General features: G+C 32.5%; 4 protein-coding genes and 3 long non-coding RNA genes across 7 annotated transcripts in view; 5 read left to right on the forward strand and 2 right to left on the reverse strand.

Annotated features, from left to right (window-relative positions):
• Positions 1 to 8,330: 8,330 nt before the first annotated feature.
• LOC111703341 (multiple epidermal growth factor-like domains protein 11) lies at positions 8,331 to 10,364 on the reverse strand. The gene has a single exon (XM_023475243.1). The coding sequence runs from the start codon at positions 10,362 to 10,364 to the stop codon at positions 8,331 to 8,333; it is 2,034 nt and encodes a 677-aa protein (XP_023331011.1).
• Positions 10,365 to 24,220: 13,856 nt separating this feature from the next.
• LOC111703333 (carbohydrate sulfotransferase 10) lies at positions 24,221 to 26,725 on the forward strand. The gene is made up of 5 exons (XM_023475237.1): positions 24,221 to 24,712; positions 25,115 to 25,188; positions 25,265 to 25,344; positions 25,987 to 26,033; positions 26,156 to 26,725. Exons 1-5 carry the CDS (start codon positions 24,688 to 24,690, stop codon positions 26,218 to 26,220), a joined length of 291 nt encoding a protein of 96 aa, XP_023331005.1. The 5' UTR covers positions 24,221 to 24,687; the 3' UTR covers positions 26,221 to 26,725.
• LOC111703335 (uncharacterized) lies at positions 26,533 to 28,904 on the reverse strand. Its single transcript, XR_002765596.1, has 4 exons — positions 28,790 to 28,904; positions 27,235 to 27,287; positions 26,691 to 26,739; positions 26,533 to 26,619 (listed from the first exon to the last, which is right to left on the reverse strand). It is a non-coding gene; the product is annotated as an uncharacterized LOC111703335 (long non-coding RNA).
• Positions 27,224 to 30,400, forward strand: LOC111703334 (uncharacterized). Its single transcript, XR_002765595.1, has 5 exons — positions 27,224 to 27,301; positions 27,358 to 27,440; positions 28,717 to 28,809; positions 29,590 to 29,658; positions 30,108 to 30,400. It is a non-coding gene; the product is annotated as an uncharacterized LOC111703334 (long non-coding RNA).
• Positions 30,401 to 36,171: 5,771 nt separating this feature from the next.
• LOC111703337 (long-chain-fatty-acid--CoA ligase ACSBG2) lies at positions 36,172 to 54,257 on the forward strand. Its single transcript, XM_023475240.1, has 25 exons — positions 36,172 to 36,240; positions 36,911 to 36,962; positions 37,643 to 37,729; positions 38,216 to 38,311; positions 39,134 to 39,233; positions 39,645 to 39,714; positions 40,137 to 40,227; positions 40,917 to 41,001; positions 42,042 to 42,159; positions 42,426 to 42,491; positions 43,016 to 43,100; positions 44,015 to 44,086; positions 44,151 to 44,229; positions 45,105 to 45,163; positions 45,460 to 45,530; positions 45,842 to 45,931; positions 46,603 to 46,689; positions 48,707 to 48,812; positions 50,723 to 50,809; positions 51,105 to 51,161; positions 51,526 to 51,615; positions 51,993 to 52,062; positions 52,394 to 52,475; positions 53,057 to 53,159; positions 54,028 to 54,257. Exons 1-25 carry the CDS (start codon positions 36,188 to 36,190, stop codon positions 54,088 to 54,090), a joined length of 2,019 nt encoding a protein of 672 aa, XP_023331008.1. The 5' UTR covers positions 36,172 to 36,187; the 3' UTR covers positions 54,091 to 54,257.
• Positions 54,258 to 55,293: 1,036 nt separating this feature from the next.
• On the forward strand, positions 55,294 to 55,927 carry LOC111703338 (uncharacterized). The gene is made up of 2 exons (XR_002765597.1): positions 55,294 to 55,425; positions 55,624 to 55,927. It is a non-coding gene; the product is annotated as an uncharacterized LOC111703338 (long non-coding RNA).
• Positions 55,928 to 59,583: 3,656 nt separating this feature from the next.
• Positions 59,584 to 72,089, forward strand: part of LOC111703342 (calcium-independent protein kinase C-like) — a 19,913-nt gene continuing 7,407 nt past the window's right edge. Inside the window, 17 exon segments of the mRNA XM_023475244.1 lie at positions 59,584 to 59,724; positions 60,289 to 60,338; positions 61,559 to 61,622; positions 62,458 to 62,590; positions 63,000 to 63,094; positions 63,317 to 63,391; positions 64,288 to 64,361; positions 64,619 to 64,699; positions 66,507 to 66,575; positions 66,920 to 67,011; positions 67,305 to 67,399; positions 68,129 to 68,257; positions 68,503 to 68,604; positions 69,512 to 69,595; positions 70,117 to 70,191; positions 70,819 to 70,938; positions 71,040 to 71,137. Coding sequence (XP_023331012.1) covers positions 59,704 to 59,724; positions 60,289 to 60,338; positions 61,559 to 61,622; positions 62,458 to 62,590; positions 63,000 to 63,094; positions 63,317 to 63,391; positions 64,288 to 64,361; positions 64,619 to 64,699; positions 66,507 to 66,575; positions 66,920 to 67,011; positions 67,305 to 67,399; positions 68,129 to 68,257; positions 68,503 to 68,604; positions 69,512 to 69,595; positions 70,117 to 70,191; positions 70,819 to 70,938; positions 71,040 to 71,137 — 1,457 coding nt within the window. The 5' untranslated portion in view covers positions 59,584 to 59,703.

The raw sequence follows: 72,089 nt of genomic DNA on the forward strand, positions 1-72,089 counted from the left end.
AATTCGTGACTCAGTTTGTCAAAAAATAAATAAAAATCGCTAAATAAAAATCGCTAATTAAAAATCGATTTCAAAAATCATTTTTCTGTCAACGTTTTGCATTATGTGTTCGACTTCTTAGATTTTTTACTGGGGGGCAAGTAGAAATTACACAGACAAACCCGTATTCCTATACTGCAAAATTTTTTTGGGGGACACCCTGTTCAGCTAGAATGCTTGAAGTTGGATCCAAAATATAACCACAAATTTGTTTCCTCAAGAAAATACCAGGAAAACCAGAAAACTTTGGAATAGAAATATTTGATGTACGTTGTAAAAATCAAATTGTAGCTCGAAAAAATGCTATAAAATAATCTGTGTACACTGCTCAATTGGAAGTGTTTCATGTTCATCGGACTAACTGATAATCAAAACTTGGGTATTAAAGTGGTCTTTCTATTTTCTGCTTTTCACTGTACATTATAATGCAAATATTTAGCTCTGACCAAAAATATAAAAAAACACAATCAATTTTTCCAAATGATTTTACAAATTATTTGAAAATTGCAAAGAAAATGTTGCATAGTAAAATAAAATCAAACTTTTAGAGAATGGGATTTGATAATGAAATAAAAGTCTTAAGTTTTGTGGAGCCTTTTTAAAGTCCCCGAGCGCATCCCCCTTAAATGTGGAAAAACAAAGAAAAGATTTTAATTGTAGGATCTTCAACCTGGGTTGATCATTTACTGAACCTGGCAAACGTAAAAAAAGCAGAAGAGAGATTTCATAAACAGGTTCTACCATCTACGTACATTTTAAAAGCACTTAATATTTGTTAAAGAGACTGTAAGCGTAAGATCAAGTGACTCTCAATGCAAAGATTACAATGCCTGATTTACAACGGTACCCTTGATACCTTAAGCTGATCAAAAATGTGCAAGAAAAGTATATATTTCTGCAAGTTTCTCCGTTGCTTCTTACAAACAAGAAATGCGCAAGCCATTTTCGCAGGAAAACCTCAAATGAAACAGTTGCAAGAAACAAAAACATTAATACTTTATTCTAACTTAATTAGACAAATTTTTCAAAGGTACCGGTTATTACAACCTTTGCATGTCCAGAGGATCACTTGAAAAGGTACCGGTTATTACAAATTTAAGTTTTGCATAATCAAAGTAGACTTGATTCCAAATTTTTATTTAAAAATGTATCCGTAAACTAACTGTTATAAAAATCTCTAAACAAATGTAAACGAATTTGTTGTAATCTAAACACATGTAAACTATTTTGTATGGAGATAATAAATATCTAGATTTTAAAAAAAGTTTATTATGTTCTGTATTGTGCCAACTGAACTATAAACTGTAAGGCAGCATGGTTTATTATATTCTGTATTGTGCCAACTGAACTATAAACTGTAAGGCAGCATGGTTCATTATGTTCTGTATTGTTCCAACTGAACTATAAACTGCTAGACAGCATGGTTCATGATGTTCTGTATTGTGCCAACTGAACTATAAACTTGTAAGGCAGCATGGTTCGCCAACTGAACTATAAACTGCTAGACAGCATGGTTCATGATGTTCTGTATTGTGCCAACTGAACTATAAACTTGTAAGGCAGCATGGTTCGTTATGTTCTGTATTGTGCCAACTGAACTATAAACTGTAAGGCAGCATAGTTCATGATGTTCTGTATTGTGCCAACTGAACTATAAACTGTAAGGCAGCATGGTTCATTATGTTCATCAAGTATACATATCAAATTCTTTATTGTCAGGTAGACATATCAAATTCTTTATTGTCAGGTAGACATATCAAATTCTTTATTGTCAGGTAGACATATCAAATTCTTTATTGTCAAGTATATCATATGGCAAAGATTTTCGAAATTTGCATTGTTATTGTGACCAATTAATTTAATAAAGCAATTTCCCAGTAAACATTATGTTGCATCTAAATGCGCTGTAAAATCTCTGCCAATTTTGTGACATTTAAGGCAATATCAGACTTTGCTGTTTTTAAATAAGTATTGTATTTGTTTATAAATTATTTCTAAATTTAGTTTTTAGATTGGAAAATTGCCTAAATTGTATCATTACAAGATTCACCATCTGTGGGGTTAAAACTTAAACGTCAATTTTAAAACTGGATTTGAATTTATTTGCTTTAGCTGTAAGGAAATAAATATCATGATCTTTCATGATCAATCAAAAAATTCCTTTAGTAAACATATTAATAGTCAAAAAAAGATTTTAAAGCTCTAAATAATTTTATGTAAATACTATTTTTAAATCGTCAACTATTATATTTCCCTAGAGATCCTTTTGAAAGACTGCTGTCCGCCTACAAGGATAAAATGACAGGTACCGCTATCTAATTTACTTACTTTTTCATCCACTAATTTAACATTTTTCCATTTAAAAACTGTTTTCAGGACCTGTGCGGTGTTGGAAAACTTTTGGAAAAATTCAGGGATCTGCCATTTTTGTCAAATTAGAATATTATAGAAACTTTTAAGCCTCAGAAATTTGCATTCAAGGTTTCTTTAGAGATTCATCCATATTTTTAAAGGACTTTAAAAGGGACTATAAAGGAAAAATGAAAGGGGTTATAGGCTGAAATCTAAGCATTTTAGGAATTGACAAGACCCATAAAAGTTTTATCTGATGTTTCTGTCTCGAGAAATTGAAATAAAACTGTGCCAAATTGATACGAAAATGTATTATAAAAAAATTTGTTTTAAAATCGTAGGTTTAATCAGATCATATTCAGCAAATAAGCAACCAATATTTAAATAACGATATCCCCGAGAAACCTGAAAAATTTATCATTATTTGAATTTAAATATTTTTCATTTTTAATAAATATAATTAATATTATAATAAAAACGTCTGTATCATGCCAGAACTACAACAGGGTGAATGCAGTATCATTATCATGTGTCTCTGTCTGTATCACATGACCAGTATACTGCACTACCATTGGTGGGAGTTCTGGTCAGGTTAAACTGATGTTACAAATAATATTATCAATTATATCTTTTAGAAATGAAAAATTATTAAATTCAAATAATAATAGAAGTAAACTTAAGTTTTTAAGGCTCCTCTTGGATATCGTCCTTTTCAGATTGGTTTCGTATTTACTATTTGCTGAATATGATCTGTTTAAATATACGATTTTTTACAACATTTTATATACATACATTTTATATACATACATTTTATATACATACATTTTATATACATACATTTTATATACATACATTTTCATATAAATTGGACATAGTGTAATATATAGTTTCTCGAGGCAGGACAGACAGAACTTTCATGGGTCTTGATCAAATTCTAAAATGCATAGTTTTTAGCCTATTTTTCTTTTAAAGGAGCTTTATTGTATGTTTTAAACTCTGAAAAGTCAGGATTTGAAAGATTTTGTTCCTAAAGCATAACAAAAATTGTCTAATGGCAATGTATTAAAAGCTCGAAATTATGAGAAAGCACAACAGAACAGAGAGCAAGGAACTTAGAGTTGTCAATCGTTAAAATTTTAGTTTAAAAAATGTAACAGCTTATCACATGCAAATGTAGAAAGAAAATTTCTATATTCTTGCTTTTTATGGTTTATGTGGCTAAACATTATTTAAATAGAAAGATATTCTTAATGTAAAGTACCACAACATTGTTAACATTTTTGACATTTGCTCAGTGATAATATATAATAAAAACCCTAAAATACGCAGAGCATGAACGATAATAAATAGGCAAAGAAACCTACATTATTAAAATTATTTCAATATATTTATAATTAGAACTTATAAAGTGATTGACAACTGATTTATAGATGGTAACATTCCCCGAATTTGCAGAGTATGTGGCGGAAAAATTAGAATTTCTTACAAATCCCAAACCTTTTAAGGTATGTCTGCATTGTTTAATTTATCAATAAGAAATTAAAAATTCTAAACATCAAGTATATAAAACAAAAACTATAATCATTACAAAAGTGACCCTCCATTTATATAGTGCCATTTCATATTCACAGCCGTGCCCTCGTTGCAGGTTATAGTGTAATATTGCATTTAAGAAAAAATCAATTGCAAAATTCTAACGAATTAAAAGAAAAGAAGTGAATGTATCATTGATCTCATTAGAATCATCATACTTCATATCAATATCATCATACTTCATATTAATATCATCATACGTCATATTAATATCATCATACTTCATATTAATATCATCATATACTTCATATTAATATCATCATACATCATATTAATATCATCATACATCATATTATATCATCATATACTTCTTAATGAAAATCATCATACACTGTAAATATTAAAATGTAAACAAAAATAAGAATTTTTGGAAAATGGAACCGCTACACTTTTTAAAAAAATTATCCAAAATTGTATTGCATAAATGTTATCGGCAAAAATTAATAAATAAAATAAAAACACTGTCATGATTATCATGTTCATCTTAATGCTTTTAACAGTGTTTGGTCACAACAAATTGCACACTTTTTTCTAGCATCTTCCACAACACCTGTAGCCTGTAGTGCAGTTTATTTTTTCCATTTTCAAGCTTCTCTCACAACAGCTCTTGCCTGCAGTGCAGTTTATTTTTTCCATTTTCAAGCTTCTCTCACAACAGCTCTTGCCTGCAGTGCAGTTTATTTTTTCCATTTTCAAGCTTCTTCCACAACAGCTCTTGCCTGCAGTGCAGTTTATTTTTTCCATTTTCAAGCTTCTTCCACAACAGCTGTAGCCTGCAGTGCAGTTTATTTTGTCAATTTTCAGGCTTCTTCCACAACAGCTGTTGCCTGTAGTGCAGTTTATTTTTTCCATTTTCAAGCTTCTTCCACAACAGCTGTAGCCTGTAGTGCAGTTTATTTTTTCCATTTTCTAGCATCTTCCACAACAGCTGTTGCCTGTAGTGCAGTTTATTTTGTCAATTTTCTAGCATCTTCCACAACAGCTGTTGCCTGTAGTGCAGTTTATTTTTTCCATTTTCCAGCTTCTTCCACAACAGCTGTAGCCTGTAGTGCAGTTTATTTTTTCCATTTTCAAGCTTCTTCCACAACAGCTGTTGCCTGTAGTGCAGTTTATTTTTTTCCATTTTCAAGCTTCTTCCACAACAGCTGTTGCCTGTAGTGCAGTTAATTTTTTCCATTTTTAAGCTTTTTCCACAACAGTTGTAGCCTGCAGTGCAGTTTATTTTGTCCATTTTCAAGCTTCTTCCGCAACAGCTGTTGCCTGTAGTGCAGTTTATATTGTCCATTTTCAAGCTTCTTCCACAACAGCTGTTGCCTGTAGTGCAGTTTATTTTTTCCATTTTCTAGCTTCTTTCACAATAGGTGTAGTCTGCAGCGCAGTTTATTTTTTCCATTTTCAAGCTTCTTCCACAACAGCTGTAGCCTGCAGTGGAGTTTATTTTTTCCTTTTTCTAGCTTCTTCCACAACCTGAGTCTCCCCATCTAAAAAGAAAAACAATTAAACAAAAAAGGTTTAAACAAGTTCCTAAATATGTTTTTATCTTTACAATTTTTACAGTATTTACTGTGTACATCATATTTATATCATTATATACTTCATATAAATATCATCAAACTCATTTTAATATCATCATACTTCATGTTAATATTCTTCATACCTCATATTAATATAATGATTATAGATTTTATTTCTATTTCTATTTTAGAGCTACAGATTTTCCGAAAAAATCAAACAAGTAAACTACCACTGGATTCCTGTTTATATAAATTGCAATCCATGTAAACAAGCGTAAGTAGTTTCCTATTCTGTTTATGGGGATTGTGTACCAATTTGAAAATTTTGGAAGTATGGAAAGGCAACCAAGAATCTCTTATTTAAAAGGGTTTCTTATTTATTTCCATGGATTAAAAAAATATTTTTCTTGGATTAAATCTTTCATTTGCTAACTCAAGTTAGTTATATGCTAAATTTGATTCAAATTAAACATAATTTTCCATAATAAAACTGTAAAAATATTGAGCCCAAATTTTATGAATTGGAGAGGTCGCTGAAATTTGCATACTGTCGATTCAAATCCTGAACCACAGATTCGAACCCTCATGAATCATAAATTTTGCATCAGTAATTCAAGGTTTGAACTGGTGCATGGGGCAGTGGATAGTTCTGCATCCTAGCTGAAACTCACTAAATTCAGTCCCTGGAGATTTTAATATTAATATCTAACTACTCATAGCATTGTTTACCAAATGTGATGCTCATTTATCGAAGGACGAGAATGTTTGGTAACTTAGGGTTATATAAATGATAAGATGGCAGATATGTATTCTGTGAGGTCTTAGTCTAAACCTTTGCACTCTACTGATACTAGGGCTGAGCAAGTTCTAACTTTTTTGAAAATGTTCAGTTCCGTTCTAGAACAAGGGCCTTCAGCTAGATTGTTCCATTCTTGTTCCTTTTTTTCGATCGTTCCATTCTTGTTCCATTTTGTTCCATTCTTGGTGCTCTTAGTCAAAGAACAGTTCCATCCGCATTCCGTTCCGTTTTTGATGTTCTTCGTCGAAGAACAGTTTCAACATCCATCTAGTTCTTAGTCAAGAACATTTCCATCCCCCTTACCATGAAAAGGGGGGTGTACATTTTGTAGTTAATAATAATAAAATAATTAATTTTCAAAATCAATATTTCAATAATTATCAAAAAGATATATAAATAAATTATAGAAAACAATTGCTTTCAACCAAACTCTCCCATTCCTCACGGGAAGGGGAGAGGCAGGTTTAGAGTGGGGGGGGGGGGGTTCAGGTGATCGAATTTAAATAATCTTTTAATTATTTATTGCCAAGAATCCAAGGTTTTTTTTAACAAATCTCCAGTTGTAATATTTAATGAGAACCCCCCCCCCCCTGAGTGTCCCCTCCCAGGGGGGTGTGCACCCAGGGCACCCCACGTTTGCATCCTGATTTTAATATTCTTTTCAAGCAATTTTTGTTCCGATCAGTCCTTTTACTAATTGTTCCAATATTTTTAAGAACGCGTTCTCTGTGTACATTCTTTTTTCGGAACGATGGGATCATTCTTGATAGTTCTGTTTGTTCTGGTGAAAGAATGATTGTTCCCGACGAAAAACGCCCAGCCCTAACTGAAAGTGTAATCCTTGGGTACAATAGCTTCTAAAAGTAGTTTGTCAGCATCAACTGCTAGAACTTAGTCCTCCAAGCTGTTTATTTACTAAGCTCTTCGCAAGGGTGAAGAACTATCCTAACAGGTCACTTCTTACCTTTGGGAACAGATTATAGTTGTTGAGGCCTGATCCAAACTAAAAAAATTATGTTGAATTCCTTTGAAGGCCAAATCACTCAATCCTTTTAAATGTATAATGATTTTTATAAAGGTTTCTTTAAATTAACTCCTCTCTCTTTCTCCTGGTTGCTCAGGAATAGAGACTCTGTAGCTACTAGCCAGGGCAGTGCTCTTAGAACCTTCAAAGAGTAGAGACTTCTGTCAATCCAGAGGTTCAGTGTCCTGCACTGTTATACTGCTGCCAGATAGATTATCACAAACAGAGGAGGCCTCCAGCCTCCAGCCCCATAATTTTTCACGAGTATGCAGGTTAAGAATCCTCCACTTTTACAAGTGATTTGTCTAGGTTGGTTTCTGTAGATGGTATTATCATTACCATCCCAGCCAGTCCAACCTCGATGAGACTGTATCAGTTTCTACTCTGTCCTCACTGGATAATTCCATGCAACTTGCAAGGAGTTAAATGAGCTTCAGAGCAGCCAGCAGATCCAGACCCAAAATGTTGAAAATAGAGAAAAAAAAGGAATCAATTAAAAGGCACTGCAGACATTTAGTTAAACATTTACTCAAGCCCTAACCAGCGGGAATAAATTGTTGATCTGGACTATCCCTAGGATAAAATTATTGGTCAGAGAAATTAGTCCTTACAAAACGTCAAGTAAACTAAAAAGTAATAATTTATTTATACATTTCAATATTAGACCAACAAACCTTTACCCTTTCTACCAGCTTATCTATAGATTGGAGCTCGTCCACTTTCATATCTTTCTATGCTGACAACCTCTTTTCAGACTTTAAACACCCTTTCAGTCATAAGGGGGGGGGGGGGGTCTGCATGAGGTTTATTTGAGATATATACAAGGCCTCCGTGATAAAAAAAAAACATAATGGTTAATTATTTGTAAAAGACTTTTTTGTGCTAGTCATTAAATAATCCATGCAAATTACTACATCCATACCAGTAAGCTTTCTTCCTTATTTAAATCAAAAAATATATTTCAAACTGAAACATTTCAACAGTTTAGTTATCTTACAAGGACAGACTTTTACATTACTGGACATTCCATTCCCATTGGAAAACACATGTCTGGCATCCAGCATCCATTAGAATCCATACCGCCAGGACACATCATGCTTTCAGGTCCACAGTTCATGATAGGACAGTATGCTGGGCAATCATTTCCATCAAGACCAAAGGGTCCCATCATTGGCATACACATATCAGGCATCATGCATCCATTAGAATCCATACCGCCAGGGCATATCATGCTTTCAGGTCCACAAGTGACAGGGCAAAATGATGGGCACTCATTTCCATTAAGATCAAGTGGTCCCATTGCAGGCATGAACATATCAGGAAACATACATCCATTACTGTCCAAACCTCCAGGGCATATCATGCTTTCAGGTCCACAGGTGGCAGTACAGAATGCTGGGCATTCATTTCCATCAAGACCAGGGGGTCCCATCATTGGCATACACATATCTGGCAAAATGCATCCATTAGAATCCATACTGCCAGGGCATATCATGCTTTCAGGTCCACAAGTGACAGGGCAAAATGATGGGCACTCATTTCCATTAAGATCAAGTGGTCCCATTGCAGACATGCACCTATCTGGCATCATGCATCCATTCGCATACATACCACCAGAGCATATCATGCTTTCAGGTTCACAGGTGGCAGGGCAGAATGCTGGGCACTGATTTCCATGAAGATCAAGAGGTCCTTTTGAAGGTATGCACATATCAGGCATCTTGCATCCATTCATGTCCATACCACCAGGGCATATCATGCTGTCAGGTCCACAAGTGGCAGGGCAAAGTGCTGGGCACTCATTTCCATCAAGACCAACAGGTCCCATCATTGGCATACACATATCCGGCATCATACATCCATTAGAATCCATACCGCCCGGGCATATCATGTTTTCAGGTCCACAATTGGCAGGGCAAAATGCTGGGCACTCATTTCCATCAAGACCAATGGGTCCCATCATTGGCATACACATATCCGGCATCATACATCCATTAGAATCCATACCTCCAGGGCATATCATGCTTTCAGGTCCACAAGTGGCAGGACAGAATGCTGGGCACTCATTTCCATCAAGACCAATGGGTCCCATCATTGGCATACACATATCCGGCATCATACATCCATTAGAATCCATACCTCCAGGGCATATCATGCTTTCAGGTCCACAAGTGGCAGGACAGAATGCTGGGCACTCATTTCCATCAAGACCAATGGGTCCCATCATTGGCATACACATATCCGGCATCATACATCCATTAGAATCCATACCTCCAGGGCATATCATGCTTTCAGGTCCACAAGTGGCAGGACAGAATGCTGGGCACTCATTTCCATCAAGACCAATGGGTCCCATCATTGGCATACACATATCCGGCATCATACATCCATTAGAATCCATACCTCCAGGGCATATCATGCTTTCAGGTCCACAAGTGGCAGGACAGAATGCTGGGCACTCATTTCCATCAAGACCAATGGGTCCCATCATTGGCATACACATATCCGGCATCATACATCCATTAGAATCCATACCTCCAGGGCATATCATGCTTTCAGGTCCACAAGTGGCAGGACAGAATGCTGGGCACTCATTTCCATCAAGACCAATGGGTCCCATCATTGGCATACACATATCCGGCATCATACATCCATTTGAATCCATACCGCTAGGGCATATCATGCTCTCAGGTCCACAGGTGGCAGGACAGAATGCTGGGCACTCATATCCATCAAGACCAAAGGGTACCATCATTGACATGCACCTATCTGGCATCAAGCATCCATTCCCATACATACCACCATAGCACCATAGCATATCAGGCTCACAGTTGGCAGGGCAGAGTGCTGGGCACTGATTTCCATGAAAATCAAGAGGTCCCTTTGAAGGCATGCACATATCAGGCCTCATGCATCCATTAGAATCCATACCACTAGGGCACGTCATGCTTTCAGGTCCACATTCAGATGGTGCTATTTCAGGGCATATGGGTGGTATAGCAGCTACTGTGCTGAAGATTAGAGGAATTAGATACTGAATCATCTTGATGATTGGTGTCTAAGTAAGTGATGCTAATAAACTATTTTAGCAGCTTTTATACAGGAATATCTACAAGGCAAATATCTTTAAAAAAAAATCTGATACATAACATTTGTTGTGATTCTTTCAGAGAGAAAAACAAATTCACAACAAAGAATCCCTTTGAAATACAGAATACAATACAATTCTGAGGGGAGAGGGGTGTTGTTTTATGTTTCAGGAGTTTGTCTTTACAGGAGTTTCCACTTTTAAAAGCTGTCCTTGAAGGGGTTTGAATTAATTGGATTTCAGAGCTTTGTAATTCTTAAGTTTGGAGTTTAGCATGGTTTTTGTTAAAAAACAAGTTCAGTAAGCAAATCAAAGCATTACTTTGTCATGAAGGAATAAATTGAAAGGTTGTGCATAAAATACATAACAGTGATCAGGCATCCGTTATATTCATATCACCAGGGCATTTCATGTTTTAAGATCAACAAGTGGCAAGCAGAATGTTGGGCACTTACTTCCATTTAATCATTGCGGCATGTGACACATGTCAGGCAACAAACATCCATTTTTATGTTTAGTTACAGTGAAACCCTTAACAATGAATACGTCGAAAGAATTCATCAAATGTCGTATTCTTCACTTTCTGATAATGGAATCTTGCAGATATTTAGTTTTTTAACCAAATGATTATATGGAACTCTTTAAAACTTTTCCCGCATATTCATGACTATTTATTTATTTTCGCAAATACTGAAATTTACGTAATATAGTATAAAACTCATTGAAAAATTGTCAAGACGACATTTGATAAATTCTTTCGATGTATTTGTTATTAAGGGTTTCACTGTACTTTCCCAAAGACATTTTCCCAAGGGTGACTTCCTAAGTGACAAGTTTACAAGTGCCATCTATGTGATGTACTTTCAGTTGGTTTGTTTTTTATGTCGTTTTTTAAAATTTAAAATTTGGCATAGTGTAAGAGAAGAAAATGTACTATATGAATTGAATAATACAATTTAGAAATCTTGTAGGTGATAATACGTTTTTTAGTCATCCAAAATGATTAACAACAATGTGGCAACTTCCTAAATGTACATCTTCATTGAAGACCTTAGAATTTTTCATAGGACTTTTAATCAGAGACGCAAACTTTTCATTGGAGACCCAAGATTTGCATAGGAGACCCCAAGCTTTTCATCTGAGGCCAAAGATATTTATTGAAGGCCCCAATCTTTTCATTGGAGACCCCTGAAACTTTTTGTTTTAACCCCCAATTTGCATTGGAGACCCCCAGATTTATATTTAGCCTCAAAGAGGTTTTGGTCTTATCACTTATCACATTAGCAATATATTATAGTATTATAATCAATTAAAATAAATGGTTACATATATTTTTATTGGATAGAATTGATAATGGTAACCAATTTTTGCTTATGTTGAATTCATGAAGAATCCATTGAACGAATTTTTGTTTAGATATGATGCCATCTTCAAACTGGAAACACTGAATGAAGACACTTATTATATTAAGAATAAACTTGACATAAATCTTGATGTTCATTTACAGAGGTAATCTTATCTATATTTAAATTTGGCCCGTGTGTTGATTCTGACCGTATCCAACAAATGTTAAAACGGCTGAACCCACATGGCCCCAGGAAAGGTTTCTGGATTATCAAAATTTAGAAGTAAAAATGATAAAAAATTGCTACTTTTAGAACAACAGAATTAAAAGCTAAAATTGTTAATAGGAAAAAGGCTAAGAAGCGCGTACAAGTTAAAAGTAGTGATGAACATGTTCGACTTTTTTCTATGGATTTTTGTTAATTATCTAAATTAAAGAGTTTCCAACAAATTCATTTGTTTAACATTAATCTTAATTTTCATCTACAGGGGTATTCTAGCTATATCAAAACATACTTAAATAAAAATAAAAGAGGGTATAGGCTGACATCGAATCAAATTACATGTTGATTGCTACTATAATTCTAGTTTTATCTGTTGTGTCTATATGGAGAACATGGTTAACAACGCCGTAAACTTCAGAACGTATCGTCTGTAGAAATTCACAGAGTTGCACTATTCCACCCAGATCGTAAATAATTCAATAAAATTTAAATCTAAACATTCAGATATTACAACCTAAGCGTCGAATTCAAATCGATGCGTTCATATAGTTGATATTTAATAATATTTTTTATTTGTTTGATATACTTACTTTAAACGTTGATTTTTTGGTCGCTGGGTGTCGTTAGGTGTCTCTATCCAGAGACACCTAGCAGATTGTATTGATATAATTGAAGACCACTGTATCATCACCACACTAGGTAAATGTTGAATGCAAATTTTAGATATTTGAGACCCCTGCTATATAAACAGAGCTGGCAACTTTAGAATGAGATATCCTTAATTCCAGTTACTTAATCTGAGTATCCTATGGACACACTTTTGATTTTCTTATTAAACCATTCTTTCTTGGATATAGTTTTTTTAAATTTAGAGAGTCTCTCTCGTTTCTTTACATAATCTTAAATGGCGCGCAAAATTTCAAATTTATTGGCTTCATATAAACGACTCTGATTGGTTGAATTTTATATACTCTCGATATTAAAAAAAAAGAGAGGATCAAGCATTGATCTCAATATCCACCATTCTAAAGTTTTCAGCTCAGGACAAACATCTTTTCATCTGTTTACACCAAAAATAATTTCATATTTACCAAAAAAGGTATTATATCTTTTATTTACATATGAGAATAAACATACGTATTACGTAGTCTTTTCATACGGATAATCTGTGATTTATATATAAACAAACATGCATAAATGATGATGAATATCTTTGAGTATCTTCTTTTTAAAGGGAGTGTTCGTAAAAAAAGAAATGGGGTTTAGGCTTATGGCAAAAACAATCGCTTTTGATCGCTACTAATCTTACTTCTATCTGTTTCGACTATAAGGAGAAAATTGTTAAAAACGACATATACCGAAGAACGTATAGCGTCCATAAAAATTCAGAAAGTTACAACATACAACTCTGATCGTAAAAAAATCAATTTAATTTCACAAATCATTCAAATATTACAACCCATAATCATCGATAATTTTTCGATTCATTTGTATTTTTTTTTTTTTGTTGATATTTTTTAATATTTTGTATTTGTTCTATATAAAATGCACTTAAAACGCCGATTATAGTTGGCCGCCAGGTGTCTTTGCTATCAATGTGCTGAATGATTCCACCTGGCAGAGACACCTAGCGGAAATAAAATCTGTGTTTTAGGTGCATTGTATATAAAAAAAATAAAAAATATTATGAAAAATTAACTATATACAGATGCATTCTGAATTTGTATGGACGCTTAGTTCTTTGGTATAAGACGTTTTTAACAATTTTCTCTATAGATGCAACAGATAGAAGTAAGATTAGCAGCGACCAAAAGCGATTATTTTTCGCCGTAAGCCTACACCCCCTTTCATTTTTCGCGAACACTCCCTTTAAACAATAAATTGATTATATGCATGTACATGTAATACATATATACTAGGCTTTTAGGGCATCGTTTTCCTTGTACAATATAAAACAACTAAGCTTTTATTTCAATTGTGAACACTTTCTCTTTGTAAAGTATATATTGTTAAACAAAACAAAAAAAATGTGGATTTTTAAAAAAAATCGTGGATTTTAATAATCAAATAAATTTTTTTAAGGCCAATTTTTGAAATTTTTATCATTCAGAAACCTTCTCTGGCCCTGGGTTAACGTGGTCCCACACAAAATTTGGGCACGATCGGTTCAGCCGTTTTACAAACAAACAGACAAACAAAAAGACAAGCAAAGTATATATATGACAACAACAAAAAGAACGCGGATTCAATAATATTTTTTCGCGGATTTTCAAAATTTTACATAAATCTAAAAATGTTGGAGACACGTGATTTGCCTCACAAATTTTGAGCTTGATCTGTTCAGCCGATTTTTCATTGGATAAAAACTAGGGATGTTCACGTTTACATTTTTTTTAAACGATCGTTTCGTTATGAAAACAACGACGAAAAATCGAAAACGGAACGATCATTTTTTAAAAAGCTTATTTTTTTAAACAGTCGTTTTTAAACAATCGTTTTTATAAAGCTTGTCGTTTCGTTAAAGATCGTATAGCAACGAACCTTCGTTAACGATCGTTAACGAAGAGAGGAAACCGACCTGAAGGGCATCCGTATACTTTCTATTGAGTAGTTTTTAAAGAAAATATCAAGAAGTTTTAGCTCCCACACAACTGTTTAACTTCAATAAAGTTGCATGTAATTTTTTTTCAAAAACAATCGTTTTCATAAAGTACGTCATTTCGTTAACAATTGTTAACGACGACCCTTCGTTAACGATCGTCAACATAATTGTCAATAACAAGATTTTTTCATAAACGATCGTTCTTTCAAAAGCGATCGTTTTTAAAAAAACACTTGTATAAAAAACGGTTGCTAATCGTTTTTATTTGAAAACGATCGTTATTCATTTTCTAAAAGTTCAAAACGAGTGGGTCGTTTTTAAAAACGATCGTTTTTGAAAACGATCGAAAAACGAAACAAAAAACAATCGTCTAACGATCGTTTTCAAGAACGATTAACAACCCCAGATGCAACAGACAGTATGAATTAGAAATCAATGAAAATATGTAAAACTGATTCTTTTCAATTGTTGTTTCAGGAAAACATGTCGAAATTTTTTTAAATAAACACTTTTAAACTTAGAAAAACGACAATAGCTTCAACATTATTGATCAGACAATGCATGCTTTAAATGGTAGATACTGCATCATACTGATGTGTTTCTGACCATTTTAGAAATCTTTACAAGAAGGGTCACTTAAAATTACGTTTAAATTCAAAACTTTTTATTACTATTATATTAAAGCCGAGTTGCGACTGATGGGCATACATCAACTGATCGGACAGTTAAAGCTTTCTCAGCTGTTGATAAAAGGTACTTTAAAAAATAAAAATTATACTTTTTATAAATTCTCAAATATTATTTTTACGTAAGGTCTAGAGTTTTTTTTCTTCATTTTGACAGCAATTGTTGAACTCTTTTTTTAGTCTCACTTGTTTTGTAACTATAAGGATTGAACTATTTTCCTGCGTATTCATGGCTATTTATTTATTTACCTGGGGAACTTCTGGACCGATTTGCCTCTAATTTTGATTGGAGAACTCGAGAGAACCTGCACGGGAATGTTTTTAGTATGGTTTTGAGATTCAACGTTGATTCGGTCGACTTTTATAGCGAAAATCTAATTTCTCGGTAAAATCAGTTAAGTGCGGGTAAAAGGCGTGAGTAACTTTTAGTAACCTGGGCAGCGCCAGGTTCCCAAGCTAGTAATAGTATGAAACTAATTGAAAAAATGTGAAGACGACATTTCATAAATTCTTTCGGTGAGTCTAAATCTCTGGGGTAAACTTTTCTATTACCTTAAATTGAGGGCAAAATTTGAAACTTACACTTTCTAGGAAATCTAAAATTTTCTTTAACAAAATTTGTCGGAGTACCTCTAGCCAAATTTCTTGGTCTGGATGCTAAATTTTAAATCAAATTTTTGAAAATAATGATTTTTATATTTTTAGAACTAAAGAGAAGCTTCTCCAAATATATGAACCAGACTTCAAACTATTTGGATACACCTATGAACAGTATTTTGGTTAATTGTCAAATCTAAAAAAAATAATTTTAAAAAATGTTTCTTGACATGTGTATATTGTATAATGTTTATATTATGTATACGGAAAAGCAAAGAGTACAGGAGGGGAAGAGTTAAAGTGAAAGTATAAAATGCCTTTTTTTTGACTACGAAATGTGCACCCTTCAGAAGGTGGGTGGTGAGGATAGTAAAGGTCGGAGAGTGTTATGAGTGTTATGAATGCCAGAAACAAGCGTAAAACAATTGATGTAATGAGAATCGATACCCATATTGTATATCATGCGCAAAAAATAATCACAGAGTGGGGATGGGGTCTCTTTAAAAACTGAAGGTAGTTGGGGTAGTAAGGGTAGTTTCCATTCAGATTTAGCTTCAAGGGTGGGGGTGGGGTCTCTCTAAACACAGACGGTAGTTGGGGTAGTAAGGGTAGTTTCCATTCAGATTCAGCTTCAAGGGTGGGGGTGGGGTCTGTCTAAAAACAGACGGTTATAGTAGGGGTAGTGAGGGTAGTTCCCATACAGATTTAGCTTCAAGGGTGGTGGTAGGGTCTCTCTAAAACAGACGGTAATTGGGGTAGTTAGGGTAGATGCCATTCAGATTTAGCTTCAAGGGTGGGGGTGGGGTCTACTAATCTCACCACCCACCTTCTGAAGGGTAAGATAAAGGTTTCAAGGGTACCGTTGTGAATCAGGCTTTGACATCTTAGCATGAAGAGTCAATTGAAATTACTCTTTACAGTACCTTGAAATCAGTATAAAAAGATTAATAATCACATAAAGAACTGAGGGGGAATCCGTTGGGCAGAATTGTGTGGAATTGCGCGGAATTGCACGCAATTAAACTCCACTAGCATTGGAACCTCTACTGAAAAGTGAATCAAAAATGGCGCATAGACAGCAACTGGTTTTGAATTTTGTTGGGCGATTTTTCTAATTCTACAAAGCGCAAGTAAGTTATTTATATATAAATAATAAAGATATTGTCAGTGTCAAGATGTTGTACATATTAAGATGTTGTACATATTAAGATGTTGTACATATTAAGATGTTGTACATATTAAGATGTTGTACATATTAAGATGTTGTACATATTAAGTCATTTTCAATAAGAGTTTCAAAACTCAATGTGAAATAAAAATTTCTCTAGTTGTTTAATTTCTATTTTAGTCTCCATTAATTATAATATTCTTAAAGCTTAATCGACTGAAGATTTGAAAAAATACTCAGTGTTAATGGAAGACATTAAAATGAGTTCTATCCATGACCCTAGGGAAGGTTTATGGCCCGTCAAAAAAGAACATTGGACATACAGAGACTTAATTTTTTTTTGAAAATCTATAAATAAAGATCACAAAATAATGTACAGGGTGTTCCAAAAAACATGGAAATTCAGTGACGAATTGGATATCGTCTTTGTTGAGAATTAGCAATGTAATACCTGATTTCAAAAGCCGTAATATTATTATGACTGCTAGAGTTTATTTTATGAAAAGGGTTAAAGACTGCAAAGATGTGTCTATAATGTCTCCGCAAGATGAACAGTGAAGACGGACAAGTTTACTCTGTTTGTATACTGTAATTTTCTTGGTTTACTAAGTACAACCGTTTGCAGTCAAAACATTAACAAGCAAATTGTAACATGCATAGCAGACGAAAATCTTACGGATCACAGCTTTCTCAGTAGGTATCACTATACTAAATCTAAGAATTATTTAAAAAGACGATACCGAATTCGTCACTGAATTCTCATGTTTATTGGGACATCCTGCAAAAGAAAAATTATTTCAAGAAAAGTACAAAGTTTAAAAACTAAGAATCGACCCATAAGGTCGAACTTTACCATACGTTGCATATAGTTAGGGATGTTACAGGGTGTGTCAGAAAAATGGTCACAAAAAAAAGGAAACTGGGACCATTTTCTAAGACACTCTGTAAGTTAGGCTTATGCAACACATATGGATGTGTTATATTTATATTTTTTCAGTAACACAAGGTCTAAATTATGGGTAGATTCAAGAAGTATATTTGCCAGACAGCTTGATGTATGCTTTTACACATGTAAACAAAGTTGTAAAGCAAATCTTTGGGTCAAAGGAATTGAGTCTTTGCCATAAACTTTACCTTAGATATTTCAAACTATGAAATTTGTTAGATCAAATAATGCAAGATTGAAATATCAAAGATTTGCTACATTGAATTCTAAAGATATAGAGATTATAAATTCAGAGTTTGTGGCAAAGACTCAATTCCTTTGTCCCAATGACTCTGGCATAGGACCAAAGGGATATTACATTGATTATGAATCTCAAACGTAAATCAAAACCAGAAAATCCTCAAAAGTCCTTGATACATTAAATAATAAATCTCTCATTTCTTTTGATCGCTCTTAAAGGGTCTAAAACAGACTCTGATGAATCAAGTTTGAGAATAATCTAAAAATTTTCTTGTTGTGACGAACGAAGCTGATATACTTTCGGGAGAACGCCCCTTACATCTGATATGATATGATTTACATCAACTGATCTGAAAAATAATCCGGTTGTTGACACAACTCATGGATGTCTAGATCAAGGTTGAAAGGCTCCTCTTAACCACAAACACAAGTTGCAAATATATAAAAATATTTCAAACCTACAAAATAAAGTTTTTGTAATAATAATTGATTAGTATAAAATTGTTTAATGTTATTAAAAGGATTGAGTATCACTATAGTTTCAGTACAGGCAAATATTTCCATTTACTGTTATAGCGCAGATATAAGGATTCATCTCTAATTGAATAATGAGCTAAAAAGAAAGATAGATGTACCGCCTAGCAATTATTATTGGTTCAGAATAGACAACAAACACACGACTGAACCCTGATTGGATCAGGAACTAATGGACTCGGCATGCTAGAGTGAGTAACTTACTAGTAGGGTGTGTCTGGGGTAATCAAGGAGTGATTTGAGATCAGAGGAAGGTGATTGGGTCAGTTTAAAACGTTTAGATATTACTTCTGAAAATTAAAATCCCGGTTGTTTAAGGAGAATTGCAATGGATTGCAGAATTAATCACGGATTGAATGATTCAATTATTCACTAGTTAATACGTTTTACTAGGCAACATGTTTTCTCTTTAATTCTGGGACTGACGTATGCCAGAATATATTCTCTGGTTTTAAGATCCGAAACAAAGGGGAAGGGTAGGAAGACGACATTACTCTTGGATAAAGTGAAAGGCAGATTTATGAACACAAGCATAGCTATGTATTGTGAACTTTAAAAAAAATACAGGGCTGAGACATTTAAAAATTCTTCATGTAGAAAAAATTTTAGAAAATGTTTTGGTTTCCCTCTTCAAAAGAATAATGAGAAATTGAGAAAGCTCTAAAAGGAAATAGTATCTGTTACCGGAAATGACTTGTGCTGTACACATTTTAGCGAACACAATTTTCACATCTTTGTTGTTACAATTCAGTTTTTGTTTTGATTCCTTAGGACAAGGAAGGCGATGTATACTCGAATTTTGTTCTTTTGTACACAAATTTACGATTTTGTTTTCAGATTTGGCCGCCATGCCATAGATTTGGCCCCGTGCCACAGATTTGGTAGCAGTGCCACAGAATTGGTTGCCGTACCACAGACTTGGTCGCCGTGCTACAGATTTGGCCGCCATGCCACAGATTTGGCCACCATGCCACAGATTTGGCCGCAATGCCACAAACTTGGCCGCCTTGCCACAGATTCGGCCGCCATGCCACAGAATTGGTTGGCTGCCGTGCCGCAGATTTGGCATTCGTGCCATAGATTTGGCAAAGATTTGAATGTTATTCGAAGGATCTGGCTGGTGCCTCAGATTTGGCAGGGTCACAAAAAAAATAAACAACAAAGATAAATGGAAAATATGGCTGCTTTACCAACATTGTATTTCAGTGTTGCAAGTAATCAGAATGCTTCAAGAGGGCAAGGGCATTAATCATGCATACGGGGTGCTTAGGGCAGGGAGTCAAATTCTTTTCATAGCTCATATTTTTTACAAATTCCAAACAATCAAAACAAGGTATTCGGAAATATAAGCTGGCCAGATAGTGTTATAAAAAATGTTCGAAGTGAGGGAATAAAAACAATTTGTTCCGCCCTCCAAAAACTTAAAAAGGAAAAAATTATCTAGCAGTACCTCTAAAAAAACTTATTGAACACACTTCTTATATCTATGGTTAGGAGACGACATTAGAGCGCAACGAAAGTAAGCAATCTTATTAATATTATACAACCTTGGCTCCCCTGCAATTCAAGTAATTTAAGTTGGTCAAGGCTTGTCACAAGTGTTAAACTTTTTGTAAATGTTGAGTGTTAGTTTTGAAATGCTTCAACTCTACATAACACTTTTCTAAAATCTATTTTTATTACTTTCATTATTATTTCTTATCTTATTATTGATTTATCTTTATTATTATTAATTATATTTTTTCTTTTATGGTATAAATAATATGGTGTAAATGTTATTCTGATTAGTATTATTTTTTTATTTTTATAATTATTATTATTATTATTTTTATGATTATAAATATCACAAGCTCAAAAAAAGTTATAATTAAGAATTGAAAATGTTCTATTCAATTGATTTTAGAGACTTTAAAAGATCGGTAATTTGTACAGGTAATTGTTTTATTTTCAATTTCTTGGACAATATCTGATGAAAAACTTTTTAATTTTTTAATTATTTTGTTTGTAGGATTAAAGAATATTCATAAAGGGATTAACTGATTTATTCTTGCTTGCTTTAATTCCTTTATCTTTGTAACATAATGGTGCAAAACTTATATAATCTAGCAGCTTATATTTCCTGCAGATTAAAATTTCAAGTTCAACGACACCAGGTTACAAAGATGTAGGAATAAAAAAGTTTGAGCATAAGAAGAGCAATCAGTTCCCTGAAATACATATAATTATCTATTTTTCAGTTATGTTTGTTGCTGTGTGGAGTTTATTATATATACTTTACATCGGAGGAAATGTTTTAAAAGATAAATTTATAATTTTACACTTCAGAGTAACAAAATTAGTTTTTAGTGAATATTACTATCAATATTTTGATGTATTTTCAACTAACCCTCCATATAAATATAAAAACAACTTTATCTGATTATCGACGTGGAAGAGATCCATCTTTAGTCAAATGTTTAAAAGGTACCATTGTGCACCGTACATGCAACTCTATAAATGTAATGTCACATAAAATTACGCCTGCAGTCCCTTTATTAAGCATGATTTGAAAAGCTAAACAAAGAAAAAGTTAATACAGGTTTCCATGCAATGGAAAATAAAGGTGCAAAGTTAGTCATGTTTAAGTAAATTGTGTTGATAACTTGATCTTGATGTCAAAGAAAATCTAATAAAAAGAAGAAAAAAAATGTTTACAGTTTAAAACATAGAAGAGTACAAACCCCCAATTCAAAGGAACGTGTTTTTAATTTATTTCTCTCAGTCCCACCACCTTTTTTTAGAAAGCTCACAAAATCTATGACCATTTTTTGGTACATTCTTTCAGGGGCGGATCCAGATTTTTAAAAAGGGGGGTCAAAGTCTTAATAATATTGGGTCTAGTACCGTGCTAATCGTAGTGAGCGAGGGGGGGGTGCAGGGGGGGGGTAGGCCTCCCAAAAAAATAAAAAGAAATAAGCATTAAAAGTGAGTATTTTTTAGTGCTCAAAACAGAAAACTACTATTATAGTATGTAAAAATATTTCTACCTTAAAGCTGCATTTACAATTTTTTCACTCAGACATATTACTCTATAAAAAAATATATTTCCATTTCCATTTTTACTAAATAATTTCTAATTAAATTTTTAATATTGTTTAAGATTGAGATATTAACGGCAAAAGGTTAGGGTGTTTTTTCATGTGAGTAATTACCGAAGAATGCAATTTCAAGATTGTAGAGTTTTAATCTGTTCTTAACTCTTATTTTTTGTGGTTATTCCTGTAGGTTTAAATATAGCGATGGGAAAAGGCTAGATTCGTTTTACAGAAACTTTTAATACTTTTGGACTTTTAAAAGATTTACGAGTTAAAGATTTAAAATTGTCTTCTGTAGAAGTTTACTAATATCAAACATCCTAGGTGAAAACTTAAGGCAAAAACGAACTAAAAACGATCGTTTTAAAAACCAGAAACTATCGTTTTTGCCTTATATTTTTGCATGTTTGGTAAACTTCTACAGAATAAAGTTTTAAAATATTGTTACCTTCTCGTCTGACAAAACACAAAAATCGACATTTACACATTTTAAAATTTCAAAGATACTTGTTTTCCCAAGAGACGAGGCTGATTTGATTTAAGCATTAGTTTTGTTAAAGCATATTATAGTATCTGCTGGAAAACAAGTTACAGTAAACTTTTAGGTTACTCTCCAGAATAAGGGGTGTCAAAATAAACTCCTGTCCCCCTCTTTTTTCAAAAGGGGGGGTCGTCGACCCCTTGACCCCCCCCCCTGGATCCTCGCCTGCTGATTCTTTGACTTCAATGTCGACTTTTAACTAGCATATTTATTGGTTTGAAAAACTGTCTAAATTAGATAATAATTAATTTCGATCTAAACTTCAGAGTGTTTGAATATCTAGTAAAGAAATAAAATAAATTATTTTTTTAAAAATATTGCGATTTTTCAAAGATCTCTCTTTAAAAAATAATTTTTAAAAACCATGTATTGAAGACGACCACCCCCTGTTCAAAATCAAGCTGGGATTGAGAACAAGAAGAACAAACCAAAACAAGATGATTTGAAAGGAATGAAATATAACATTTTTTTAAGAATAAAAATAGAATTAAAAGTTGGATTTTTTTTTGAAAAATTACACTATTTTTTCTCTTCTTACACATTATTCAATCAATGCTAAGAGAAACACTATAAAAAAGTCTTTTTTCACAAATAAGTCAAAACTTAAAAATCTCAATTTTAATAATCTCAATAATTTTTAACACGTCTGTATTTTAAAAGCTATAATCTTACTTTAAATTTTCTTTACTTCTTCATTGTGAAGAAGATTTATCCAATAGTATCTATTTTTTATCTGTTAAACATTTATAGCATATTCTAAACTTTTTGTTTAAGAATTTATAAAAAAAAATTGTTTTAAATCTTTAAAGTTTCATTATTTTGTAGAATTTTTAAGTTCTCGTGAGAAAGTATTTAAAGAAAGAAACCAGATCCTCAGAAGGGAATTGTTCAAATACAGAAAATAAAAAATTGATAAACTTTTTGTTATTTTTTATTATATTATTGCTGAATTGGCAGTTTTTTTTATTTAAATTGCAAAGAAACTAAGTTCTTGCCAAAAACTCTGATTTTTTAATCACTTTGTCTTTACAACTCAACTTAGATATTTCAATTCTATATATATTAGCTCAAATAATCTGAGTTGGACATTTTAAAGGTTACACCATCAGGTATAAAAGATTACGGAACTTGAAAATTTGAGTTAGTGGCAAAGACTCAATTCCTTATGACAAATTAAAACTTATTTGAATTTGAGTTTTTGCATTTTCGAGAACATTTTTACAACAAATATCGAAAAAAATGTCTGTTAGTAATTTAAGTCAATCTTAATTCATCTTTGGAAAATAGGAATTGATTTTTGCCAGAGATTCAAATATTCTAATCTCTTTATATTTTCAACCTGACATCTCAAACTTAGATTATTTAGTCTAACATAATTCATGGTTTGAAATATCAAAATCCTACGTCATTGCAATTTGCAATGATTTTGGGAAAACAACAGAGTTTGTGGGAAAACAACAGAGTTTGTGGAAAAACTCGGTTCCTTATGAGGTTGTTTTCTCGAAATGTCAAGAAAGTATATTGAAAAACCTACTTTAGAATGAATAACGGAAATTATCAAAAACTTATTTTTTATTTGATTTCTGCAGAAATTGTCCTGAATTTGAAGAACGGAGCAAAGTAGCATTCAGTCTGTACAACAACCGTATCAGGAAAACTGCTTTGTTTATATACTTTATTTTTATTACCATTTATATAAGATAAGATAAGATAAGATAAAGTTTATTGCTAAAATAAATGTATCTGTATACAGATAGAGTTTACAATTACAAATTGATGATTATATACTTTGATTGTTTGTCTGGGTTTCTGTTTGTTTGTTTGCAACAAAATCTCAAAACAGCTGAACCGATTGGGCCGAAATTTTGTTATGGGACCTCACATGACCCCAGGAAAATTTTAAGGATGATCAGAATTTTCAAAAATTTGCCTCATAAAATTCGATTCTTATTTTGTAAATCCAGGAAAAAATATTTTATAATCAGCGAACTTTTTTGATTGTTTTTCCAACATTGTTTATTAAATTGAAAATGTTCACAATTGAAAAACATAATGGGCGCGAAAATCCTAGTAATATGAAAATTTTAAAACCATAAATAAAAGCTTACTTTTACAGACCTCATTCCAAGTCCAATTAGATTAGATTACAACAAACAACGAAATGGATGATAAGGCGGGGAAGTAATTGCATGTTAACACTAAAATATTTCTACAATAGAGAATTAAAAGCAAATATTTACATTTTCAGCGCTTATTTGGAAAAACTTTTTAGTAATTTACAACAGATTTTGATTATTTAGATTTGATACTGAACATCTTTTCATGTACTGCGAGAATTATAAGATAGGTATTTCTCAATTTTCTCTTTGGAAAAATTATGTAAAATTTGTCAAAAAAAGCATTTAAACAAATATTTTTTTCCCGTGAAAATTCATGTGAAGTTATAAAATCATAAACTTTCATATTTAATACATATAGATATATTAAAACATACGAGAATCTTTACAACTGGGGCTCTTATGCCCCCCCCCCCTTCATAGGAGCCCCGGGAAAAGTTGACAAACACATGATGCATATCTTTGTATAATTGTTTAACATGTATCTGTAATTAAGAAAAAGAATAGGGGGTTGGAGCGATTTTTTATGGGTAGACCCACCATCTTGTGAAGTTACCAAACCAAATATTATTACAGGATCTACCACATGGGTCGACCATCTTGTGAAGTTACCAAACCAAATATTTTTACAGGATCTACCACGTGGGTCGACCATCTTGTGAAATTGGCAAACAAAACCAAAAATGCGGAACACAGTCATAAACAGGTACAATACTATGAGTATGTGAAAATGTATCCATTTTGTATTTTTAAGACACCGATGATAATTTGTAAAATTATAGGTTGAGATATTATATCCACAACTAAAAGGATTGATTAGAGATGAATTTGAGAAAGTCGCATTCAAGTTTTTTATTGTCAGGTAAAACAATTCAAAAAGTTTGGATAAAAAATCTAACATTTGTGTTGAGAAAAATATAATTTTTTGAATGCGCACCAGAAAAAAAGGGATTATAATTGTAATTTTTACAACTTCAATTAATGTTTAAAACTAGTTTAAAAACCCAGCTTTGCCTGAATATTAAAGCTTTCTTAGTAAAATCAAATCCACTTATATTACAATTTTTAAATCTAACTAAGAACATTCCTGTGGTTCTACCGAGTTCACCAATCAAAATTTGAGGCAAATCAGTCAAGGGGATCATGAGTTATGATTAGACTTACAAACAAAGGTTACTATTATATAAATTTACTAGCTTGGAAACCCAGCTATGCCTGGAATTTTCCCTGTAAAAGGCATCTCTTTTAACTTAGAATATTTAAACTTTGCTAAAAACATTCTTGTGGTTCTACCGAGTTCCCCAATCAAAATTTGAGGGAAATCAGACAAGGGCCATACAAACAGACAAACACAGATTAGAACCTTATAAATATAGATATATATTTGTATTGCATACATAGCACTTACAGTATGTCAATTGACACGATAATTGAACATGACTTTACTTGGCTTGACTTGACTTAAAGATCGAGTTTACTGTAAAAACTTTTTTTTTATAACTAGGGATCCTTTTGAGAGAATCTTATCTGCCTATCTGGATAAAATGACAGGAATAATATCTGTCATTTTTCTTTTGAGATTTTTTGTAATTCAGTGTTAGTGAAAAATCTATGACTCCAGCATTTCTTGAAAAAAATGCTTCAAGAAATTCTGAAGATATTTCAATGGTTAGAGATTTATCCTAGAAACAGCACACATTGGGCTACTTTTGGAAAAATTCAGGCTTGCTACTTATAAAATAAAAATCTTATTTAGAAATTGATTTTTGCCAGAAATTAACAATTTATTTTGCTATGTTTTTTATCCAGTTGAGTTTCTTAATAAATTCAGCTGGTTAAAAACAAATTAATGGATAAAAAATGCTGTCCTTGATTCTTCTCATTCGGTAAAGGGTAATAGGGATTTATAAGCCCTTGGCTAAAATCCTTTAAAAAGGAGCAAAAACGTGTTTTTCTGTTTGGTTTGAGAAGATGTTTTTGAACTCTTTGACGTGTAATGCTTTATTTTGAAACTTATGCGGGGGGCGTCGGTGATTAGGTGGTTAGTTGATTGGTTGGTTAGGTGTTTAATTAATTGATGTTGATGGCTCCTTATACTCCATAACACATAATCTCAATAAATGAATTTATTTCAAACCTATAAAAAAAAGTTTTAGTGGAAATAAATATTAATTTAACATTGTTTAATGTTTAATAAAATAAACTTACTAATTTGGTGTGTTATGGGGTAATTAAGGAGTGGATTCGGATAATGCTTCTGAAAATATAAAGCCGGTTGTTTAAGAGGAATAACTATGAATTGCAAAGTTATTTGTGGATTTGATTATTCCCTTAGTTAAAACGTTTCACTATTTAATGTTTCCCATTGTCAGAGTACAGAGAAATTGCCTGAGTATTGCTTTGGTTTGGATTTAACCAAGAGGAGGGGCTGGCAAAGACGACATTATGTGGAGAGGGGGGGGTTTAGAAGGTAGATATATGGTCAACAAATGTATAATGTTCAAAAATTGTTCTGTTAAACCATAAAAGCCAACAATTTTGGGTCACCCATTTTTCTAAATTTAAGTTTAAAAAGTGGCATATTTTACAGAATTGGATTAGAAAACGGTTCAAAAAAGATAGCGATCAGGAATTTGTTGACAATTTGACTATGCATAAATAAATGAAGAACTATATGAATTGACAATAGATTTATCAATGATCATTCATTCAAATTTTATTTTTGACAAATCCAACTTTTTAAGATACCTACGTTTGCAGAATTTGCTACGTATGTTGCTGATCATTTAGATTTTCTCCACAACTCTACAGTATATCAGGTTTTAACAAGTTGACTTTTCAAAAATATTTTACAATTGAAGTTTTTCTTTTTCAGAGTAGAAGATTTTCTGAACGGGTTAGAAAAGTGAACTTTCATTGGAGACCTGTATATCTCAACTGTAGGCCTTGTTCACAGCAGTAACTTTTAATCTTATACTTTGGGGACTTAATTTCAAGTAAACCCTCATTTATGGAGTGTCATGTTCGATTGACAAAGGTACCCTTAAAATTGGAAAAGTTTGTCAGAAACACTTTTAAACTAAAAAAAACAAGGATATTTGTTCAACATTTTTGATCAAATAAAAGTTATTGTTGTAATAAAGGTAGTGACCGGCAATGTATGGTGAATGAACTGAAAATGTATTATTGTTGAAAATTTTCGTAGGAATTATTTGAGACATATAAAACGTTTCTATGACGTATAATTACTGAGTTTGAGTTGAGCGCAAAATCGACGTTAAAAATCATCAAGTTGGGTGAGAACATTTTAAGATGAGAACCAATTTTTTTTTAAATTATTAAATAACGACGACAAAAATGTAACAAAAATTCTGCAATAAACTAAGTATATTCAATTAAAAGATTCTGTGATTTCTCATTTTTCACAATTATTTTTTGTAGATTTTCTGGAATTTTATTGAAAAGAAGACATTTAAAGAATTTGTAGAAATCTGCAAACAAATCGATTATTTTGAAGGTCGACTTTGAGCTCAAACTGAGTGATTATGCATCATGGAAACGTTTTCTGTGTCTCAAATGATTCCTAAAATAAACTTCCACAATACATTTCAGTTCAACTACCATACATTAGCGGTCACTCCCTTCAAGAAATAAGGTGTTTGGCTAAGAATTGAACACCTTTTATTTTTTTAGCAATTTAGATATTAACCCCTCTTTTTGGACAATTTAAAAAATATTGGACAATTTATAAATTAAAATACAAATTTAAATGTAAAAAACGGGGATTTTGTTGAGAACTCTTGGCATCTTGCGCATTAAGTTCATTGTTTTTGTTTCTTAAAGTAAGAAATTCGCAAAATTCTTGCAGAGAAACCACAAATGAAAATAAACAGTTTGAATAAACAAAAACAATTGGATGTAATTTAAACTTGATCAGAACATATTGCCAGCTTTACTTTGAAGGTTACTTCCACGGGCAGCCGTAGTACATTTGAATTTCCGAGCTGGGTCAACCTTTCCGTTCCCAGTTTGTACTGTACTTAGCTCTATGGACATGACTAGCCGGTGGCCGGTGCAACAAGGTTGACGCGGTCAGACTTTATGCTTCATAAAGGTTGAATTTACTTTTACTAAAGGGGCAGAGGTGAGTGCTTGAAATTACAATTACAGTCCCTTTAATACTGTTTTTATGTTTCAAACATGGATTTTTAATGATATTGTCTTTTTTTATCAGGTATGACGCAATCTTTAAACTGGAAACAATGAATGAAGACACTTTTTATTTAAAAAAGAAATGTAATATAAACCTAGATGTTCGCTTACACAGGTACACGATATAAACGCTACCAACAAATGACTTTTAGTCTTTGTTTTACATTCCAGGTTTCCTGTTGGTGTATATTAGTTTTTTAATTTAATTTTAATAAACTATAAAAAAACACTTTCCCTGCGAGGACAACAGATTTGATTTCCAATAAAAAAAGATCAAAAAAGAGTTAATTTTTCACAATGTTCTTTATTCACTCTGCGGCATAAATGCAAATTCCACTTTAACAATTGAAAAAAATTGATTTTAAGGTGGACAAATATTTTATCCTTGATAATGATCAGTTAACTTTAGAAATCCTGCTTGAAATAGGAGATGTCATTCTTAACTGGAGAATCACTTGAAACATTACCGACAGATCCTTTGTTTTTCTACTATAAAAGAGTTTCAGGTCGTCGATCAAGTCTTATGTTGTGTTTGTTAACCCTGTATACAATAAAAGGAAATAAAAAAATCTCGTAAAGAAATCTGTCAATATCCTAAAAATCTACATAACCACTAACCAGAGCTGGAAAGTTTCGTGTTGGATACTCATATTCCTGATCGCTTCATTTCGCACTATATCCATGATATCCATGAAGTAGGCATTTTTTATTTGAGGATCAATTAATCTCTTTATTTCAGTTTTTCCTCCATGCGGGATAACGATATTTAGATTTAATTAATATGCAGATTAAACAAAGATCAAGATTAAGCATTGATCAAGAGTTCCCAAAAGTTCCTGCAGCTGAAGGTTCAAGATTGTAAAGTCATCATTCTTATTTTTTAATATTTTTGCAGTAGAATGGGAACTGATGGGCGTACATCACAAAACAGTGCAATTCAAGCTTATACAACAGTAGATAAGAGGTTTTTTATTTTTCAAATCCAAAAATTTGAATTACAGTGTGTCCCATCAAACACAGCTGAGAAGAGACGATCTGTATTTGGTCTATAAAATCAATATAAAGAATTTTGTTCAGATTTTTTTCAAAATTTTTAACATTCATTTTTTATTAAATTTCTTTTAACAAAATTTAAAAAGAGCAGTGAATTTTTTCTCTGACTTTTGTATCTTCTTTTTAGTTGATTATATATCCAAATTCAATTCCTCTCTAGTAGATCAACGCAGTCTAATCTCTTTTTCAGATTTAATTTAACAAATGAAACCAAAACTTTTATTACTTGAAGAATCATATTTGTAAAATTAAGTTATGATCCTGCAAATTATTTCCAATTTCTGAGACGATTTTAAAAGTTATCTCTCAATTGTCATGTTCCGTGGGACACCCTGTAAAACTGAATAATTTCTATTTTAGGGTGAAAGAGAAACTCTACGCCATTTTTGAACCAGATTTCAAATTATTTGGATACAGTATTCAACAGTATTTTAGTTAAAAGTAGTTGCTTTTTTTAAAAGTAGTTTCTAAAAAAAAATTACAATTTATACGACCAGAATAAACATATTTTAACAGGCAAACCAATGCTTCCGGAAGTAGTAAATCCAAGCTAATGTAAAGTACAGGAAGTAGTAAATCCAAGCTAATGTAAAGTACAGGAAGTAGTAAATCCAAGCTAATGTAAAGTACAGGAAGTAGTAAATCCAAGCTAATGTAAAACATTTTTGTAAAATTAGATTGTAAAGTCGTCTGATTAATTGTAAATTAATTTCGGGTCTCTCTGATTAGGACTGTAGTTTATAATTTTAATGATAATTATCTTCCCTCCATTCTTTCCATCTTCCATACAATCTTCCTTCCCTTTATTCCATCTTCCATATAATCTTCCTTTCATTCCATATAATCTTCCTTCCCTTCATTACATCTTCCATATAATCTTCCCTTCCTTCTTTCCATCTCCCATATAATCTTCCTTCCCTTTATTCCATCTTCCATATGATCTTCCTTTCATTCTATATAATCTTCCTTCCCATCATTCCATCTTCCATATAGTCTTCCCTTCATTGCATCTTCCATATAATCGTTTTGCCCTTCATTCCATCTTCCATTTAATTTTCCTTCCCTACATTCCATCTTCTGTTATCTTCCTTCCCTTTATTCCATCTGCCATATAATCTTCCTTCCCTTCATTCCATCTTCCATATAATCTTCCTTTCCTTCATTCCCAGCATCCATTTATTCTTTTCTTGATTCATCTTCCATAGAATCTTCCTTCCCTTCATTCCATCTTCAATGAAATCTTTTCTTAATTCCATCTTCCACATATTCTTCCTTCCCTTAATTACATCTTCCATATAATCTTCCTTCCCTCCATTCAATCTGCCATATACTCTTCTCTTGATATTCCATCTTCTATAGAATCTTCCTTCCCTTCATTCCATCTTCCATATAATCCTCCCTTCATTCCATCTTCCATATAATCTACCCTTCATTCCATCTTCCAAATAAATGTTCCTTTCATTCCATCTTCAAAATAATCTTCCTTTCCTTCATTCCATCTTACGTATAATTTTCCCCGCATAACATCTTTCATGTAATCTTCCTTAAAGTTCATCTTTCCATATTTTCTTCCTTCCAAAATCGAGGTTAACAACAACAAAAAATGTAACAAAAATTCTAAAATAAACTAAAAAGAATTGTTTAGGAACAGGTTCAGAAAATAAAAATTAACTGTTATCGTCGAAAAAAAGTAATCTATTCAGTTATTAGTTTCTGTAATCTTTCATTCTTCACAAACATTTTCTGTAGATTTTCTGTAATTTTTATTGAAAAGACGACATTTGATGAATTTGTAGAAATCTGTAATCAAATTCGTAAAAGAATGAGAAATTAAATGTATGACGAAAGCAAAATAAATTTATTTACAAATTTCTTTTGAGAAGTATGTTCCTTTAAGCAACTAATTAGTTTACTGTAAATTGTTGTTACATTTTTTTTACATTGATTTTACAAAAAATGTACGCCCCCTTTAAACTATAAATGCTCTCGTACGCCCCTGTAAATTTCCACATATTACATTTTTAGTTCAACTACAGGGCGTCCCACGAAACATGACATTTAATAAATAGTTATATTTTTAGTTTAACAAATCTTTTGCTTATAATTATATATTTTACTTAATGAAATCAATTTTAATTTAAATGACTCCCATATTATATTTTTATGATCTTTGGTATCAAACAACTGAACAAATAATGGAAAAATACATTCTAAACTATTCACCAACTGTCATGTTTCGTGGGACACCCTGTACCATACATTGACGGTCACAATTATACCTTTGAAATAAGGTGTTTGCAAACACATGGCCATGGCATTCCCTCTTTTTGGACAATTTAACTTTTATGTTATGAATTTAAAATACTATTCGCAAAAATTGCCCAAAAGTTTTGTTAATGAAAACCCTTATACATTTACCTTACTCCCTAACTAAAGTGTATAATATTCGATAGTTCAAACGACGGTTGTTCAAACATCATAGCACCGCTCTGGATCAAAATCAGCTGATTTTTCTAATTCTAACCAATCAGAACCCAGTTTAGTTTTGATTTGAGAGTGGAAGTTGGAAGAAGGAGTACCGAGTACAGTACAAACAAACAAACAGCTATAAATATTGACATTTTGGTCATCCCATCTGAAAGAATATATCGTGATTTATAATTGTTGTAATTGTGTTTTGGTAATTTCCTAGATAACGATTTTTGGACCCTGTCCCCTCCCCCCCTCCTATCAATATTGTACATGGATATAATTGATCATGTGGTCGCAACGCCCGGCCCCCTAGCCTGTCCTAGCCGCAGCGCTGGGTCCAGAAATTGGCTTAACCTAACCTAAAAAGAACAATGTTTATAATTTCCAATGTTACTGAATAAGTTTTGTTTGCATACTTGTGATAAAAATCAAAACTGAAGGAGCTACGAGGTCTGAAAGTCGTATTAGTAATATCAATTAAACTTGACCTCTCCGTCTGTCAAGTTCACAGTGTAGGACGGATCCCAAGTTCCCCCTCCTATAGTAAATAATAGAAGTAGGAGGGAGGGGGTAAACTTTATATTTCTATCTCGTTCAATTTCAAGGCAAATAATCTTACGCTATCACTGAAGCGGAACGGTCACGGTTTTTGTCTTGTTTATTGCACTCATTCCTTCCTTAGTCCAGTTTACGCATTTGACTTGTAAACATTATTTTTCAAATATTTGCGTACGGTGTGAACAAAGCAAAAATTTTGTGAAAGGGGGGCCAGGGGGTTGTTTTAATCGGCAATGAGCTTAATTGTTCTACAGAGCGTCCCATATAATATTTGATTATCTCCTAGATTTAACGCTGAAATACTCACATATTACTCGAAAAACTTTGTGTTTACTGCAACTGCATGCAAATTTTTTATATTAGGCGTTTTTAAAATGTTTCATATTTTTAAATTGTCTTATTTGTCCCGAAAATTGCAATTTAGAGCCATGAACTATCTTAAATGATGTGGGACACGACACCCTTTACATGCAACGATGTCCCATTCAAAGGTAGTCATTTTTAGGAACCCTCCTTTTTATAAAAAAAAAGAAGGAGAAAGCCCGATTCACAGCGGAACCCTTCAAAATTGATAAAAAATAATCCTAAATTTTAAAACCATACATTGTTAATTTTTAAACTGTAATTGTAATTGACAGAAATCAATTGATCATATCAATTCCATATTGATGTTGCGTTGTGTAAATTTTACATAATATATCGCAACCACAACTGGTTTTATATATAGGGGGGCCAGGGGGGGTCTCATTGAATCATTTTTTAAACTTGAAGTTTAACTACAAGTTCTTACTTAGGCTATCTATCCAAGAAGTTTTATTTAATTAATCTTTTTATCGATTTTAAGGAACTGTAGGGACATGTCCTAATCACAACTCTTCTAATTGATCTTTTTATTGATTTTAAGGAACTGTAGGGACATGTCCTAATCACAACTGTTCTAATTTAACTTTTATCTGATCAATAATTTGAAAGATATCGTTGTTCTTGAAAGGGTTTTTATCCTGAAAACTTCATCAATTTCATAAAACAGATTTTTTAAAAGCTTATCAAAACGCTAGAATGAATAATTATCCATAAATATTATGAAAATTCCATTTTCCTATTTTCATGCAACACTTGTAATATTATCCTCTGCTGAGGGGAGGATTCACTTATATACTTACAGTGCTAACACGGATTCTAATTCCTATATCAAGTGACAATATTTAGTAAAACAGAGGAGAAGTTTTGAGCAGTTTGTTGTGTGAAATTGACATAAACGCACTCTTAAATTATTTTTAGAGAAAGGGGGGGGGGATGATGATTAGGTAAGATGAATGTTTACGTATTGTATACTAATTTTAACAAAATTTACATGAATTTAAAATCTAATCTGCATTTTTTTATTTAGAGCTATTTTTCATCTTTTTATTTCATTTTTTTTTTTGTAGATTCTACTGTGAAAGTGTATTTATACATGCAGGAAATTCTTTAATTGACTTAAAACTCCTAAAAATTTAATATTCTAAAGACTTAGTATTTTTGATAATCATTTAGTTTCTTTTTGAAAGTATTGCTTATGATTTGGAAAACAAAGAAACAAGCTCAACATTTTCAAGGGACCAAGAATGTAAAAAATGAAAGATTTTTTTTCGAAAAATAATTGATTTTTAGATCAAAGAGGTAAAAATCTTTCCTTGATTTGCAATGACATCCATTCTTTCTCCCGACCTTTCCCATCATCTTTTTCCGTTCTCTACATAACCTTCCATTTACCTACTTTCCCCTTCCTTACCCTCCTCTTTCTTTTCCCTAACTTCCTCTTTCTTTTCCCTACCTTCCTCTTTCTTTTCCCTACCTTCCTCTTTCTTTTCCCTACCTTCCTCTTTATTTTCCCTACCTCTTCCTCTTTCTTTTCCTTACCCTCCTCTTTCACTTCCCGATCCTCCTCTTTCACTTCCTTACCCTCCTCTTTCACTTCCCTACCCTCCTCTTTCACTTCCTTACCCTCCTCTTTCACTTCCCGATCCTCCTCTTTCACTTCCTTACCCTCCTCTTTCACTTCCCTACCCTCCTCTTTCTATTTCTTTTCCCCAACTTACTCTTCCCCGTTCCCACCTTCCTCTTCCCTACCCTATCCTCCTAACCTTCACTACCTTCCTCTTTCTCTTCCCCACCTTCCCCTCCCCCTAGCTTCCTCTTTCTCTTCCCGACCCTCTATCTATTCCTTACCTTCCTCTTTTCCTTAGCTACCTCTTCCCTTTCCCAACCTTTCCTTTTCCTTCTCTAATATTTCATCACCCTGCCCTTTCCTTCCCTAATATTTCATCACCCTACCCTTCTCCTTCCCTACCCTTCAATTCCTATTTCCGTTTTCTCCTTTTCCTTTTCTTCACCTCTTTTCCTTCGATCCCTTCCTCTTTCCCTTCCGCTTTTTTTTGTAGAGGAATGATATACTCCTGCCTTTAAGTCTCATTTGGTGTTGTTATAACATTGAATATTTAAGATATGTAAGAAGCGCGTTTTTATTTAAACAAATGTTTAAATGTTATTGAATTCTCTCTCTCTCTCATTCTCTCTCTTGGTCTCCAAAATGCAGATTTTACCAGTACTTGTCGACATCTGTTCCAGGCTACGTATAGAATTGTTGTATAATCGTATTGAGATATAAGCTCTAATACAGTTTTTTTTTATTAGCAAGACCTTTGTTCCGTGAAAAGTTTTTCTGAGGGGGGAGGGGTAAATTTTGAGAAGATTTAAATATTTATAAATATAAAATTGAAAACAATTNTATGGATATCCTGGACTTATAAAGAATATTTAGCTGAAGTCAGAACTGTTGCTAAGGAACTAAACAATATTAATGAAAATTAATGATAATAATATGAATGTCATGTTTGGTGGAAATTGGTATCTTTGTAACATACGCATACGCATGAGAAACTAAATCTAAATGTCAAGTTTATTTATTTTTAGTAAATCTGCATTATGTATACAAATTACTAAGAATACTGGTAGTGGCGTAATAACGAATATTTAATAAATAAACCCCCGAAAAAAAGATTTCTTAGCTTAATGCATTTTGCTTCAGTCATTCCTGGATACTTAAATCTGTACTTCCTGAGAGCTGGGCTTCCTAATACTTACATTTACACCCTTGCATAGGATAATACTTGTCAGTATCCTTCACACCTTAAAGAAATAAGGGCGTCAGTAGTGTATCGTTGATGTCCTGGAGCAGGGTATTCCTGTATACGTACCCTAGATATTCTTAATAGTACAGAACAATATTGGTCATTTTCTCGCTTATTTTTGCTGTATTAGAGTTTCACTAGAAATAAATAATGATTAGTGATAAAAGTTAATAATAGGTTTATCAAAATGAGTTCAAAACTCCAATTTTTTTAAATTTTTTTTATTTTTAGACAAAAATGAGTTCAAATGGAGAGGAGCCATCAGAGGAACCCAGTACTGGACCTGATAGGAACCAATTTATTCATTCATTAAATCAATCCTCCTTTTATTTATTTATTTTTCCATCCTTTCTTTCATCCTTTTCCCTTTTTAAACTATTCAATATTTCTGTCCTTTACACTAATATTAATATGTTTTCAATGATGAATAAGTTTATATTGATTATTTTTTAATTCCTTCATTTATCTTATTTCAATGCATTTTGTATTATATTTTCTTAAACGGTCAAACTTAATGTTTTATTTAAAAGAAAATGAGTTGGTTTTTTTTGGAGCGAGTTGCAAAAAGTTGCGCAATTAGTAATGAAGACAGACTTCTTGTAAAAATGTCTCATATTACCATGTCCTCTATTAAAAGTTTTTAATTACAAATTCAAAACAAATTTCAGCTTAGTTTTGTTTAATTGAAAATACAGTGCAAAATGCAAGCTAGCAATTAAGATGATTTTTTTAATATGGCGCAAGTTGCAATTCATCACTATTTCTTAAAAATATTGATTTATAAAATTTATTTTAACTGCTTGCAACTCGTGCAGTTTAAATGTACTATTTTTTTAGATATATAATTGCTATGAGTTCCAAGGACCAGGGGGCTTGTTATATTTCAGCTTTTTAAATTCTTCTTCGCACAAGTTTTAACAGAAATTCTAGAAAATTTCATGAATGAATTGGATTGGATAGAATTCTGCCAGCTACAGAATACACTAGTTCAGATCCAATGGAACCAGTTAAGGTAATTCCAGCGTTTTCTCTGTAATTTATTTTCAGCGTTTTTTAAATATAAATCCAGCGTAATATCTGTTGAAATAATTCCAGTGTTATATCTTCTAACATAAATCCAGCGTTTTATCTGTAACAATAGATCCAACGTTTTATCTGTTAAAATAAAACAAGCGTTTTATCTGTAAACGTAAATTCAGTGTTTAATCTATAAACTTAAATCCAGTGTTTTATTTGTCAACATAAATTCAGTGCTTTATCTGCAAAGATAAATCCGGCGTTTTATTTGTGTACATAAATCCAGTGTTTTTTTTGTAAACTTAAATCTAATTTTATCTGGAAAGATAAAACCAGTGTTGAAGTGCTCCATGTTGATGGCGGTCTGGAGGTTCCTTGTCGGGTTCCCATGTTAAGATCTAACCTTTTATTATTATTATTATCATACAAAATTCCGAACAGCCAATTAGAAGCCGAGAAATTTTGAAATTTTGCCCGCGAAGAAATCAATGAGCGAACTCTCATTGGTACAATCCAGCAGGGATAACCAAAAAGAAAGGATTAAGCAGAAAATCAAAAGTGTCAACAGTGGGTGGATTCATAGATTTAGTCATTGGGATTAAAGGTATTCAATTCTAAAGGTCTTAGCTCTGATCTGATATGGTCTAATCTGCAATATAAAAAACTCCATTTAAGCTGTGGATGCCTGATAAAGATTGTTGCCCTGAAGATATCAGAAAACCGGTTTCCGTTCCAACCCTGCTTACACAAACAGCATCAAAGGTAAAAAAACAAAAACCGGTTTCAGTTCCAACCCTGCTTACACAAACAGCATTAAAGGTGAACAAAACAAAAACCGGTTTAATTCCTGACCCTGCGTAGACAATCAGCATTGAAGGTAAACAGGGTATTTCATTCTCTCGAAAATTTTGAATTTTTGATTTACATGGGATTTCTTTACGTTTATTTAAGTAAATCATGAAAATTTAACTGCAAACAAAGTATACTTTTTTTCCACAACATTTTGTTGATTTGAAATCATAAAATATTTTTACGTCAAGAGTTTTCCTAAGAATTTTAATTCTAAAATATTGTTTTTCTTTATTGTTATTTTCTAAATATTATTTGAAATGTAAAGATACATTAGCCATTTTGATTAATCATATACTTTAGCAGTCCAATTAGTGGAGAAATGAAATTTTTTTTAATTATGAAAATTAAATTATTCACACTTTCCTTTTATTGTGATAGATTGATTTATTGATTAAGGCTGGAGATCAACCTGCACTATGCGTGAAGAGGGGAGGAGTATGGATATCCTGGACTTATAAAGAATATTTAGCTGAAGTCAGAACTGTTGCTAAGGAACTAAACAATATTAATGAAAATTAATGATAATAATATGATAATAATGGTAATGAAATTGATAATGATAATGATGATGATAATGATAATGATAATGATAATGATAATAGTAATGATAATAGTAATGATAATAATGATGATGATGATGATGATAATAATGATATTAAAAATGATGATAATAATGATAATAATAATGATAAAAATAATGATCATAATAATGATCATAATAATAATCATAATAATGACAATAATAAGGACAATAATGATAATAATGATAATAATGATAAGAATATTAATAAGAACAACACCACCACACAGCTAATAAACATGATTATGTTGATTGTGCAATGAGCAAAACGTTAAAAACACAATTAAAATGGCAAATTAATAACAACAAGTACAAAAATAACCAATGAAATATATAAGCAAAAATAAGTAAAATGTAATCTGTAGGTGAATGATAGTGAACGGACTAAATACGAAAATCAAATAGTTTTAAATATCCTCATTAAAGAAATAAGTCTTTTTCTAATAAGACTGTTTTTGGTATTTCCCTTAAAGTAGGGGGAATGAGATTAAGTGCCAGATTGAACTGGTAGGGGAATCAGCACCTGACTGAGACTCTTACTCGGAAGGCGGTCTGGGGATCCTACATTGGGGATCTTTCACGATCTTTTTCTTATCTAATAAATAAATTGATAATTTCAGTAATAAAAAGATAAAAATCAGTTTGTAAACAATGAACAGACTAAGGAAGTAAAGAAATTAATATGAAGATAATGAATTTATTTTTAACAATATTATTGTTGGTGGTGTATGCAGGCATTTATCAAGCTGGGCTTGACCCCCGGCCATGGGGTTGGTATCATTGGATTCAACTCTCCAGAGTGGTTTTTCTCAGATCTAGGATGTGTTTTTGCAGGTTAAGTCGGAATCATTTGTTTACTAATTCTTTTCCTGACATTTTTTTTATTTTCTTTCGTCGATATGCAACACTTATAGAACAGCTAGTTAAGTGTCTCCCCCCCCCCCTCTACATATTTGTCTCTTATACAGTAATAAACGTAACTCGTCTAAAAAACACAGCTGGCTTATACTGCAAACTTAAACAAAACTAAAACAATTAAGAAAATTTAAACTTCACATCTGGCTTTAAATTTTCTTTCTTTATTCAATGTTCAGCCAGAGGTATAAACTATGGTTTTTTGTACATACGTCATGCAATGATACTGAACATAATTTTATCTTCAAACGATCATTTTGATAAAGATAGTTAATTCAGATAGTTAATTAAGATAGTTATTTAAGATAATTGATTACTAAGTATGTTTAGGAGGGCTTGCTGCAGGGATATATCCAACTAACTCAGCAGAGGCTTGCCAGTATACATTAGCCCATTGCAGGTATAAACCTTATTTTCATGTCTTTATTTATTTGCGACTTTCGTATTATCAAACAAATATTCAATGTACCCTTTGATTCTATACCACCTTGCTTTGAACCATGTTCTATCTAAATATGATATTTTTAAAATTCAAAATTGTTTTGCAGATTAATGTAAAAAAAGGAAGTTGGTCAAATTTACATCTGTTAAAGAGAGAAAAACTTCTCATTGGTGCTCAAATAATTTTTTTTGTAATTGTTTGCCTAGGGGGGGGGGGCGGCACTTCAATCGACTCGACAGTCTATTGAAGAGGTTCCTGGTTCAAGGATAAAATTTACAAATAAAGTTCAAGTTTTAATTGATGTTTTTTCTTCTATTCTTAATATAGGATGAAAATCATAGAAAAACAAATCAATGACAATCTCACTATTTACTGTTTAGAGCCAACATTGTAATTGTTGAAGATCATACCCAACTCAGCAAAATACTGGCAATCAGAGATAAACTACCCAACCTGCTGCATATAGTGCAGGTTAATAATTAGAATAAACCCAGTTAGATAAAAAACTGTCAATATGAGATAAACTACCCTATCTACTCCATATAGTGCAGGTTTAAAATTAAAAACAATACTTTGTAAAAAGTGGAAAAATAAATTTTAAAGCCAATTGAACTGTTATTATTAAAGAACAATAATTCTTCGTTTCCCTCCCTCTAAATATATTTTTCCTCTTCAAGTTACTAAATGTTATTTTAATTTTATCTTTCCTAAAAATGATTTGTTAGGGAAAAATTATTATTTTGAGAACAAAGAGTTTTAAAAAATATTCCTTGTTCCATCTTTCCATAATTATAAAACAAACTGAATTTTTAAGATTTGGAAAAATATTGGAGATCAACCTGCACTATGCGTTAAGAGGGGAGGAGTATGGATATCCTGGACTTATAAAGANTATTGTTGTTGGACTTGATTTCACAACGGCACCCTTACACACCTTTAGCTGATAAAAAATGAAAAAGATTGTGTCGTTTTCTTTGTTACAAAGTGTTTTAATTTTTTATTTTCTTCATTGATTCTGCTGCCTCAATCTGCAATTTACTTTTATTGAGAAACATCAACCGATATCAACATTTTTTATCAGATAAAGGATTTAAAGGTACCGCTGGAAATGTAAAGAAAATAAATGATGGGATACTTGAAATGACCTCTGGCTTGTTAAGTATTCTGGTGAGCCTACGGAGGCCGGAGTCCTAAGCTGGTCTCAGCTGATGGAGGTCGGGAAGAAAGAGAAGGATACAGAACTTGGTATACAATAATAATATTATCATTGCTTAATAAATCCCTTGGGATAATTAAATAGAATAACAACCTGCTCTGCAAAGTTTAAAAAATTGAGAATTTTATTTTTAAAAGATAAAAAATGTTGTAGAACTTGTAGAACTTTTTTTAGGGAAATTAAAAATTTTACTTAACCACATGTTCCCTCGACCAATTGGTCTTGGTAACTCTTGGTAAAGCAAGATTAAGAAAAAGAAAATATCAAGCTTTGATCTCGATAACTACCATTTTAAAGTTTTCAGCTCTGATGTTTAGTGAAAAGACGACATTTGACGAATTTGAAGAAATCTGGCAACAAATTCAATAAAATGATGATAATGAAATAATTGATTCTAACATTGGTTTATTGGCAAATTTCTAATAAAAAATATGTTCCTAAACATCTAATTAGTTTACTGTAGAATTGATGTTTTATTTTCATGGTCGTCATTATAAAATAAAAAAAACCGATTTTCAAAATAATCCCTTCAATATAAACAATCTCTGAGGATTTCAAGATTGAATTTGCACATTTAATCAATCTTATCTAGAATTAGATTTCATCAATCAATCAAATCTAAGGAGCTCCCATCAATCAAGCTTATTTAATGAGTTTTTATCAATCAATCATATTTAATGAGCTTTCAGCAATCAATCATATCTAGGGAGCTCCCATCAATATATTATATCCTATGGGCTACCATCAATTAATTATATCAAATTAGCTCCCATCAATCCAATATATATAATGAGATCTTATCAATCAATCATATCTAATGAGCTCCCATCACTAAATCTTATCTAATGGGCTCCCATGAATCAATCATATTTAATGAGTTACCATCAATTAATCATATCTAATGAGTTACCATTATTAATCATATCTAATGAGCTCTTATCAATCAATCATTTCTAATGAGCTCCTATCACTCAATCATATCTAATTACTTGGGGGGAATAATATGGTTGAAATGGGGGGGATGGGTAAAAAAAATATATATATCCTTGATTATTTTGTTTTGTTGCAGAGGCTCGGTTGAAGAATCTAGCCCCAAACCTGTGCTGCCATCTAGTGTATACAAGTGGAACTACTGGCCCTCCTAAAGGAGTAATGCTTTCTCATGATAATCTTACTTTTACAGCCAGGTAACTTTCAATAGAAACCAGAATTGATAGAATAATTGTCGAATTAACTTCTTAGAGGTGTATTACTTTACAATTTAGATTTAAAAATCTGTAGAATAGTTTTACAATTAAAATACAAAAAACTAATAATGCAATCATTCCACAGTTATATAATATCAACGAAGCAATATTACTTGATTAGTATCTCAAAAACTCGAGTTATTATGGGATATTTAGATTACTACAATAAGATGTTTAGAACCTTACTTGAGCATAATTTTGTTTAGGACTCTTGTAGAACACTATGGACTTACTTGGGGTGAAGAAAGGCTGGTCAGTTATCTACCTCTCAGGTAATAGCATCAGTTTTTGATTAATTAATCAAATATTTAATCATTTAAATAATCAATCAATGAATGTTGTTTTCAGGGCGGAGGGGGGGGGGGATAGGGGCTCATTACTCGTTGGGGCCTGAACCCCAAAAAGTAAAAAATCAACTTGATTGTAACTATTAAAAATAATTAATCAATCAATCAATCATATTTTAGTCATGTTTATTATCAATCATGTTTAATCATGTTGCTATAACATAATAGACCTCTTCATGATAGTAATCAATCAATTAATCAATCATGTTTAGTGATGTTGCTGGTAATGAACCTCTTTGTGATAGTAATTATTCAATCAATCATGTTTTGTGATGTTGCTGGTAATGAACCTCTTTGTGATAGTAATTAATCAATCAATCATGTTTTGTGATGTTGCTGGTAATGAACCTCTTTGTGATAGTAATTAATCAATCAATCATGTTCTGTGATGTTGCTGGTAATTTAATGAACCTCTTTGTGATAGTAATTAATCAATCGATCATGTTTAGTCATGTTGCTGCAAATATAATGGACCTCTTTATGTTTACGTCCTGTGCTGGGACAATCTACTTTGCAAACAGGGACGCTCTCAAGGTACTTTGTTTTAAGAACATCAAGATAGAAAAAAATCTAAAACTTTAGATGCATTCAAAACTATTTTTGGCAAATCTTATTTTTTACTGCAATAGGAATTCTAATGCCATCCTACACGAGAGAGCCTCAAGCAAATCTAAACCGGCTCAGTAACATTTTGCCTAGTACAAGTTCGCCTAGTACACTTTCGCCTAGTACACTTTCGCCTAGTTCAAGTTCGTCTAGATAACATTTTGCCTAGATAACATTTTGCCTAGACAACATCTCGCCTAGATAACATTTTGCCTAGATAACATTTTTCCTAGATAACATTAGAGAGTAATTTTCGCCTAGATTAACATTCTTCAAATTAACCAGCTTTTGGAACAAAAAAATACGCAATTTTCACTATAAAAATTTCACAATTTTTTTTTGTAGTTTAAATCATTCAGTTTTCTACTGACATTGATGTCGACATGACGTCCTTAATTCAGGTAGGGAAAACCAAACGAGACAGACTAGCCATAATTGATAATCAACATTTCTCATATGTCTCCAATGGACCTGGTAGTCAGAAAGTTTATAATTGGCGCTGTTCAAACAGAAAATGTGATACCACCTTAGGAACATTATTATAATACATTTTTTCTGCTTTTAATTGAATTTCTTGAGAAAAAAGAGAAACTTTATAAATTTTAGTGAATTTATCTAGGCGAAAATTACCTATAATGTTATCTAGGCAAAATGTTATCTAGGCGAAATGTTGTCTAGGTAAACTGTGTTTAGGCAAAATTTTATCTAGGCAAAATGTTATCTAGGCAAAAAGTTAGTAGGCGAACATGTACTAGGCGAAAGTGTACTAGGCGAACTTGTACTAGGCAAAATGTTACTGAGCCTCTAAACCGTATGATTTCATTTATTTGTTGTTTTAATAGGGCACCCTTATATCTACGTTGAAAGAGGCCAAGCCGACAATTTTCTTTGGAGTGCCAAGAGTTTGGGAAAAGGTATGTTAGATTTGTGTTCAATCCCTTTTCAGGGAATCCAAGTTCTGACAAATGATTTTCCTAGGTACGTGAAAAGATGTTGCTTGTAGGCAAGGCAAATACTGGAATAAAGAAAGCAGTTGGAATATGGGCCAAGAAAACAGGTTTGCTGAAAATCTTAAAAAATGAATGTATTAGTCACTGAAGGTTGCACAACAAGACTTCTAGGGAGGGGTACAATAAATCCTGGCATGTTATGCGGCCTCTATTCTTTTTTTTATATTTTTAAAAGACCTAGTTAAGAAAAATTTAAAGTTTTTGTGTGACATCTTTTTTATTGATGGTACAAAGTCTATAAGTTATTTTTTAAATACTGAGATATTAGCCCCTTCGAGGTGTGGTGGTTTAAACTATACATTTCAGAACCCATTGTTGTACGATAGGTTTGCTTACTCACGATGCACTCCGATGTCGTCTCCTTAGCATAGATAGATAGAATCTACCTACATGACGTCACTATCGACTCTAAAAGGTGGTGTATTTTTCGACCAACACTTATCCGCCATTTTCCTCTTCTGACCTACGCCAAATCCGCTATACTACACATCCGACCTTCTATCACGTGGTATTACAGCTGCTATATGGACTTGTGGCCGCAGCGCCCGGCCCCCTAGCCTGTCCTAGCCGCGGCGCTCGGCCCCCTAGCCTCTCCTAGCCGAAGCGCTCGGCCCAGAAATTTTCTTAACCTAACCTAACCCTCAAATAATACTAAAATAAACAGCTGGCGTAGGTCCGATATTGCAGTAGGTCGGAAAGTTAGTAGGTCAGAAGTTCAGTAGGGGGGATGTTGCGTATAGATGATGTAGCATTACCCTCTAAAATCAGTATACGAAGTTTATCTATGCATAGAAGACGATATTCCCCGTACATTGGATCCATTGGAGCGCATCGAGATTAACTAACCTAATTATACAACCTAGTCACAGCCACAGGAGTTAATCAAAACGAAAGTATATTCAGAATTTAAACCTTATTTTAGGATTAGAGCATAATAAAGCAAGGTTATCTGGACGAAAATCGGCCAAACTCTCATACAAGGTTAGATCACACGATTTTTACAAAGAATAAACAAAGAAATAAATACCGTAAATTAAAAATAAATTAATTTAAAAGGAACATTCAACATTAAGTTGGTAAGAAGTAAATAATAAAATCTTCCAAAAATCGTCCAGAATTTTTGGATATCTATACTCAAAGCCTTGCCCATGTACTCCATAACCTATATAAATCATGCACTGCCGTTCTGCGTCGTTGTTCCATAGAGAGGGAGAGGGATTGGGAAGGGGGGTGGGGTAAATTGGGGGAAACTATAATTTGATAAAATGTGTATTTAGCTGGCAGACAAGATAGTATTCTCTAAGATCAAAGATGAACTTGGATTCTCCCAAACCCACAGCTTCTTCAGGTACAATTAGAATTTTAACAGGGGGAAGGGGCGGAGTTACCCTCCATAGATTTCTGAAAATCAGATTTTACTTTTTATAGCACATTAATCCCAACACAGACAAAATATTATGTTTTCCCACGTATTTTTTCCTTGGCATTTCGGAGGGATTTCACCTTAGTAAAACTTACATAAAATCATGTAAACGACCCTTTTTTGTATTTGAGAAGTTCTTTGCTTTTAGAAACCCAAGAACTAAAGATTAAGCTAAGTAAACAAAAACAATTTGTAGTCTTTATCGTAAATACCCCTAGATCTATCTTGATGTTTAGTGCGGCTGCTCCCCTGGCACAGGAAGTTATTGACTACTTCCTGTCTCTCAACATCCGGATTTGGGAAATATATGGGATGAGTGAAATCAGGTTTGTAATAAATAGCCCGCTCAAGGGTAAAATTGTGTTGAAAATTTATTGTAATATGACTATTTTGATGAAATATTAAAGATTTTTTTTTCGAACTTTTTGTGAAGGTCAAAATATATATATGTAAATATAATGTAAATAATATGTAAATATATATGTAAAATGTATATATGTAAATAAATTTGAACTACGAGGCTAAAAGGGCCCTTCATGCTCCCTTATTTATCTTTAAACGAAAAATATAATTATTTTTCAGGATCTACAATAAAACCTTCCTAAGGGTTATATAGTAATATAGTTGACACAAACAAATTGGGCCCGATCGGTTAAGCCGTTTGGACGTTTATTGGATACTAACAAACAAACAAAGTTTTTATACCGATGCCGATACGAGGCAACTTTAAAAGATGTCCACTGTCCAGAGACCGAATTTTAAGAATTTGAGCCGCGGCTTAAATTAAGCGGCGGCTTAAATATGTTTCGTTCCACTAAAAATTGTATTTAATGTTTCATGATTTAAGCAGGCGCTCAATTAAAACCGGTTTTTGGCGGATTTGTGACGCGGCTCAAATTCATTAAATTCGGACTCAAGAATATTATCGACCCTGGCCTACTTAGTTCACAGTTTAATGTAATAATAAAAAATAATAATAATAATTTGTTGTGTTTAGTGGACCACAGACTGGTAATGATAACACCAACTACCGACCTGGAACAATTGGAAAAGATTTAGCTGGATTCCACACTAAACTGGACAGGTAGATTTAGCTGGATTCCACACTAAACTGGACAGGTAGATTTAGCTGGGTTCCACACTAAACTGGACAGGTAGATTTAGCTGGATTCCACACTAAACTGGACAGGTAGATTTAGCTGGGTTCCACACTAAACTGGAAAGGTAGATTTAGCTGGATTCCACACTAAACTGGACAGGTAGATTTAGCTGGGTTCCACACTAAACTGGAAAGGTAGATTTAGCTGGATTCCACACTAAACTGGACAGGTAGATTTAGCTGGGTTCCACACTAAACTGGACAGGTACAAATTAACTGAGACAGGGCCTTACGTTAGCATTGCGTTTAGTCAAATGATCACTCACATCCACTCAGCTTAATATCCACCCGGTATACAGACAATATTTTAAAAACTTTTAGTTTAACTTCAAGGGAGGTTATGGGAAATCTACTAAGAGAAAATCAAGAAACTATTCAAAGAAAGGGGTCGCTGTGTCCCACGACTAATATTATATCGCCAGTGGATTAGAAACAACTAGCTTGGAAGTGGAATTTTATTAACACTTGAAAAAAATCTTGAATTAAAAATATTCTAATTTTATTAAACACCATGTTACCCCCTAGGGTATCCATGGGTCCCCCTTAAAAAATGTCAGCCGATTTGGACAATGTACAGAGAAATATTCATTTTGAACTGCATCATTCTATTGTTGTTAAAAGAGAATTCTTAGACTAATAGGTGGGCTGAAGATAGCAGTCAAAGGTAGAGGGGTCTGCTCCGACACTCCGACACTCCAGAATTCGTCTAAAAAGGACTGAGATGTATTGGTGGGACAACTGACAAGTATATTCCTTGTAAGCATTCGTGTTATCTGGCATTCATAATGAATAAATAAATATGAGAAAAATAGCTTTATTATAAGTTTTTTTAAATCAAACATTTTTTTCTCTGTACTGAGATGGAATTTAAAGAATTTGAGCCGCGGTTTAAATCCGCAAAAACCCGGTTTAAATTAAGCGCCGGTTTAAATCTTGAAATATTTGATACAATTTTAAGTGGAACCAACCATATTTAAGCCGCGGCTTCAATTTAAACCGCCGCTCAAATTCTTTAAATTCGGCCACTGGTTTCAAATTTCAAATATTTCGCTTCCATTTTGCAGATTTTGTGCTTGGAAAATATTGAATTTCCTAAACGTAAAAAAATGTTCTGTCCCTATATTAGGCTACAGAAAAAAATGGCGAAAAGAAAATTTTTGAAGGATAGTTTCTTCAAAATTAAATTTAACGATATTTATTTTTGGGTTAAAATGGTAAAAAATTAGTAAAAAAAGAAGTAAAAATACTCACTTTGGGAAATAATTAGGAATATTGCTGGAGTATCTGAGATATGTCCTGAATATGGGGAACTATATATATGATATATTTATATATATATCTTCTCTAGGAATAGTGCTGGAGTATCTGAGATATGTCCTGAATATGGGGAACTATATATTTGATATATTTATATATATCTCTTCTCTAGGAATAGTGCTGGAGATATGTCCTGAAGGTGGGGAACCATATATTTGATATATTTATATATATATCTTCTCTAGGAATAGTGCTGAGTATCTGAGATATGTCCTGAAGGTGGGGAACTATATATATGATATATATATCTTCTCTAGGAATAGTGCTGGAGTATCTGAGATATGTCCTGAATGTGGGGAACTATATATTTGATATATTTATATATATCTCTTCTCTAGGAATATTGCTGGAGTATCTGAGATATGTCCTGAAGGTGGGGAACTATATATATTATTGTATATGAATAAAAATCAATAAAGCAATGCACTGAGTTTCTCAAATATTCAACGAGTCGGTTTTTCTTACAATATATTTATATACAAAAGATACAAAAAATCAAANAAGGCGGGTAACTCTATATTTGATATCTTTATATATATCTCTTCTCTAGGAATAGTGCTGGAGTATTTGAGATATGTCCTTAAGGTGGGGAACTAAATATATGATATATATATCTCTTCTCTAGGAATAGTGCTGGAGTATCTGAGATATGTCCTGAAGGCGGGGAACTCTGTATGAGAGGAAGAAATGTGTTTATGGGTTATCTAGGAAACCAAGAGAAAACTTTAGAGGTAAACATTAGGATGACACAAGAAGGGGGTTAAACATTGATTTTTAAAGGAGGTCAAAGAATTCCGGTCCCTAATTCTTTAAGATCCGTGTAGAGGACCACAGTGGGAGGCTTCTTGCAAAATTTCAACCTTTTATCTCTATTTTTTAGACCCAAATGAAGCCTCTACAACCTTTGGTTTCTCAATGTGTAGAATTGTCCCCCTATCCTTAACAAAAATCCAGATTTTTTCCTGAAACGAAGTTCATCAAGTTAGTGCAAAAAATATTTTTGCATTTCAATACTTAGGGTTGACATCACCTAGAGATAATATGACTTTCACTTCTTCGCGTGACACCTCTAGTAAACATAGCGGTGAAAACTCTGTTTCTCTTCCCCCCCCCCCCTATACATTTTTTCCCCTTAGTTATTATTATTAGTAGTATTATTAACAAGCAACCTACAGACAAAGTACCATGACCTGTACAATTCGATGAATTGGGGGGGAAAAAATTAGTTTTAGGTTATGAAACATGCCGTTTAACGTCTAATTTTAATTTTCCTTGAAAACTTTTGGAACATTTTTACCCCTGAAAACATTCAAACAGAAATCAAATGTTAATTTATGTATTTTTCTTTATTGCTGTTATGATTGGTATGCTTATCAGTGATTTATGATTTATAACTGTTAAACTTGGTACTTTGAGCTGAAACAGTATAAATAAGTTTATTATTTAAAATATCAAGTTTTTTCCCCTGTTTAGTCTATTTTCTTGACAAACTAATAAGATTTATTTTTATCTTAAAGACATTTTTGGGAGGGCATTTAAAGTGAATTGCTTAAAGGGGTTATCAACGGAATTTTATGTGACGCTCCATTTATGGATTGGCATGTTCGATTCCCCACCGTACTCGTTAAAAGAATTGTCTGATCGAGAATAAATGAGATGTCCAGAGCTGAAAACTTTAGAATGGTGGATATCGAGATTAATGCTTGATCTCCTCATTTACATAATCTCCAGATTAAATAATGCTTGTTCTCCTCTTGTTTTTAATCTCCAGATTAATTAATCGATCGGGATTAAGGATATCCCATTCTAAAGTTTTCAGCTCAGGGTAGATTTAGAAAAGTGACTTTGCGGATTCACGCTACAGACGCAAAAAAGAATATTGTCAGATTAAAACAATTTTCAAGCGAGACGATATTTTGCACATTATTGATCAGATAAAGGGTTTAAGGAGGGTCATTTGAAATTACTAAGACAGTGCCCGTAAATTTTTCAACATTTTCAAATTACAAAAACATGGATATCTCATTAATTCTTGATCAGGCAAAGCTTTCAAATATTATTTCTAGGTTTTTGATGGTTACGGTTGGCATCATATTGACATTTCTTAGTGTTTCATGGTGACGGTTGGCATTATATTGTCATTTCTTAGTGTTTCATGGTTACGGTTGGCATTATATTGTCATTTCTAGGTGTTTGATGGTGACGGTTGGCATCATATTGTCATTTCTTAGTGTTTCATGGTTACGGTTGGTATCATATTGTCATTTCTTAGTGTATCATGGTTACGGTTGGTATCACATTGTCATTTCTAGGTGTTAGATGGTTACGGTTGGTATCACATTGACATTTCTTAGTGTTTCATGGTTATGGTTGGCATTATATTGTCATTTCTTGGTGTTTCATGGTTACGGTTGGTATCATATTGTCATTTCTTAGTGTATCATGGTTACGGTTGGCATTATATTGTCATTTCTTGGTGTATCATGGTTACGGTTGGTATCACATTGTCATTTCTTAGTGTGTCATGGTTACTGTTGGATTCATATTGTCATTTCTATAGTGTTTGATGGTGACGGATGGAATCATATTGTCATTTCTTGGTGTTTGATGGTTACGGTTGGCATCATATTGTCATTTCTAGGTGTTTGATGGTGACGGTTGGCATCACTCTGGTGACGTTGGAAAACAGGATCAAGATGGATTCTTTATCATTACAGGACGGATTAAGGTACAGCTACTATTCAAAGCAAAGCTGCAACTTTTGAATGTTTTGTCTATGTGAAAAACATTAAGTCGGTTCTCTTTTAATCAATAAATAAGATTGATTTTTGAAAACTTGAGAATTTTTAGTTAATCTTCTCAAATCAAAAGTTTCTGCTCTGGATATTGAGTTAAGACTTTGTAGCATAGTTCTTAAACTCCGTGTCAATAAAAATGTCATACTTTAAGACTAGCTAACAACTTCGGATAGAAATTTTTTTTTTTTTATAAAAATTGTTTTACTTAAAATATAGTTTGTTTAGGAAATCTTGATTACAGCTGGAGGAGAGAATGTTCCCCCCTTTATCATTGAAAATATGGTAATTCTTTTCTGACAAAAATGTTGCGTCTATTTGTTCCTATTTTAGTAGCTACGTACCCACAAAGGATGAGACTGTAAGACGACTTGAAACTCTGCAAATATTCCATGTATAAATGAAGTCTCTGCCTTGAGCGTTGTCTTTAAATACCATATTTAATAATTTGGCGAAGAAAAAAATAAATTGATAATGCAGGGAATCAAAAAAAAAAAAGGAAACGGATGGTTTAAATTCCTTACAGGTGTCTCTGAAGTCTAATCCATTGATGTTTTATTTTTTGTTGGCATCCCTGTGGTATTTCTTGTGAGTTTGCGCACTTTCTAGTGGCTTCCATGTTTTTTTATTCAATTTTGTTTATATTTAGGTGAAGAATGAACTACCCTGTCTATCCCACGTAATGCTGATAGGAGACAGGAAGAAGTTTTTGTCCTGTCTAGTCACCCTCAAAGTTGAAGTAAGGCCCGATTTTCAGGGGTGTATATTTTCCTGAAAATCATCCCCCCTCTTTCCTTTTAAAAATCATTTTTCACCAAAAGTATGGGGTTTTTAAGGTTTTATTTGCTGAAGTGAGGAAAATTAGTAAAAAGTATGAAAAAGGATAAAAAACTTGGATTTTTATTTCCTAGTTTTCTTTTTCCCCAAATCTTCAATAAAACATTTTTCAATATTGAAAAACGACAATATCTTTTATCAATATAAATTAAATAATGATTTTTATTGGAGACACTGCGAATCAGGCATACCACTCTATAATTGAAACTACAAAGATAGTCCCTTGAAGAAATCAATTTAAATTTCGATTAATTTTTACAAATAAAAGATTTTATTTAGGTTGATCAGGAAACCCTTGAACCAAGGAGTAAGATGACCGATGATACAATAGAATGGTGCAAGAGTGTAGGTAGGTTGAATATACAGAAGTATATACAGTCCCCAAAAAAGAATGAAAAGGGTTGTTGGAACTTTTCGTGCATTTAAAATTCTCAGGTTTATGTCCTATCATTTACCCTTTAATCATAAAGGATATCTGAAGTCTTACATTTTACATGTAAAAAAAGGCCTTATTGCTAATCACCATTAAAAACAAATCTTTTTTTAAATAGTCCGGAATTTCATGCAACATTTTAAAAATCAATCGGAAGCATATCAGGGACCAGATGCAAATTCTCTTTTTAGATCATACCTCTCGTAAAAAAAATTAGGGATAAAGATACCAATAGTATTTACCTTAGGAAGTAAAGCAGAAACAGTGGAGGACGTTCTGACCGGCCCTGATGTAGCGGTCATGGATGCTATTCAGAAAGGAATGGACAGGTAAACATGGTCAATAACCGGCCCTGATACAGCGGTCATGGATACCATTCAGAAAGTGTTAGACAGGTAAAAATGGTTAATGACCGACCAAGATAAAGTGGTCATATGCAATTCAGAAAGGTAGACATGGTCAATAAGATATAGCGGTTATAGATGTAATTCAGAAAGGAAATGACAGGTAACCCAGTAATGACCGGCTATGATGTACAGCGGTCATATGCAATTCAGAATAGAATAGATAGGTAAACCAAAAAATGACTGGCTAATGTAGCGGTCAAATATGTAATTCAGAATGGAATAGACAAGTAAACTAGTAAATGACATGCTATGATGTAGCGGTCAAATATGTAATTCAGAATGGAATAGACAGTTAAACTAGTAAATGACTGTATATGATGTAGCAGTCATATATGTAATGCAGAATGAAATAGATAGTCAACTTTGATGGGACGGTCATTGATGCTATTTAGAAAGAAATAGACAAATAGACAGTGTACGGCCATGATGTAGTGGTATTTACGCAACTGGGTTAGTTCATTATTATTTTTATCCAATTCTTTTTTCATTTGTTTTATTTCTAGGTACAATAAGAGGGCGACCTCTAATGCGCAGCGTATTCAGAAATGGATGATACTTCCTGCAGACTTCTCTATTCCTGGAGGGGAGATAGGACCCACCATGAAGGTACACATGGGATTAATCTTTTCTAAATAATGTCCGTACTTTGTACTTCTCCGGAGATATAACGGTCAAGATATTCTCCAGTTCCAAATTACGTGTACTCAAGACGTTTATACAGTGGGGGGGGGTGGGGCGGGAACGTCCCTCTGGAAAGATTAAGGGCGCAAAAAGAGAGAGCAGGTATCTTATAGCCTTTTAATTTTGATTTTCAAGAAAATATTAAAAAACTTCCCTGCGGTGCCACTAAATCAATCAAAATCAAGATATGTATAAAATATTATATAAATCCAAAATTTGGCTTATCATGGTTTTGAAATAAAAATGAACAAATTCCTTCTTTAAAATTCCAGGGTGGGAGCCATTTCTTACGAGAGAGGGGGGTTAACAATTTTTTTAATTGCCGGAAAGAAGTCAGCCACCCTTGCGTTCTTGAAAAAAGTTCTCATGACACTACGTCAAACTGAAACAAACTGAACGGAAGATTAATATTTTATAAATTGTAATCATACCTCCTTTATTTGAATAGCTATTGTTAAGAAATATAATGTTTTGAATTTCATATATTTAACTTGATACATTTTCTTTTGCATAAAATCTTAGCTAGAGGAGCTAAGATTTCCACAAAGTCGTACTAGAAATCTTAGCTAGAGGAGCTAAGATTTCCACAAAGTCGTACTAGAAATGTCGCATAAATTTGGTCCCTGCTTTCTAGTTCACAGGAAAGAAGTCGAAATTTCCAAGATTATAGATAACATTAAAAACATGGGAAATGCTTATTTTATTTGCATGAAATTTAACCTAAGTTAAAAATACATAAAACATGAAAAAGAGGTTTAAAAATATCAAAATAAAAATATATTTGTATAAATAGGTGAAGAGGCATGCTGTACTAAAGAAATACCAGGAGAAGGTAGAGAAATTATACGAATCATGATTTCTTGAACCATGGTGGGTTAGCAGATCCGATTGACACACGAGGGTGGGACGCCAGTTTGAAATATCAAGAGACATAATAATAGATTTTGTAAATGTTATAGTTTCATAACTTTTGTACTTGATAACTTTAAAGCTTTTCCCACTAAGGATTCAGTAATTAAGAAGGTTAAGTTTTACATATTTTAAAATCATTTTTTTTAAACCTCGGATTTATAAATTCATTAATTTTTTTGTTGATTTAAAGTTTACCAAAATGCGGAAATTAAATTTTTTTTTCTCCTTCTTTATGTAGTTTTGATGTTAACCCATTTCTACTCCCCCTCCTTCCCTCCTTCTTCCCAACCCATCCCCACTATGGGATTGGGTTAACAGTTCTAAGAATCGTGTTCAACTTTATAAAGTTAGGTTTTTATTCTATTTCAATAGTGAACATGTTCTCTTTGTGTACATTGTAAAACAAAACAAACAAAACATTTCGTGAAATTTATAAAAAGAAGTCATTATTTTCAAAATTTTCAAAAATCGAATTTTGTTAGATGCACGATTTTGAAAATTTGACCATCCATAAACCTTATCTGGGGTCATGCGAGGTCTACAAATAATTTGGGCCCGATCGGTTCAGCCGTCAAGTTTATTGGATACAAACAGACAGACAAGCAAAGTATATATATATAGATAACCACAATCTTGACCCAGTCAGAAAATCAGACAATGATTCTTTAGAAGATTAAAAACATTAGACTAACCTACATCCCATTCACGCATTTATGAGAAATCTTTATTATTTTCTGTTTCTTAAAATCAGGAATATAATCTTTAAACTTGGCTGGACTTAGGGACAGTGGACAGTAAGCCATTTACTAGTTTACTTGTCTATTCCTTTCTGAATTACATATATATGACCGCTACATCATAGCATGTCATTTACTAGTTTACTTGTCTATTCCATTCTGAATTACATATTTGACCGCTACATCATAGCAGGTCATTTACTAGTTTACTTGTCTATTCCTTTCTGAATTACATATATGACCGCTACATCATAGCATGTCATTTACTAGTTTAGTAAAATTAGTAATTTTATAAATATTCATAAGTCTTTAAAACAAGATTATGCTATTTTTTATGTTTGATATACATTATGCATGACAATATACGATAAACATGGTAAACAAAAACCAATTTTACATTTTAAATCTAAAATTTTTAGAAATAGTAAGATGTCAAGATAGAATTTTTAAAGAAGTTTTTTACTAAATATTTTTTTTGATTATTTACAACGTCATTTCCAGTTACCATGTATTTAAAATAGGTCCATATACGATCCACAACGGTACCCTTTTAAGCATTTTCTTTGTCAAGGATAAAGATATAGTCGTCATTTATCATGACAATTTCATTCCTTGTTTCTGCTGCATTATGCATTCATCTGGAATTCACTTATTCAAAAGTATTACCTTTGAATTAGAAAAACAAGAAAGTGTTAATTATGTTTGTTCAAGGGTTTTAAAAGGGTACAGTTGTGAATCAGGGATGGAACAACACCTTCAAATTAAGGACCAGCTAACCCGTAATCTTAATTTGTGTTATCGCTTATAATTCTTATGCTTATTACAACTTTCAAAACTTAAGATGCTTTTAGGCCAAAGTCAAATGTACTTACCAAAATGTAATTTAACCAAAATTTAATTTTACCAAAATGTAATTTTACCAAAACTTGTGAAATGTTAATTTATGTAAACGTTTATTCGATTTAATACTGTTTGTATAACCTTGCCTAACTAAAGAATTTCATAATGTTTTATTTAGAAAATAAATTAAAGTTAATTCTAAAATGTTATTTAATTATAGCTTGAACATCTTATTCTGGTCCGAGCCATTTTAAAAAACATTGCAAACTTGTTTCTTTTTTGAAAAACCAGATCAAAAATTTGAATTGATCACTGTTTAAAGATAAAGATATTTAGATTAATGTAAAAAAAATGCAAATCGAGAGTAGAGGGTAGAAAATATGAAGAGTGTAGAGAGTAGAAAATGTGATGAGAGTTGAGTGTAGAAAATATGATGGGAGTGGAGTTTAGAAAACATGATGCGAGTAGAGGGTAGAAAATATGATGGGAGTAGAGTGTAGAAAATATGACAGGAGTAGAGGGTAGAAAAAATGATGAGAGTAGAGGGCAGAAAATATTATGTGAGTAGAGTGTAAATAATATTATGAGAGTAGAGTGTAGGAAATATGATGAGAGTAGAGTGTAGAAAATATAATGAGAGTAGAGTGTAAATAATATGATGAGAGTAGAGTGTAGAAAATATGATGAGAGTAGAGTGTAGAAAATATGATGAGAGTAGAGTGTAGAAAATATGATGGGAGTAGAGTGTAGAAAATATGATGGGAGTAGAGTGTAGGAAATATGATGGGTGTAGAGTGTAGAAAATAGTATGAGAGCACTGCGGAACAAAGTTTTTCTTAAAGAACTGCTGGGTTTAAGATTTGAAAGATGTTCAACAAATGTTTTCTTTTAATAAATAGAACAAAGTTTTCTTAAAATTAAAAACAGATTAAGGTTGAAAGAAAAAAAAGGTATTGAACAAACTTAAAACCAGCGATTGAAAGCAACAAATTTACTTCAAATCTTAAACCCAGCAGTATTTTAAGAAAAACTTTGTTCCATTGATTAAAAGCAAAATTTATTTAAAATCTTTAACCCAGCGGTTGAAAGAAAAAAAGTTGCTGAATAAATCTTAAAACCAGTGGTTGAAAGATAAAAAGGTGCTGAAAATTGTAAACCCAGCAGATAAAAAAAAATATTTGAAATCATAAACCCAGCAGTATTTTTAAAAAAACTTTGTTCCATTGTTTGAAAGCAAAAATTGGTTGAAAATCTAAAACCGAGCGGTTGAAAGAAAAAAAGTTGCTGAAAAATTTAAAACCAGCAGTTGAAAGATAAAACGTTACTGATAAATCTTAAACCCATTGGTTGAAAGCTAAAAAGTTGCTGACAAATCTTAAAACCAACGGTTGAAAGAAAAAAGTTGCTGAAAAAAACTTTAAACCAGCGATTAAAGCAAATAAATTATTTCAAATCTCAGCATGGTGTTTTAAGAAAACTTTGTTCCATTGATTGAATGCAAAAATTTGTTGAAGTTTTTAAACCCAGCTGTTGTAAGAAAAAAGATGTTGAAAAAACTTTAAACCTTGGCGGTTGAATGCTAAAGGTTGCTGAAAATCTTAAACCCAGTGGTTGATCTAAAAAAGTTGCTAAAAAACTTTAATCTGCAGCGATGAAAGAAAAAAAGTTGCTTACAAAAATAAATTATTTCAGCAGTATTTTAAGAAAAACTTTGTTCCATAGATTGAAGCAAAAAGTAGTGAACAAATCTGAAACCCAGCGGTTAAAAGCAAAAAACTTTATTATCTCAGCGGTTAAACTAATTAAAAAGTTTCAAAAAGAGGATGAAAATGTAAACGAAAAAAAAGAATTTAACAAAGCTTAAATTTGAGAAAATAAAAGTTGCATTTCTTATTTTTAGACTGCGTAGAGTATAAATCATTCTGGCATTTGTTTTGTTCATTCTGTTTTGACGTTACAATACCCAAAATGAGATCCGTATTTACGATACCTGACATCCCAATGACCTTCAAATAATGTCACTTAAAACATTTCAATGACGTTCAAATAATGTCACGAAACATTTAAATGAAGTCAAAATTATGTATAGGAACATTGTTATGACGTTTCATTAATTTTGTTTTACTTTTAAATGACGTCAAAATAATGTCCAATAACATTATGATAACGTCCCTTGTTACTGAATACAAATGACAAAAAGTTGTAAATGTATTATTTAAATAAGAGTAAATGTTATTATGAAACAAATCTAAATATTTATCACAAATAAAGATTATATTGATTTCTTTTTTGACTTGGTGTTATTAGATTATCTTCAATATGTTTCCATAGAATCGTCATAACGTTGCTGAAAATTCCATCCACATTATGCATTCCCATCCATGGCCCCATAGTCTGGGCTTCAAATGTGAAATATATCATCTCTCCAACAAAATAGAAAAATCTTAATATCTAGTTGAAGAATAGAAGATTAGAAGATTAGAAGACTGTAGAAGACTATCAGACCACAAGACTAGACAACTAGATGACTAGTAGACTAGTACACTAAGTAACTAAATTAGACTAGAAGACTAGAAGAATAGAAGAATAGAAGAATAGAAGACTATAGAGAGTAGAAGAGTAGAAGACTATGAAGACTAGAAGACCAGAAGAATAAAAGATTAGAAGACTAGAAGACTAGAAGACCAGGAGACTAGAAAACTAGAATCGACTAGAAGACTAGAGGACAAGAAGACTAGAAGACTAAAAGACTAGAAGACTAGAAGACTAGAAGACTAGAAGACTAGAAGACTAGAAGACTAGAAGACTAGAAAACTAGAAGACTAGAAGACTAGAAGAGTAAATGAGAAGAGTAAACATAACGAGAAGAAGAGAACAAGAGAACAAGTGAACTCGAGAAGAAGAAAAGAAGAAAAGAAGAGAGGAAAAAATTACATTTAAATAACGTCATATGACGCCATCAAAAATTTAGTGTTTTATAATTTAAATTTTGCTATTTTTTTCCATTTTAAATAGAATCACTTTATGGCCTATGTTTTAGTGATGATATTTGATCTTGAAATAAAAACGTAAAAAGATGTAAAAATCCATTAAGAAAACGTCTTCAAAAAAAGTTTTGTTAAATGATGTCAAAGTGATGTCATTTAATATAAGAGATTCAGCTGCAGTGACGTCTCTACGCGTCTTGTACATTACAGTGGTAATACGTTCAAACGGCGGTCTCGGGAGTTCAAACATGCCAGCGCCCAGCATCCACGGAAATGGTTACGAAAATACGTATGGAAAACACGTATTTTTACGCATTCCAAAACTAAAAATACGTACAGAGTCGAATGTCATACGCATTTATAGGATACATTCCGGTTAGTGGATATATCATGAATATATCATATGATATGAATTCACAAGAATTGAATTCAAGTATTTTATCAAATAAAGTATGAGTAAAGTTTGAAAAAATTTCACAAACCCGTAAATTATTGTTTTAATTTTTATTCTTTATAAATGTAAAAGGGGGCAAGGGCCTGAACGAACGATATTGAAAGCTTATCCTTTTCTGGGTTTATATTATAAACTGGCCGCTAGGTGGCTCATGCACAGAAGAAAGCAGTTAAAATACTCTCCCCTTTCCTATAGCCTCCATTTTTCATTACGTCATCGTATGTTAAGCAGTTTGTTATGAGAAGGTGATTTAGAACGTAAAAATAACTTGTTTTGTGGATTTTTACTGATTGCAGGTTTTTTTTAAGTGATTAAGAAGAAATTGACTGAAGTAAAAATAAGTAATTTTAAAAAATGATAAATATTTTTCATCTCAATCCGAAAAATATGTTTTTATTGCGAGTGTTAACCTTTAGATTTACGATTGTAAATATACATTTCAGAAAAAGTGTTTTTAAAATGATTCGAGAGTAGATATTTCTTTTTCAAGTTTGAAAACATTTGGATTTTCGAACAGACGAACTTAATTTAGGATCAATATGTTTAACGGACGATTGAAGGTAATTGTTTTTCTACATTTTTTTTCATATTTTCTTTTTGTTGTTGCAGTTGATTACAAATAATTTGATTGTATATTTCTGTTTAAAATTTTGGGAATTTAAGTTCAAAAGTAAAAGATTTGGAACTACGAGTACCTAAAATATTGTGTTTTTAACATTTATTCTTTGTATCAACAAAATTGGTAATATCCTAATACGATTATTGGACCCCCCCCCTCTCCTATCAATTTTGTACATGGATTGTAACACATGGGTATAATTTCATGTGACCGCAGCGCCCGGCAGAAAAAAATAAACCCCCTGGAAACCATAGATTTTACTGAACCAGGGGGGGGAGGTGAGCCTTCATAGCCCCCTGAGTACGCCTCTGAGTGTTTTTCCCTCTAATAAATGGTTTTCCCAAGTTTTTGTTGATATTTCACCCCTCCTCTCTCATTTCACATTGATAAATAGTACATGTAATGGGAGCCAACAATCCTTTTCTTACCTCGGCTTATTTAGGGGGGGGGGGGGAGAGGGGAAATAAATAGATTATTAAAAATAATAATACTATTAATTTATTAGGTTTCTGTGTGTGGGGCCGCTGAGCTTCAGCAAACGAACTTCATGACTAGGCATTTATTCATTTATTCTTACATTTATCTCCAGATTTTTCTTCTTTTTAATTTCAAATGAACAGCTTGGGAACCCAGATTTGGCCGGAATCTTTCTCTTAAAAAGTAAATCCACTCAACTTAAATGTTTTAAGTTCTCCCCAGAACTATAGACAGATATGTCAAGAGGTTCATATTCAAAATAAGAAATTTACGGAGATATTAAACATTAGAAAAAATATTGTAGTTTTTTATTAATTGGCCGATGTAAATATATTTCTCAACATCTCTGTCAACATTGAGGGTGCAAAAATGAGTAAAACATAATTTTTATGTATATTATTTTAACTTGAATATTTCTTAACTTTGTGTCACGAAATAAGCCTCGCTGATTTAAGACGATATAGATCGAAGTCGCCATTTAATTGCCATGTTTATTGGGACACCCTGTACTTATTTTTCTTTTAAACAAATGTTTTACCAATGAAAGTCTACCAAGTCAACTTAGAATTTTCAAAGCTAAGTCATTTCTTTGGTTCTCCCGAGTTCCCAAATCAAAATTTGAGGCAAATCAGTCAGAGGGTTTATGAGTTTAAATCGGATATACAAACAAACAGACTTACAGACAGACATACAAAGTGAGACTTCTACTTTATATATATAGGGTTAAACATAACATAGTTTTTGAAATACGTTTAAGGTTTTTGGCATTTTAAAAGGTTCCACCAAAAAGTTTTTCAAATTTCAAAATTGTTCCTTTTTGCTATAACTAGAAATTCTCGCGCCCTTCTTTCTAGGCTTTTAGGGCGCTTCGCGCCCATCTTCTATTTAAACTTTTAATTGTGGCTTTATCTGTGAGCATCTTCTCTTTGTACAGTATAAAACAAAAACAAAAAAAGTTTGCGGATTTCATAATATTTTTTCGCGCATTTTCAAAATTTTACAACAAAAAAAAACTTTTAAACACAAATTTTTAAAATTTTGATTTTTCATAAACCCTTCCCTGGGGTCCCTAGATGTCCCACAAAAAATTTGGGCCCGATCGGTTCAGCCGTTTTGACGTTTATTGGATACAAACAGACAGACAAGCCAAATTTATATATAGATTACACTATGCCAAACTTTGACTCTTTAATAAAAATATTACAAAAGCAAACTTTTACAGAGTACAGTTTTAAATTATTGGATCTAACTAGATTCGGAGGAAAATGTTTAATGTAATGAATGAATGTTCGTACCAGGCTGAATTTTGAGAAGGAGAAGAAACCTGATCTTGACCCTTATGTAGCGATTGACGTCGACGAGGTACCCCTCCCCCTCCAAAAAAAATCATTTTCTGTCTGTTTTAACTAATTCATTTGGGATTTTTACTGAAACCCGTAAATCTTTTATCATGCCGAATCCGTTGGATCCACAGTATTTTGGCTACCTGGATCCACAGTATTTTGGCTACCTGGATCAACGTATCCGCAAAAAACTGTTTGCTCTCGAAAAAAGAATCTTAGCTCTCAACTAATGGAAAATTATTAAAAAACTTCCAAATCTCTGAGTTTGTATGGTTCATCAAGTTTCAGCATAAAAAACTCCTTAAATTGAGCCGTAGATCTTGCAGCTGTCAATCACGTCAATCATAAGCTGTCTTCAGAGTTGGGTCGAAGATTCGGTCTTAAAGTCGGGTTTAAGGAATTACTGCTCGAGTCAAAGTTTTTAAATCGCGGGCTCTGGATACGGATCCGGTATCGGTTTTCTCTTCTGTCTAATATTGTCTTAACGTGTTTAAAGAACTGTAATATTGCTCATGCCGATAACAACTTTTAAAATTACGACTTAAACTTGAAAAGTACATTTATGCTCATTTCACTATAGACATAAATTATTGTATATTTTTAACATATTTTTTTAAAGCTTGTTGCCATCACACTAGTAGCTTCTTTTACTCTTGGGTATAATATGAAATATAGGAGGCGTTATTAATGATATTTTTAATTTTTATAAAATTTTGACGATAAAAAACAATAATTCTGTAAAATAAGCAAAAATATTAGTAAATACTAGAAATTCAAAAAAACGTGCAATTTACTTTAGTTTGAAGGGGGGGGGGGGGAATGAGACATTTCATATAGATTAAACAAATTTTTAGGTTTTCGTTGAAAGGACCTCGACCAAGCAAAAGACGCGGGACCCGGACTGGAACGAAGTCTTTGACACAGACCTGCTCCGTTCTGCAGAGGAGATTGGGTTTACAGTCTTTCACGATGCAACCGTGCCCCCAGGTAAACCATATATTTTGATATGACGGAACCAAATTCAATACATTTTTTGGATTTCCTCGTCAAAAACGGAACGTCTATAATTTGCTCGACGACTGTTGTTAATTTTTGTTGTTCATATGTTTTTGTTGCCAATCAAACCAGAATGTCTGGATTTTAAATGGTATCATTACTACACAAACGTTGATTTCTCTATGTTAAGAAAAGAATATTGGCACAAGACAATTAATTTCTAAATATTGATAACTTTATTGCCACATTTTTTTTAAAGATTATATGTGGTTATACTGGTTAAAGTTACATGATATCTATTTTTTCTGTACTAATTTCCCAAATTTTTAGATGACTTATGAATTCCCTCAAAATCCTACTTTCTCAATTTTACCACATAAACCTCAATTTCTTTGTTTAGATGATTTTATCGCCAACTGTAAGATCCCCCTGGCCGAGCTTATTGAGAAAGAAGCTCAACCTGTTCATGATATTTGGGTCAACCTAGAACCTAAGGTAAGCCTACGGTGGTCAGAGTTCAATTATTACGAACGGTCATTTTTCATTTTTATTTCTCACTTACCATTTGTCACTTGTCATACTACTTATCATACTCATGATACTCAAAATCATCATGATCACCATAATCATTATCATCATTATCATCAACATCATTAACATCATCAACAACAACATCATTATTATTATCATCATTGTGATTATCCGGTCTATTTTCAGGGTAAACTACATGTGAAAGTTGAGATAATTTGGGCAACTCAGGAGGAGCAAAACCAGCCTGCCCGTTCCTTCCAGGTAATCACCCTCATTACTCCCTACCTTCCCCTCCCCTACTTCAATACCACCTATTCCACTTGGACCGGTTCGACTTTTTTCTGTTATTCCCCATTCCGCAACCAAGTTTATAGTACACTCATTGTAACATATAGTTCAAGTTTCTGGGCCACCACCGGAATCTAGAGATTAAAGAAAATGCCAACTCGGATGAAATTATTGAAAAACTGAAATTGAAATTTGATAAAATTATTGTTATCTAGAATATATATATTTTTTAATTACAGTGTGTCCCATTAAAAACGACAATTTAAACACTACACTTTAAATATTGAATACTATTCCTGATAAAAAAAGAAAGTTAAATATTCTTCAAATCAGTAAGTAATTTTTCGAGCTGTGAAAATTATGAAATTTCCAACTGGAGTGTTCATCACAAAGTTTTAGCAATTTCCATCTTGAAAGCCCAGCTTTGCTTGGAGTTTTTTTATTAAAGGTCAACTCACTCAACAAGTAATTTAACCAGACTAAAGACATTTCTCTGTTTTACCCAGTTCCCCAATAAAGCAAATCATTCTATGGGTTCATGAGCTATAGCCATAAATCCAAACAAAGAAACAAATATTGGTAATTTATCATATATAGAGTATAAATATAGACTATGATCATTGATCATTCTGTAATATATAAAAAGTATTTCTGTCTGGATGTTTTCATGTCTGAAAACTTCACCCCTTTACCAATTTTCCTCAAATTTGGATTGGGAAAACTCGGTAGAATCACAGGAACGTTCTTAGTATAGTTTAACAATTCTAAGTTGAGTAGGTTGGCTAATATTCCAGACAAAGCTGGGTATTTAAGTTCAGTATTTAATGGCGGTTTTTAAAAAATAATAATAATTAGAAATTTGACTCAAGGTAAACGGGCATAAGTTTATGGCAGTCTACCTGAAGCAGCCGACCTTCTGCTCTCATTGTAAAGATTTTATTTGGTGAGTAACAATTGTTGTTTTCTTCTTATGTCATGCTTCGTATCCGGACCCTTCATCGTAACTTAACCTTAGTAGTTCTCGAAATCCGAGTCTGTAACATAGTAGCTCTCGAGATCCGGGTCTGTAACTTTAGCAGGAAACATGATATTGATTAATTGATTTTACTAATAGATTAAAATAACTTTTTTATTGACACATTGCATGGTTGATTTATTGATTTATATTGATTAGTTGATTGATTGATTGATTGATTTCAGGGGCCTAGGAAAGCAGGGTTACCAATGCCAGGTGTGCGTATGCGTTGTGCACAAAAGATGTCACGAGCTCATAATTACGAGGTAAACGTGCGTTCAGATCCTCGTTTACGCGCGCACGCAAGTTTATGTTGAATATTACGCGCTTCTCAAATAACATCTTGCTTACTTACTAAAATAGCTTCTGAGTTGGAAACTTTTGTGTTGGATTCTCACAATCCCGTTTGCGTGATCTCGATATCCACTCTTGGCAATTTTAATTTATTTAAGGATTTATAATTGAAAACCACACCTTTCCATATCTTGATATCAGTTATTGTTTTTGAAAAACTCATTTAACCCCACTCTTTTTCCCCACTTTGATAGGAATAAAGGGGTTTGCAAACATTTGGAGAAAGTGAAAGGTTTGTTCAGTAAAAAGTATTATACAAGAAAATCAAAATCAAAATTGTATTTGCTTTATTATTGTTAAAAATTACTAATTTAAATCCTGAATTATGAGCTATGAAACTCTTAATGTTAGTCTAGTAGCGCACTTAGTGTTCGATTTCATGTTTTTGTTTTTAAACTAAAAATACCAAAATATTGGGAATACATGGAGTCTTCTTTCATCAAAATTTCTTAGAGAGAGAGGGGGGGGGATGGGTTGGCACTCTAGGTCTAAATCTTACAATATATTTTTATGTATATATATATTCGAAAAAAGGAATTTTATAATATCTCAGATAAAAGCCTTGGTGTGAGTGGGACATGCTTAAGAAACATGACTAGATTTCTTTCTTTCTTTAAACAAATTTAGTTAAGTCTGATTAATCAGTTTGTATAAACTGACTCATCTACAGACTACACAAAGGGTATTTTTGTTTAATTCATAAATTCAGTAATTACTAGAATTGAAACAAGATCCCTTACACTTGACTTGGCAAAATACAAATTAAATTTTCTTTTTTTACAGTGCTTCGTGCCTCCTTTACTATCAACAATTTTAGATTATAACCGTTGCTCTGAAATTCCCCATTTTCCATTGCTCTGAAATTTGCACGGAATTTTCGGTTTAAATTGACGCATTTTCGGTTTAAATTGACGCATTTTCGGTTTAAATTGACGCATTTTCGGTTTAAATTGACGCATTTTAGATTGAGTTGCCACAATTTTGGACCCGGTTTAGCCGTATTGGATCCTAAAAGACAAACGGGCCAAATTATATTGAGATGTTTTGATTTTATTCTTTGTTACTTCAAAGTACACCCCCCGCCATCATCTTCAGAAATCAATGTTTACTTCATTTGTTTGATTAAAACTTAAACAAATCTTTGATTTATTATTTTAAAACATAAATAATTGCTGATAATGTGCTAGCTTGTTCGTTTTTATAAACTTCAAAAGCAATAAATGTTATCTAAATATTTCAGGGGCTCATAAGTAAAAAAAAAGAATAGTTTCAGAATTTGAGAGGAAATAATTAAAGAAAGAGTCGCTAATCCAAGAAAATCTTATCTTCTGTTATTTTCATATGATAAACCGACCCAAAAATAAACAAAAATTCACATTTTTTCTCAAATACGGTATTTTACTTTTAATTTTGAGAAAATAAATTTGATATATGTTTGTATGCTTATCCTTAGAACTATTGCCTAGAAAATGTATCATTTGACCTAATTAAAACATAAACAAATACTCGATAGATGTTTTTAAAATCAGAGCAATAAAAAAACAAACAAACATACATACATACATACATACATACATACATACATACATACATACATAAATGCACTTCTTCAGGACTGAATACAAAGATACTACATAACTATTTTTTCCTTGAATTGATTTTATCGCTTCACTTAACTTAGACGAAAAATGTAAAAAATACATTTCCTATTTTGTTTAGATGCCCTGGAGTTCAGGAAACCCTGGAGGACAATAGTGGAGCTAGGTTTAAGATCAATGTTCCTCACAGGTCGGTTGTTGCATTAATCCACAATACCGTTTTATAAATTATTAATTTTATAACGTTTTGCGGATCGGGTTTTAGGAATCTCCTCCCCCCCCAGCCCCCCCCCCCCTCGCCGAATAGATAATATAGTGAAATCGTCAAACCAGTTGTACTTGCTCATTTATTTCAATGACTCCAGCAAAATTATGTTTGAAAAGTTCCTGTAAACTGTTTTATTATGTCGTTCTAAATTGTTTTATATTTTCCGTGGATTTGCATGATGGGTAAGACGACTTTATAATAATCTACGAAAATGTTTATTGAAAAAGGAACTGCACTTTATTTCAACACTAATAAATGTTTGCTAGGTTTGAGATCCACAGTTACCGCACATTCACGTTCTGTGACCATTGCGGATCCTTGCTTTATGGTCTTCTCAAGCAGGGGCTACAGTGTAAAGGTAGGATCTATCTATCTATCTTTCTATCTAAACAACCAACTAATTCATCTATATCTTTTAATTTACATGTATATATCCATTTCTATCTATCCTCACATCAAAAAATAAAATGAACATCCACTTTTGATCTAATTAACTATCTACTTATATATTTATCTATCTATCTATCTATCTATTTATAAATCTATAAATCTATTAAGCTTTTGATTTATCCGTCTACCAAAAACAATATTTATTTTTCGTTCTATTATTCTATCTCTAACCATTATATATTTATCTATATATTTATCTAGTGTGCAACATGAACGTGCATAAGAGGTGCAAGGAGAACGTGGCCAACACCTGCGGTATTAACCCTCGGCACATGGCAGATATTCTACAGGAGATGGTGATTATACCAATTTTTGTTGTTGACATGATTGATTGATTGATTGATTGATTGATTGATTGATTAATTGATTGATTGATTAATTAACTGATCGTATTGATTGCTGTTGATGGATATAAGTAGATTGACATCTCTTCAGGAGAAGGTAACTTTAAAGATTTTTTCATTTAAAGATTTTTTCGTTGACAACAGCCATAGATTCTTTGATTAATTAATTGATTAATTCACCTAATGGTTGACATGGATCGGTTGACATCAATTGGCATGGTTTACCTTGTTTGATAATCAAATCGGATAGTATGGGACTGATTGACTTGGATTGATTGATTGATTGATTGATTGATTGATTGATTGTTTGGTTGGTTGGTTGGTTGGTTGGTTGGTTTGAAGAACCTGAAGAGCTTGATCGAAAATTGTTCAAAGATTTATTGTTTTAAATTTATTGATTTATTAATTGGTTAAACGTACTTGGAACAATTATTGAATTTAATTTTATTACAAGGGTTGATTAATTTGTCTTGATTAAATAATTGATTGTTTGATTTGGAAGGAATTGAAACTCTAACCCCAAAGAAGGATGCCTCAAGCAATCCCTGTTTAATATGATTTGAATTGATTGGTTTGATTGCTTTGTCAACTTCATGATCAACAAGAATTGATGGATGAATTAGTTTATTGACTTAAATTGGCTGATTGAATTACTCTGATTGATTGATTTATTGTGTTTAGGGTATGAGTGTTGGTAAATTGTCCCTTCCTAAACCTAAGATGAAACATCGGTCAGCTGCCGGGGCAGACAGCGGGCCGGTCTCTCAATCAGAGAAGGAATTGGACGAGAACTTGATGGTCAAATTACAGGTGGACACTAAACAGTTCATTTATTCATAAACCCTTTCATCCCTCCTTCTATAAAAGTATAAACATTCAATCCTTCAATCATACATTCATTAATTACTTTTTTTTAATTCAGCCTGTTTTTTATTCAGTCATACACTTTTAGTTTCGATTCTTTCATTATGTTTAATATACTTACTAATTATCTTTTTCAACTTTTACTTTAAGATCTGTTTAGTAACTTCTTGTTTCTAAACGTCTATGTCTAGATTGAGGCACAGCATGAGATGGATCGTAAGATGAGGGATAGGATGGCAAACCTTCCTCCTTCTCAGAGCATTAAGAGGAAGGAGGATGGGGAGAAGGAGAAGGTAAGGCCAGTATCAACAGGGAAGGAAACCTCTTTGTCTATTCCCTCTATTAGAACTCCCTGACCCCGTCTTGTACTTCATGACCCATTCTTGTACTTCATAAACACTTCTTGTACTTCATGACCCCGTCTTGTACTTCATGACCCATTCTTGTACTTCATGATCACTTCTTGTACCTCATGACCCCGTTTTGTACTTCATGACCTGTCTTGTACTTCATGACCTGTCTTGTAACTCATGAACCCTTCTTTACGTATTACCTCGTCTTCTACGTATGACAGCATGACACCTTCTTGTACGTATGACCCCATCAGCTTCTTGTATTCTCAAACCCGTTCTTACACTTCAAGACCACTTCTTGTATTCCCTGACCCCTTCTTGCACTTCATGACCCCTTTTTGTACTTCATGACACCTTCTTGTACTTCATGACCCCTTCTTGTACTTCATGACCCCTTCTTGTACTTCATGACCCCTTCTTGTACTTCATGACCTCTTCTGGTACTTCATGGCCCCTTCTTGTACTTCATGACCCTTTCTTGCACTTCATAACCCTTTCTTGAACTTCTTGACCCTTTCTTGTACTTCATAACCCTTTCTTGTACTAAATGACACTTTTTTGTACTTCATGACCCCTTCTTGTACTAAATGACCCTTTTTTGTACTAAATGACCCCTTCTTGTACTCTATAATCCTTTATTGTTCTCTATAATGTCTTCCATGTACTCCATAACCCCTCCATGTACTCCATAACCCCTCCATGTACTCCATAACCCTTCCATGTACCCCATAACCCCTCCATGTACCCCATAACCCCTCCATGTACTCCATAACCCCTCCATGTACCCCATAACCCCTCCATGTACCCCATAACCCCTCCATGTACTTCCTGACCCTGTCCTTTTCAGGTTGGTATAACCAGTCTTCAAGATCTTGTAAACAAACAAGCTGGACTTAACAAATCCTCACTTGCAGAATTCAAGTTTTTAAAGGTAACTAGCAATAAGATTAGTTTTTGATGATTAACGAGACTGTCCACATAATTTCATGTGATGTATCATTTAAAACCTTAAGAATATTAATCCTTTATTTGACTAGGAAGAATATTATATATCTTCTTTTTTTCGTAAAAAAACTTTTGTCATTCATTTCTGCGTCTTAGTGATAAATTCGCAAGTAATTGTAATTGTTAATGGATTTACACTTTACAGCAACTTAAAATTATCAATTATTTGTAGGAAAACCATAATGATAATAATCATTAAACTCTGATCAAACAATTATTATCATCATTATTATTAATATCATTATTATCCTCATGATTCTTATCATCATTTTCATAATTATTATTCTTAACATTATTATGACCATCATTATTTTCATTTTCATAATTATTATTCTTAACATTATTATGACCATCATTATTTTAATTATTATTATTATTATTATATTCATAATTATTTACATTTTTATCATTTTAATTATTATGATTATTATTATTATTATTATTTAGGTTCTGGGCAAGGGTTCCTTTGGCAAGGTTATGCTCTCTGAGAAGATTGATACAGAAGAGGTCTTTGCTATCAAGGTCAAAACATTTTGTAAAAAAAATGGCATGCATAACAATATCTCTACCAAGGCTGTACAATGACTGTACCAAGACTGTACCATGGGTTCATCTTGAACTACTCCAGATGAACATTTTACACCCATTACATTCAAAAAATGCCAATTAACAATTTCGAAAAAAAAAATCTGCCCTAAATAGCATCTTAATCCGTAAAATCTTCCCTAAATAGCATCTTAATCCGTAAAATCTTCCCTAAATAGTATCTTAATCCGTAAAATCTGCCACAAATAGTGTCTTTGCAGATCGAAGTTGTCGCTAATAGTGTGTAAGTTCCTAAAATCTACCACAAAGTGAAGTCACAAAATCTCTAGATAAATCCCTAGGCTCTAACATTCTTTCCGATTTCTAGTAATAATCTTGACTTCCCAGATGATCTTGTTTTCATTTGAGGATTTCCGCAAAAAATTGGTTTTTGACATTTTTTGATAATTTGATACAAACAAACATAGAAAACTACAACATTTCTGTTAAACATTTGATCTCCCTTCAAAACAAAATGTTCGCCTATGCTGTAGTTTTTCAAGTTTTTATCACTGAATGTTTGAAAAATATATTACCTTGATTTGAATATATTTGTTTGTTCAGGTTTTGAAGAAAGATGTAATCATCCAAGATGATGATGTAGAGTGTACAATGACACATATATAGAGTATAAATATAGACTATGATCATTCTGTAATATATAAAAAGTATTTCTGTCTGGATGTTTTCATGTCTGAAAACTTCACCCCTTTACCAATTTTCCTCAAANATTAATTGTTGGACAGATCTTGTAGTTTTCTATTATTAACTACTATTTTGATCAGACGCCGGACCGATTGTTTTTTGTGATGGAGTTTGTGAACGGTGGAGACCTAATGTTTCAAATACAACGAGCCAGGAAGTTTGATGAATCCAGGGCAAGGTAATTATCACGCATTACTTTAAATAAGGGTGGAACCATTTAGCCCTTTTTTGATAACAATGTTCAGATCCTTCCCACACGTGACTTAAAAGTTTAAAATTAAAAGTAAAAAAAAATTAAATTTTCGCCTTACTTTCAAATTCATTTAGCGAATTTTTATTTTTCAAAATATGTCGATATGTGTATTAAAAAATCCGCCTAGAAACATTGAATGCAAAAATGTTCAAACCATTTTCAATATTTGAAAAATCCAACAAATGGGCAATATTCAGTGACATATTGGCATGTTTTAAAAAAACGACCTCCTGTAGTGATGTATTTTTTTTAATGCTTGCGCTATTCCATTTAAAAAAATCTTTTAAAATGCAAGAATGTTTTTTGAAATTTTAATAAACCAATTTTTCCTAGTGTTAGAAATTTTTGAAAAAAATATAATTTTGTCCCGAAGTCACTTTTAAATCATTGAGTATAGAACCAAGGAGTGGGGAGTAGGTTTGTTAGCATAAACACTTTACAGAATAAAACTCCAGCAACTAGTTTGCTTGTAAACAATACCATTAGATACAGGGTTTTATGCCCACAAAGGATGAGACTTCAGAGACGACTGTACGGAATTTATTCAGTCCTCTTTTTGCACTGAGGGTTCCTTGTAGCTGTAACATTCTTTCTTTCTTGGTCAGATTCTTTATTGTACTCCAAACAAACTTTTTCCCAGAAAGAAGACTTAATTTAACCTTTCTATCGTCATATTCAAAAAGATATAGGTCGTCAATGAAGTCTCATCTTTTGTGGGTATCCCTGTAGTGAACATGGAACGGTTGTCCTAAGCAGGGCTTAAATCCGGGGTTAACATTAACTGTGATTTGTTTATGATAGAACTTGTTTTAGAGCTCTCATAATACATAGTAGAATGTAAACAAATTTTACCCCCCCTTACTTTAGTTCCATTACT

This window comes from Eurytemora carolleeae, unplaced genomic scaffold (assembly GCF_000591075.1).
Source record: "Eurytemora carolleeae unplaced genomic scaffold, Eaff_2.0 scaffold520, whole genome shotgun sequence".
Lineage (NCBI taxonomy): Eukaryota > Metazoa > Arthropoda > Copepoda > Calanoida > Temoridae > Eurytemora > Eurytemora carolleeae.

What these genes read in the sequence shown, in the direction of transcription:
- LOC111703341 (XM_023475243.1), bottom strand. Translation starts at nt 10,364, where the DNA reads ATGATTCAGTATCTAATTCCTCTAATCTTCAGCACAGTAGCTGCTATA.
- LOC111703333 (XM_023475237.1), top strand. Translation starts at nt 24,688, where the DNA reads ATGTACTGCGAGAATTATAAGATAG. An exon ending in TTCAAGTTTTTTATTGTCAG is followed by an intron (nt 25,345 to 25,986) that starts GTAAAACAATTC and finishes TTTTATAACTAG; the next exon opens with GGATCCTTTTGAGAGAATCT. An exon ending in CTATCTGGATAAAATGACAG is followed by an intron (nt 26,034 to 26,155) that starts GAATAATATCTG and finishes TTCAATGGTTAG; the next exon opens with AGATTTATCCTAGAAACAGC.
- LOC111703337 (XM_023475240.1), top strand. Translation starts at nt 36,188, where the DNA reads ATGAGTTCAAATGGAGAGGAGCCATCAGAGGAACCCAGTACTGGACCT. An exon ending in TTCCACACTAAACTGGACAG is followed by an intron (nt 46,690 to 48,706) that starts GTAGATTTAGCT and finishes TCTCTTCTCTAG; the next exon opens with GAATAGTGCTGGAGTATCTG. An exon ending in TCATTACAGGACGGATTAAG is followed by an intron (nt 50,810 to 51,104) that starts GTACAGCTACTA and finishes TAGTTTGTTTAG; the next exon opens with GAAATCTTGATTACAGCTGG.